A 71085-nucleotide genomic window follows, 5' to 3' on the forward strand; every position below is an offset into this window, starting at 1 on the left:
TTGTTTTTTGTTAAGTTGCCTAATAATTATGCACAGTAATAGTCACCTGCACACACAGATATCCCCCTAAAATGGCTAAAACTAAAAACTACTTCCACAAACATTCAGCTTTGATATTAATGAGTTTTTTGGGTTCATTGAGAACATGTTGTTGTTCAATAATAAAATTATTCCTCAAAAATACGACTTGCCTAATAATTCTGCACTCCCTGTAGATTCCTTAATATAGATCAGAGTTAAAGAGAATATATTTGGGGATTGGTTGTAATATTACAATATGGCGGTTAATGGGAATACAAAATAGAAAAATGGGCCTGGGATGGGAACAAAGAACTGAGGTGCAGGACAGGAGGACAATCAACACCCACCCCCAGGGAGAAAGCAAGAGTTACTGAGGGTGAGGGGCAGACAAAGGGCAAAAGAGACACTACCTTAAAAGGAGAAGGGGGTCAGGGTGTCAGCACCCTTGGCCACTGTACTAGTGTATTTTTGTGCAATACGTTTTTTTTTTTTATTGTCAATGGTGCAATAGACCTCAATACTTGAAATGTGCAATTTACTTTTTTTTTTTATTCCTATTTATTCTATTTATCCCCTTCGTATATTTTATTTATATATGTGTGTGTGTGTGTGTGTATAATATTCTGTAACTCTGTAACTTCTGTCGGTGCTGTGCTTTTGGAAACAGAATTTCCCAGAGGAACCCACCCGAGGGATTAATAAAGTTTTATCTTATCTATTTCCATTGTGGGGGTGTTTACTGTAGGGGGGAAGAGACCAGAAGTTTTAACTGTAACTGTTTTGTGGAGTTCTTTAGATCAGCCTTTAGCATAGGATGCAGTGTGCTGATCTCCAGATGCATCTGTAAGAATAATGGGTAATAAAAGGATTGTGTGAAACATGGAAACATCTCAGCGTGATCTCTACCAGGACCAAAAGAATCGCAGAGACCGGCGTTGTCGCAACACAACAGCTTAGTAGCTTGAATAGTGCCTTTGCAAAAACAGCAATTGCATACACTCAAGTGAACAAATACACCCAAGAGCATTTAACCTACATAACATAATGCGATCAGAACTCACCTTCTGGCAATCACACACAGCAACAAACCAAGGGAATAAATATTGCCGGTGTTACAGATTAACTGGTGATGGTCAAACAGATCAGAATCAGAATCGTGTTTATTGGCCAAGTATATGTGCAGACACATACAAGGAATTTGGTTCCGGTAGATGGTGGCTCTCAAGCACAGCAATGTAAATCACACACACACACACACAAAAGATGGCTCCGGACTTTTACATAAACATAATATATTCAGTCCTGTAGAAAGTTACATATTTAAAAACATATGATCCTCTCTGGTTACTTTGGTATGAATAACTCTGAATCACTTTATGGTAAATAACACACTATCTGCAAAAAACTGTGAAAGAATTCCACATGACAAGTTTGTAGTTCAACATACAAGTGACGACCTTTGACCTTCATCAGGTTTTATTTAATTGTGTTAGAGAAAATCTCATATGCTCTTCATGCAGCTGAGTACATCAAGTGTTTAAAACGGAAGCTGTGCAGGTCTGAGATCAGCAGCTTTGTGAAACACCAAACTGAGGTCCTGTTAATGCTGATATATAGTGACACAGTTACATGAGTGATTAATCCTTTTGTTTTTAACTTTATCAATAAAACAGCTGCAGCTTTCACTGACAGCACATGTGGTACTTTAACCTTTGTACTGTTTTCATCAGTTCATTTTGCAGTTAACATGTTGGATGATCTGTCTGCTGTCACTGGGTGGTGCTGAGGTCTGAATCTGAGGGCAGCTCCTGTAGTCACAAAGAGAATAGAACCATCGAACTCAAATATAAATTTTATCCCTCAAAATTGAAATAAAGCTGATTCTTCTGTCCTCACACACTCAGGATCTGAAGTTCTTCTCTTGCATTTTTTTCAGTATTGCAGTACACTACAGTACTTTAATCCATAGTTCCTGATTAATGAGGAGTTACTGAAGTTCAAGCTTTAAAAAAAAATGTTACTGTCTTTACAGATGTGGCAAGAGACTGAAAACATGCTGTTGTTTGCACATATTTAATATTCAGCTGCAGCAGGGTGCAGCCTGCTGTTTTTAAAGTATAACACTTGTAATAAAAGTACAGTGACGTTAATTAATGACTGAGCAGCCTGGGGCGTTTCTCTTGATTTCTTTAGTCAGGGTAAATTCATTCACCTGCACAGATTAGCTAAACGAACCCTGACAGCCGAGTCCTCATCTTAGCTAGCTAGGTCTCAGGACCGAGCTAAGGACGGTAGTTACGGATTAGCTTACAAACACGTTTAACTTACCGAAAAAGTGCAGCAGGGCCTCGGGTCCTTCTGTCGGGGAGTCCAGTTTACTGAAGAACACCTCAGGCTGTCAGGTTAAAACACTCGGTCGTGTCTTCGTAGCGTAAACGCTGGCCCTCCTCTCAGAGCCTACGCTCTATCTGCTATTCCCGAACAGAGATACGCAAGTTTCTCCGTGACTGCAGCTGCCAGTCAAAGCTGCTATGATGACGTCTCACTCCAATTTAACATCACCGCGGTAGGAATTAGAATCAAACCTATGGGAGAGGAGACCCCTTGAACATAAATCAGCGTGATGAGAACCACTGATAACAAAAGAGAATACATTTATTTTAGTCTGACCCCAGTCTTATCCGCTAACATGGAGGAGGCGGGGTTTATGACGGCGATAGAGACGTTTTGGCTTCATTTTCGGGGAGCTGTCGCGTTGTCCATGTTTTCTACAGTCAATGCTCAGCCCCCCCCCCCCCCCACCTTCTCATGCTCAGCACTCACTCACCCCCTCCCTCCTGGCTCACAGCTTCTTCTTCTTCTTCTTCTTCTTCTTCTTCCTGGTGGGAAACCAATGTTAAGGCACATTACCGCCCCCTGGCTCAGTAGACATTTAGATGAGAAAATACATATTCGACACATTTGAGGAAAGTACTAATAAAACCACAAACCAGGCGAGAAATGTGGGTGTAGTGATGGATGCAGACCTAAACTTAGAAAAACACATTAAGACAATAACAAAGTCAGCTTACTATCACCTCAAGAATATTTCAAGGATAAAAGATCTGATGTCTCAACAGGACCTGGAAAAACTAGTCCATGCATTCATCTTTAGTAGGCTTGATTACTGTAACAGCATCTTTACAGGTCTACCTAAAAAATCAGTCAGACAACTACAGCTCATTCAGAACTCTGCTGCTCGAGTCCTCACTAAGACCAAAAAAGTGGACCACATCAGTCCAGCTCTGAGGTCTTTACACTGGCTGCCTGTCCGTCAGAGGATAGACTTTAAAGTTCTGATGCTGGCCTATAAAGCTCTGAATGGTTTAGGACCAAAATACATCAATGACCTCCTGACCCAGTATGAACCTTCCAGATCCCTCAGGTCATCTGGATCCGGTCTTTTATCAGTTCCCAGAGTCAGAACCAGACACGGAGAAGCTGCATTCAGCTTTTATGCTCCTTATATCTGGAACAAACTCCCAGAAAGCCTCAGATCAGCTGAAACACTCAGTTTATTTAAATCCAGGTTGAAGACTCACCTGTTCTCAGCTGCGTTTGAATAAAGCACCAAATCCACACTTTAAGCTTAAATTTCAAAACTAACATTTTAACTACTGATTTTATCTGTTTTGATTTTATATACTGTTTTGTTTGTTTGTTTGTTTGTTTGTTTGTTTGTTTGTTTGTTAATTAGTTTGTTTGTTTGTTTGCTTGTTCTAATCAGTTTTAAATCATGCTTTTTATTTGTTTTTGTTTCTAATGTCTCTGTAAAGCACTTTGAATCAAATTGTTGTTGAATTGTGCTATACAAATAAACTTGCCTAACTTGCCTTGCCTAAAATAAAATGAAAATAAATCAAATAAATGTTCCCTTTAGAAGTCTTAATCTTTTTGCTCTATAAAAATAGTTGGGTTTTTTTTAAATCACTCATCTTAGCAGTAGGATATACATGAAAAGAGAAACAAATTAAGTTTGAGTGAAAATGTACATTTTTTGCACTCTCTGGACAACTGGTTCTGTGACTGAAATGACTCAAATCCGATTCACTTTGGTGAGTGACTCATTCAAACTCGATTCAGTAAAAAGAATCGAATTTACCATCACTAACAGACTGAACCATGCTGAGGTTTATGGTTAAACAAGTTCTCATCCTTTGTAAACCACTAATAATTAGACCAGACAGTAAATAGAGATGTCCTCCTCCTGTTTCTGTACTGTTTTTGCATGCTTATATCATAAAACTTTAGCCTGTCACCTTTGTAAAGCCCAACATTTCTGCTGGATCATATATCCTGTTTCCTGTTTTGATGCTAACCCCATGTTGCTCTCCAAAGCATTCAGAGTGTGAATGCGTATGAATGTTAGACAGTAAGCACTAAACAGTTTTTAAAAAGTGCTTGTGTGAATGGGGTGTGATTGTCACGGTTCTGGGTCAGTTTGACCCAGTAATTTGAGTTCTCTTGTTTTGGTTTGATTTTGTATTTTGTATTGTATTCTGATTCTTGTGCTTTGTTGATCAACAATAGAACTCTAGATCTCTATACAGTCCATTCTCTTTTGAGTCGTTCCAACACAGTGTGTTTGTTTTGATTCGTAGACCCCGAAAATGGTGCCACGCTCCCACAATGCATTGCGACATGACGCCAACTTCAAAGCTCTATACTGGTGACTTGATTGGAATCAGGTGTGAAAGCTGATTGGAGTCTCTGCCTGAAGGTGGAGCCCAGCAGAGTGGAAAAACCCCGCACTCACCCGGACCATGACACATGCCTCATTCACACAAGCTTTTTCCCTCTGCTTTATTGATTTCTATCAAACATTCATAACTAGTATCAAGAATCTTTTGTATGCAGACTGGAGAAGCGAGGGATCAAACTACCAACATTCTGATTAGCAGATGTAAATTAGAAGGTTAGTGCACCCGAGTGGTAGAAGAAATCCTAACTCAATGTTCTTTACAAGAGTGAAGGAAAACGAAAGCATTGATACTGTAAATAAGTGTAGATACAAATCATCTACTGTTATGAAAACTGTCAAGAAGATCAGTGAAGGGATTTCAGAACCACTAACATACATTTCGGGATTATTCAGAACGGTACTTCCAAACTAAATGAAAATAGTTAAAGTTCTGCTGCTGCATAAAACTGAGGATAGCCACCACTTCACAAATTATAGGCCTGTTTCTCAATTTCCAGAGTTCTCCAGAAATCTCAAAAATTTGTTCAATAATTGATGACACAGACATAAATTACTCTCTTAGAGTCAGTAGTTTCAGATCAAACAGTTCGGCATGATTGGCATTAATTACATCGATCGAAGGATTTAGAAACGCAATAGATTAGAAAAAGGATGCAGTTAGAATATTCTTAGATTTTAAAAACCTGTACAGATATCCTGTAAACTACAATGTCATTTATGCCCATGATGATGAGTGGATGTAAGCTTTTTATCACACCTGTACATTTAGACCAGGGGTCTCAAATTCGCTGCCCGGGGGCCACTTGTGGCCCATGTCACCCCTACTTGCGGCCTGTATATTGATGTGAGGAAATATATTGCAATTTGGCCCTTAAAGTTACTTTTTTTGTTAGGGAGTATTTGTTTGTTGTTGAGTACAATGTCAAAATAAGTTTTTATAGATCTTATAGATCCAAAAATTATTTAATATTAAGGCAATATGAGCAGAGAGAGGGATTTGGCTGTGTTATTTCAGTGAGACAGTTATTTGTACTCGCAGTCAAAAACTAATGTGTGCACTTATGTCTGCATTTTTATTTTGTTAAAAATGAACAAAATTATAGCACAAGTGCTGCCATGTGTCTGTCCAGAAAGAGAGTACCAATGTGTTTATTTGGTAGTTCAATGAAAAGTTTCAGTTAAGAGTGAGAGAAAAAATAGCATTCACTTTTGCAGTTTTGTCTTGTTATACAACATTTAACAAACAAAACGCTACATTTTTGGAAATATTTGTGGGTGTTTTCTTGCTGTTTGTTTGTTTGTTTTTTGTACTACTTAAACTAAAGTGGCCCTCCAGTGAGATGACAACGCCAGCAGTGACCTACAGCTCATTTAAGTTTAAGACCCCTGATTTAGACCATTTGTTATCAAACATTTTTTATTGGTGTGCTCCATTTCAAAACTTCTCCCACCACTAAATTTTCATCAGTCATTAAAAAATAAGTCCAACTTCTTTCAAACAACCAACGTCTCATGATAGTGATGTAAAAAATAAAATATAATACAGACTGAGGCAAGTTTATCCAAACAGTCAAAACATCAATTTTTACACTTCTATAAAACATCAGAAATGAAAGAAAAATAAAAACTTGTGTGGGAAAAAAGGCATTTGAAAGCACTCTGATATGCTGCTTCCATATTTAAGAGATTACACCTGTGGGAATTTGTACATTAATTTTCAATTGTGACATCTCACTGACGCTCTCCTCACAGGTGCTACAAGGATATGCCATTTAAATCATTCTCTGCTGAGCAACGTCTGAAGCATGAAAAAACCTTCCAAAACTGTATACTGCTGTGGATTTTGCCATGAAACATTTAATGAAATAGGTCACCTGCATTTAATGGATGTGTTTTTCTAACGTGTTTATAACACCATTTTTCTATAGAATAACTAATCTTTATAGTGGCAGAGTATGTGACTAACAGATTAGAAGGTAGAAAAAATGTAGAGCGCAGACAGAGTCAGATGCTGACCCGTTATTTTCTCCCTGAAAGCACAGACAGTTTTTATTGAGATACTTAAATGAGTTAATAGCACGGTATTTCTCTCTCTCTCTGCTAATATGAGTGAATGGAGTTCACCCACTAGTCTCTGTTTATCTCACTTTCTCTTATCTGTGTGGCCATAATTATTCAAATAAGAAGTCTACATATTGTTTATATATCTATATAATATTTATTTGATTACATTTTGGATTCTGGTGTTTATGTGATTGGATCATCTATATTGGTCTTCACAATCCACAGCAACAATAATAAGGAGAGAGAGGATATTGCTTTCTTTTACACTTGCATGAGTAATACATAGAAGAGGTAGTTTTAAAAACATCAATTCACTAGTTACAAGTCCCAGGTCAAATCACTCTGTTTAAAAGAAAGTGTAACTGTCTGAGTCTCACACTGCCCAGTACCAGGTACGCCAGCTGCTGAAACTGTGGTGAATTGCACCTAAACCTCGTTTAGTTATGGTCACATGACCTGGGCATTTTGAACCACGCTTTGGAGCAGTGTTTGGAAACATCTGCGCTTCAGAAGCTCCATGTGAACACATGCGTTTTGAAACTTCCAAACTCGATTTGCACACAGGGGCAACAATCCATTTTTATTTATTTATTTTTATTTATTTTTTTTTTTGCTGTGCTGAGTTCTTCAAGCCTCCAAGACTTTCTATGTCAGTGGCTTTCATCATTCCACTTTAATCTAATCCAATAATTTGCGGAGAGCTGCCTCCTCTGAATTCAAGGCGTAATTTCTCTTACCTCCACTTGAAGAGCATAAACTGAGATGGTCTTAACTGGTCCTAGATAAAACAAACCCACAGTTAAACCTTGACCTGATCAAGGCAACGTGTGCTTGTTACTGTGAAGCCATATCAGTTCAACAACCTTTACCGCTTACACAACTGATAACACAAATAACTGGCTCACACCTCTTTACAAGCCCCAGACATGATCTCTCCTATTCATCAAAATATGTATCCCTCTTTATTTAAAGTGACATGACAAAACAGGAGCATACTAAACTTAAACTGTTTTGAAAATCAACATAATTTTTTTTTGGATATACATTTTTGTGTGTTTGTCACTTCACAGCTTTAAATCCTGTGGGGTATAAGACTCTTAATGTTAAAAAATGTTAAGTATAAAATGAAAGAAAAGAAAAAAACACAACAAAACGTTTCAGTGTGAAGTAATTATAAAAGAATCAGTTCTCCAATTATTGACTAATGTCACAGTCCTGGGTCGATGACCCAGTGTTTTGTGTATTGTTATTGTTATTTTATGATTTCTGTGTGGTTTGTGATTTCTAGTGTTAGTATGGGTTCAGTTCAGTGCCAGCAATAAAGCTGAGGTTCTTTGAATTTAAGTTTACGCCTCCACGAGCCTGCATATTGGGTCTGTTTCCTGCTCGCCTGCACGCAGACCATGACAACTAACTGATGAATCACTGCAGCTCCAATATATTGTTGCATTTGACAACCCACTACAGCAACTACAGAATAAAACCACTAACCAGACTGATGACAGATTTCAAACATGCTGAATATGAAGAGTAGTATCATTTAAACTCACATGATTATCAGCCATAAGAACAAATTCAGATTTATATTGATGTAAGGTATATAAATGTAAGTACAGTTTGAATCAGTGCAACATTATTTTCACACATCAATGGACCACTGAACTTCTCAGCTTCTAAAATGTAAAGCCTCATTTAGAATCTACACAAGTACATATAATGGTCAGGGATCAACATGAACCTGTCTTCTCTATTTGACTTTAATCAACTCTGCAGTAGCTCCAGCTGAAAAATAAAGCCAAAGTCCAGCATAGAGCGGCTGAGTGAATGTGGTCTGGACTCTGTGGAGGAGAGTCATGGTTTCAGAGACGCTGTAGAAAGACAGAATACCTGCTCTGTGATCCAGGTACACTCCTACTCTGGAGGACCGAGGACCTGAGAGGACAGTTCGTACTTTCTTGTGAAAAAATGAATAACTGTTGTTTTCACAAAGTAATGCCCAAGATTTGTTATTGTATCCAAATATACGATCAGCTGACTTTCCTACTCTTCTGATATTCTTGTATGAGACTGCTACTTCTATCCCTCTCCCTCTCCACTCCACCTCCCAGTAGCAACGTCCAGTCAGACTCTCTCTACTCAGGACTTGATCATAAAAGGTGAATCTGTCTGGATGATCAGAATAAGACTGTTGTTGTTTCAACTGTGTTGCTTTTCTGTCCCCTTTAGATAATAACAGCTCTTTGTGTGCTGTGTTTGGATCCAGTGTGATTTCACATGAACATTTTAAGAATTCAGCTCTGGTCTTTGGCTCTGCTGGTGACAGTAAAACATCCTCTTCAGTGACTGTCAGTGAGATGTTTGTCCATTCCTCTCTCAGAATGTCCTGTAGTTTATCTCTGGTCTCTGACACAGCTGCTGTCACATCCTCAAAGTAGCTCAGAGGACGAATATTGATGCTGAATGAGTGTGTAGACTCACTGAGTGCTGACAGTGAGGGGTAGTTGTGTAGAAACTGGTTGTGATCCTCTGTGTGTGAGAGCTGCTCCAGCTCGCCGTCTTTCCTCTTCAGCTCAGCGATCTCCTGCTCCAGCTTCTCCTGAAGCTCTTTGACTCGACTCACTTCAGTTTCCTGCTGGGATCTGACCTGCTGCTTCACATCAGAGCTTCTTTTCTGGAGGAGACGGATCAGCTCAGTGAACATCTTCTCACTGTCCTCCACTGCTTTATCAGCAGAGCCATTGATGGCCTCCACCTCCTGTTGAAGCAGCTTCACATCTTTCTCTCGCTCCTGGATTCTCTGCTGGATGTTTAGTCGTCTCACCTCGAGCTCCTTCTGCTTCTCAGTCCTTTCTGCTGCAGCTGGGACTGTTTCATGGCCTTTATGTTCATCCATCGTGCAGAGATAACAGATACTCTGCTGATCAGTACGACAGAAAATCTTCATCACCTCATCATGACGAGAGCAGATGTTCTCCTGGAGCTTCTTGGAGGGGGCCACCAGCTTGTGTTTCTTTAATGGAGCTGCATCATAGTGAGGTTGGAGGTGTTTCTCACAGTAAGAGGCTGGACAAGATAAACAGGACTTGATGGCTTTCAGCTTCCTCCCAGTGCAGACATCACAGGCCACATCTTCAGGTCCAGCATAGCAGTGATCAGCTGGAGCAGCTTGGAGTCCAGTCTTCTTCAGCTGCATGATGTTTTTCACCAGGACAGGCCTCTGTGTGAAAGTCTTCCTCGTTTCTCCGTCCAGTTGAACTCCTTTCTGCGCCATTTCTCCTCTCAGTGTCAGTGACTGTGTGAGTTTCTCTTCCTTATAACTGAAATTAGTCTGAGCTCTGACCTCAACAACATGTGTTTTTTTTGCAGTGAATGGAGCCTGTCAGCTCTGAAACGTGGTTACACAAATGTTCAAAGGTCAGATCAGAAGTGAAGGGAATGAGGAAACATCTGAACAAAGGGGACTTCCCTTGTTTAAGAACAAGAAGATGAAGAACAGGGAGGATTGTATTTCACTCCAGGAAGTGGTTTGTAATTGTTATTGTGTGTTTAAACACTTTTTATTTACTGCTCACCTCAACTTGTAAGCTTTAAATAATTAATTACTGAATTAAGTAATTAACCCTTTAAGACCTACCATAGAACCAAGTCCACCAGAGCTTATATTATATTTTTACATGCTGTGGAGCCATTTTTGGGAGCATTTCAAGTTGCTATACATCAATACAACCATTATAGCCCATGTTTTAATAATATGCATGCATTAAGTGCATAGTAATTACATAAATTGCAAAAAAGATCAATAAACTACAAAAAAATTGAAAATTGTTTTTGTTTTTTTTAACATATATTTCTAGTTAGAGAAATTTAAGAGGCTTATCCCTCAAAACTGTAAATACAAAAAAGTTGCACAAAATAGTTTCCCACCACGGGAAATTTATTTTGAGTGTCTTCATAGTTTTATTTTTGAAATACACCAATTTCTATACACTGCAGGAAAAACGAAAATAAATATTATAGGGCAAATTTGCAAAAAAGCAGCATATGCATCAAAATAAACTATTTCCAGCAGTGCAATATGAGTCCTAAGCATCCCAGAAACGACACAGAAAGTCATAAAGTCAAACATAACTTTTAAAAACACCAGTATAAGCTCATGAGGCCTTGATGGTAAAAAACTACATTTCCGCGAAAATGACGTCACTTCTGGTTTCGGGCAGGTCATGGTGGGCATGCGACAGTTCACGCTGATGGACGTAGGAAGTGTTATGAACAGCTGATCGGATCGGTAAAGCGTGTTTCTCGAATATTATGTTTTTGTTGCTGCAAGCGCTTTTTATGCAGCTTTTGCAAAGCCATATGTGTTAGGAAACTGTGACCTAGGACAAGCTGATGGCATGATGTAAGTACAACTCCTCCAGTTTCACATGCAAAGAAAATTATTGCGCTAGCTTACGTGGTTGCAGTGCTACTGGGATTTAAAAATAGTTACACAAAACGGAGCGTGTCCGCTCTGACCGGCTTTAAAGGGTTAAGTAATTTTAGGGTAAAATCTTGAATTTAGAATGTAATTTAGCCTAAAAGGCATATTTTAACGTTATATTATTTGAAGTTATGTGTTGCAATTCTGAAATCCCACAGGACATTAATGCATCAGATGATTTGGGTGATTTAACAAATTTAGAAACTCGAGTTGAACCAAAGTTATTTTGAGGGGAACATTACTATTTGACATTCAAAATATGAAAATAACATAACTGTCATGGTTCCTGAGGCCTCTCAGGCTGGCCTGCCTTTTCTCTCCCTCTCTCCATTGCTTTTCTGTCTTTCTTGTTTTTCTGTCAGTATTTGTATGTGTATGCTTGGGGGTATTTTGTTTAATTTCCTTCAGGTGCTTTCTCCGCATTCCTCCAGGTTCCTCACCCATTAGATCATATTTACCTATGGCTCATTGGCTAATCAGGCTGGTTACTTAAGACAGGACTAGATAGTTGTATGTATGGTCAAACCAAGCGCAGTACATGCGTTAGTGAGTACCCTGCAGCAACACCAAAGAAAGTCTGCTCACCTTTTGTTTCCAGGTAAAGGAGGTCTGAGAGAAGTTGTTGGACTATGACCTCAGAGACAGAAATATTGAGTTAATACAACTGTGATATACTGTGGAGCTGATCCATGCAACCCTGAGGTTATGTTGTAATAGTTCGTTTTGTGTTTTGCTGATGAAGAGCTGACCCTGAGGTATCTACACAGCAGCCATAATAAGAGCTCGAGTTAGAATTCTCTAAATACTGAGGAAAGGAGCTTCAATGCTTCAACAAACTGCAAAGATGATAATACAAACATTATTGTGATATAACTACACTTATGTGTGGTGACACATAATAAAAAATAAATAAATTCTGCTCTGTTATTATTGCACAATTGTAAATGTACTTTGAGAGTGCACCTGTACATTTTCAGCAGGTTCCTAAATAGAGGGTCAAGTCTTTCTACTAGAAGATCATATTCCGGTCAATGAATCACAGAATCGTATTACACAAGGCAATATTTTTTTTATTTCCATACAAAAAAAAGAATAAGAGGAAAGTAAAAGGGAACCATAATATAGACTAGGGCAGACCTTCCCAAAGTGTGGGGCCCACCCCCTAGGGAGGGCAGAGAGCCATTGCAGGAGGGGGCGTGGTATGAAAAGGAAAAAACACAACGACAACAATACTTGGACACTGCTATCATGGGGCGCCTACACAAACGCAAAGCAGGAGATGAAGCATAGCTGAATATGTTTCCAAACCAACTTCATTCTAAGCCAAAGACTAGAAAATATGGTGAAGCATATCTTCCCTTTGGCTTCACCTGCACAAGTGCCAAAGTAGTTCTCCCCTGCATAACTGCTTTTCCCTGCGTCAGGAGCACACACTGGGCTCTTCAAATCACGGACAAACAGTATCCCACATTCTTGATTTTTAGTTCACAAACACTTGTCGTAATGACTAACTACTCCTGACATTTTGGAGATGTTAGCTCTTTATACAGTAAAGTTACAGCGGGATACAAATAACATCAGGCTGATCCTGCCACGATTTGTTCCCCCTGTCTAAATCACGGACAAACAGTATCCCACAGCTGTTTATGTTTTTAAACCCATTTTGCACAGAGAGGCATTTTTGAAAAATGTATTGATAGCAATGTTGAGGGTAAAATAATTACACTGTGATGCCTCTACCTTTGTAAATAGAGGGACAGTAACTGCGTGTGTGTATGTAAGTGTGTAAAACCTGAAGACACAGACAAAATTAGTTAATTAATCTGACTATCTGCAATTCATCTCATGTAAACAATAACGTGGCGCACAGCGTGATGTGACAAAAGGCACATACCTTTGACGTTGTGTGATGAACTCTGTATTCCTCGTCCACACATAAACGCAAAAGAGGAGTTTTAAAAATCTCAGTTTTCGGTGATTCGAAACGCCGTTTACGCGTGGATGAAACAGCTGTGTTTTCAAAAGTAGGTGCGAACGTAGCGTAAAAGAGTTAGTAGTTTGTTTTCTTACTACCTGTAATTTTTTGCAGATTACTTGTATTTGCTCAATTGTTTGCTAAATGTTTGAGGTGTGAAATAAACCGCAATGGAGCAGAATATGGGTGTGCGTGGTTGGAGGATGTGTTAGTGCGTGTGTGCGCGCGCGGGGGGCGGCATTTTTCTTGTAAAACAAAGGGGGGCCTAGCAAAAAAAAAGTTTGGGAACCACTGGACTGGGGTACAAAGTTAAAACACAAGTTTCTAGATTTATATAAAACAACATTAAAGAAACAAGGAAAAACATTTGAATTAAGACAGAAAATTAACTTCAACCATCATGAAATGTAAGATCAGGGTTTCTCTGATACAGTTGTAAGAATTAATGCTGAGAGTTCTTCCCTGGTCAATGCCCTGTTCCAGGAAGCATGTCCAATAAACTCTGAGTTTAAAAAACAAACTCTGAGATGATTAACTCTGTAAGCCTGAGTTTCCTGTTCCCGAACAGTTGATCAAAGTTCAATCAACTCTGAGTTAAGAGTGTGTGTGAGAAGAGAAAGAAAGGTATGGAGCTCAGATACCATAAATCACCATGAGTAAATTAAGAGCTGAACCTCCATTTTGATGGAGTAGTTTGAAAAATACCAACACGTGTCAGCGCTGAAAATAGTTATTTTAAAATAACAGGAGAGGAGAAATTCATTTTCTTGGTCTATTCTGTCATCATCATCATCGGATATTATAAAACTTCATGTAATGTATAGCTACAACTTTTTATACTTCCCATGGTCATTATTTACCCATGAATTAACATATATTACATTAAAATGATCTGAAGTTGAATTTGAAATCTATTCAGGGGTAACCCGATAGCAGCAAAATGACAGAAACTGAAGATAAAAATCGAGATAAACAGATCAGACACAGTTTACTGATGGACGTAGCATCAGATAGCAGCACACAGAGTCAAGTCATTTTATTAAATTACAAAAAATGTTTTTGCCACAATTTGACAATTTCATTTTTTAATGAAATGAAACATTTCAAGCCAGTATTTCATGCATTGATGGGCTGTAGCAACCTCTTTTTTTCTATTGAGATTTCCATAAAAGAAAACAGTAGAGGCAAACGTTATACGCTCGTTTTTAGTGTCATTTTTGTGGTGACCAGGTAGCAGGTATACCAACATCTTAACATCCTCATTTTGTTGTGTCATTTACAAACGCCGTCACGGGAATTTAGGCCACATTGCTATAACGACCCCACCCAGAGTAGGTGGTACTCCAGCGTAATGGAAAAAACACTGAAACCAAGTCGAGTCGAGCAGAGTGGGTACTAGTGAAAAAGGGCTATATGATACCCCAGTGAGATGGATTTGGGTTAGTGTGAATGAAAAATGTGTTTCATTTAAAGTCACAGACTTTAAATCTACCTTACCTTTAAATTTACCTTACCTTTAAAATTACCTTAATTTACCTTTCAAAACATTGTTTGAGATTATTATATGACTGAGTCCTGTGAGTCTGTGAAATTTCAGAATGAAATGTTCAAAACACAGACAGTCTACTGTGTGCATTTCAAACCTGACTTTAAAGTATAGCTAATCCTGTGCTCTATGGGTCTAAAACTTTAAAGAGGACAATGACGTACTACAAAAATACAATAATGTACTCAAAGTTGGCTCTGCTAAGTCAGAGTTGGAAATACAGAAACTAAATTAGTATATGCTACTATATGCTCTTATTCTCAGCTCTTAATAAATCTGCAATAATCGCTGTTACAAAGCAACATCTAACTGACAATTTGTAAGAACAAACTTCCAGCAGATTAATGTGCGTTGTTAACAACATTATGAAAGAGGAAATTAACTGGAGTGTCAGTTGGCAGGTTCAGGTGCAGCAAATGGGAGGAGTGACTATGAGTTTCTTACACAAATTCATAGTTTGTTTAAGAAAATCTGCTGAAATCTGTTAGGTTCAAAGAGTTTCTTAACCTGGTGAGTGACACCGAGTTAAAGTTAACTCTCTTTCTCTCCCTCATGTCAGGATTAGCAAACTTGCAGTTGTTAGTTAAACCTGCTTCCTGGAATAGAACCCACATAATACTGACCTGAATATGATTCATCTTTTCACTCAGGTGTTGCAGTGGTTTGACTTCTGCTCAGTGTGAGCTCGACAACCAACACTCTATTATGACTAACAGCTGTCCCACATGTTCTAAGCTTTAAACTTTTAATCAGTATGAATTCTCATGTGCTTCTTTAAGTGTGTCGTCTGGCTAAAGGTTTTCCCACACCTGCTACAGCAATGTGGTTTCTCACCTGTGTGAATTCTTGCATGAGACTTCATTCCTGATTTCTGATTGAATTTTTTCCCACAAGTGCTACAAGAATACGGCTTCTCGCCTGTGTGAGTTCTTACATGAGTTTCCAATGCTGATTTCTGACTGAAACTTTTTCCACAGATCCCACAAGAAAATGGTTTCTCACCTGTGTGAAATCTCATGTGTTTTATGAGTCCTGATGAGTCAGCAAATCTTTTCCCACAAGTTTTACAAAAATACGGCTTCTCACCTGTGTGAATTCTTACATGACGTTGCAGCTCTGAATTCTGATTAAATCTTTTCCCACAGGTGATACAAGGATACGGCTTTTCACCTGTATGAATTCTCACATGACGCTCCAAATGAGACTTCTGAACAAATCTTTTCCCGCAAGTGATACAAAGATATGGCTTCTCGCCTGTGTAACGTCTTATATGATTATCCAATGCTGATTTGTGGCTGAATCTTTTCCCACAGGTGCTACAAGAATATGGTTTCTCACCTGTGTGAACTCTAAGATGTGCACTCAGGTGGGATTGGAAGTAAAATGCTTTTCCACATGTGTCACATTTTAGAGACTTTTCCCTTGTGTCAGCAAGTCTGAGACGTCTCCTCCTCTTTAGTGCTATATTTCTAGCTGATCCTGAGACTACATGCTTGCTTTCTACTTCAGGACAGCTGTGAGAAAGGAGCTGCTCACTGTTTGATTCCAGTTCACTGTGGTAACTTTCCTGATAAACAAGGGTGTCCATGAAGGCATCAGCCTCCTGCTTCAGTCCAAGCTGCTGTCCTTCCTGACTGCCGCAGAGTTCCTCCTGTTCATTTTTAATCTGTGGAGGCTCTGGGTCGTCTTGGTCCAGACTAGAGTTCCTCTCCTGGTTACAGACCTGCTGACCTCTGACAACCTTCTCCTCATCACAGACATGCTGCTGTTGGAGGTCTGAATGGACAAATGAAGAAAAAAATAGTAGAAAAACAAAAATTTGAGAAGATATAGTATAAGCTGAACCATTAGGAGAACTCTACATACTGAACATGTGGCTAATATTGAGCAGTGAAACTTAAAGTGAATGCACTGATTCAAATTGTTTTTTAGTTTTACACCCTTCAAAGATCAGCTTCGTGGATGTCTGTGATGCTGTATATGAAATATAAAGATGCTTGTGTGTTTTCTGTTAAATGAACGCGGATGTGTGGGTACAATTGTATCCTGCTAAGTAGAGGTGAGAATGACCACAGGCTTCATAATGCTATTTTTATTTACTTTTTGCAACATGAATATTGGATATTGCAATAACATGTATTACAGTTTAACACAGTTTTTCAACTGCGATGTATGTTCTCAAACCTTTTCAGTATCCGTTTTATTCCAAATAAACTCCTCTCACTACAGCTATTATTATTATTATTATTATTATTATTATTATTATTTTCTTTCAGCAAAATGAGATTGCCAAGATTACCAACACTGTTACTAAAAGCTGTTATAAATGCTGCCAGACAAAGTCTGTCTTCTATCAGTCTGTGATTGAATGGCGTCAAGTTGACAATTAACTGTGATATATCATTGAAAATCACATGCCTAATCACTGTCTATGCAGACAGCAATTCTTCTTATCCAGGGGAACACTAAGGCATCCTCAAGCCAGCTGTGAGATGTCATCTCTCCAGTGCGTCCTGGGTCTGCCCCAAGACCTCATTCTGGTGGGTCATGCCCAGCTCCTTTTGATGTGGAGGAGTAGCAGCGACTCTATACTAAGCCCCTCCTGGATGGCAAAACTCCTCACCCTATCTCTAGGAGAGAGGTCAGTGACCCTATGGAGAAAACTTATTTCTGCTTGCTTTTATTCGCAATCTCATCTTTTTTGTCAGTACCCAGAGCTCGTGACCATAGGTGAGGGAGGGACATAGAATGACTGTTTTACTGTACGTTCTGCATTTCTTTAGTCTCCCAATCTGTCAATCTCTCGCTTCCCTCATGAACAAGACCATGATATATGTATGAACTCTTCCACTTGGGCCAATAACTTGTGCTCACTCAGGCTGAGGACCATGGCCCCCAGATTTGGAGGTACTAATTTTTATTCTCACAATTTCACATTTGGTTGCGACCCACTCCAGTGACAGCTGGAGGCCACCATCTGATTAAGCCAACAGAACCCCATTATCTGCAAAAAGTGAGATTCTGAAGCGACCAAAGTGGAGGCCTTAAGCCAGCTGGCTATGCTTTTAAATTGTATCCATAATAATTCTGAACAGACTCGGTGACAAAGGGCAGCCCTGGTTTAGTCCAACATCTACCAGAAACGAGTCTGACTCATTACCAGGGGTGCAGATAACTGGTACGCATGTGTGACAAAAATTAAGAAAGCGTAGTGACACTTGTGTTACCAAGTGCCTTTGGCGTACTTGACCATGTCATTTAACCTTACACATTTTGCTTGTCACCACCTAAATGTCCAAAAAACAACAGACAATAAGTAGCTTCTTTGGTGTTTCGCCACCAGCTAAGAAATGCTAACCAGAGCCAGTGCTGAAGAAAATACTTTTTCAGAAAAGTTGCCACTGTGCACTAAAATGTGGTGAAAGATTTGCCTCTCTCATCTACATCTAAGAGACAAATCAGGTGCATTTTTAAAGGCCCAAAGAATTGTAACCATCCTTTATTTGACAAATGTGAAAAGGGCAAGGAGCACATGAATGTGGTGCGAGTCATTGCTAATAAACAAGCCATCCGAGAAGATATGTGCAGTTGCCCCCTTAACAGATGGCAAGACAAGCGAAATGACGAACAGAGGTAAGCCCTGTTTAATATTTTTCTCCTCGCTTCCACAAAGTTTAACACACACATCCTATGTCTTCATATCCTTCTTTATTGAAGCAGCTAGGTGTAAACGTCAGACGTGCATGTCATTCACTTGAAGGGGGCACACAGATCATGCAGAGCATTGCTCACACCATCAGCGGGGAGTTATGAGCCAAATTGGAGTCTGCTGAATTTGGATCTGAGGACATCACAAAAAACGAGAAGGAAATTGTTTACATTGTGTCCGTGTCCAACAACGGAGACTTTCTTGGACTGACTGCACTGGGTGCTGACCGAAAGACACAGGCCATAACAGATGATTTGTGAGACTTTTCCAGGACACAGGCTTGGATGACTGGACAACAAAGTTGGTCGTTGTGTGCACAGGCTGTCAACATGGGTATGTACAACAGCGTCGTGCTAAAACTCTGGCAACTTGCTGCAGTTGCACATACTGGAAAATTGCATAAAATCAGCTGAATACAACGTTCCTTACTGAGAGACATTTAATCGCTCTGTGGTCAAACTGCTGCAGTTTTTATGCAAAAAGGTGGAGCAAAATACAAAACTGCACTGAAGAAGCTGCGTGACAAAAATGGGATCCCCTTTGTGAAACTGGGCGAGTTTCATAATATCAGGTGGCCTGCATGGACGCATGAAACTGTTAAAAATATTATCAATTGTTAGCCATTAAAATGCAACTGGCTACGAGTGACAACAGTGATTTGTAGCATACATGCTTAACATTGGCAGCATTTTAAAGACCACAACCATTAGGTTTCAGAGGGAAAAGCGGATCATTGGAGAATGTAAGGATGAACTCATCGTGGCCATTGGACAGTTTATCCTTCTGCTTGATAGTGATAGGCCACTATAGGGCACACACTGTTTCTAATGCTCATGCTGACAGACACAAGCAAAGTTACCCGGGGGTAAATCAGATACGACTTCCTCAAGTCATGCAATCATTTCTTAGTATTTGATCCTTCAACATGGCCTTAAGAAAGCAAGTACTCCACAGTTTCAGAAACACAACAGTTTGCAGGATTCTCAAGAAATACGAGGTCACCTTGCAGCTTGACAAAGACACTACTGTAACAGAATGGATGTGATTAAGGCAGGCAGGGAAACGCATGGGAGCCTCTTCTGTGTATGACTTGGTCCATCTCTTGGTCCTTACCTGAGTAGATCACTTGAAAAGTTATCTGCACCCCTGTTTATTACCAGCTAACAGGTGTGCAGGTCCCGTACAGCTTCTAACACGGGCCATTCATCCATATTCCTGAAGCAACCCCCTCAGGACTTTGAGCCGAGTCCCCTCAAGTGGTGCTTATTGACGACGACTCATTCAGACTGACTGCAACATGTTGGCAATCTGTCTGGAGAGTGTCTCTAAGCAAGAACACAGCTTTTACTTGCAAGGGTCCTACAACCTGTGTGAGAGTGACTGCAGTTAGCGCATGTTCAAGGTTTTCTGCATGTTCCAAAAACATCACATCTCTTTGTTTTTTCATTGATTTTTAGGAACGATGTACATCTCAACTTTGTTTCTGAAGATGCCTGAAAACAAGGAGTAAAGGCAACGTTACCCCAGTTGGGGCAGGGATAGCTACTCAGCTACCCCTTAGCTACCCTTGAGTAAGGTACCGTCTCTACAAATCCTTGATTCGCTGAGTGAACGGGTTAAATGCCGAGGACTAAACAATTTCCTACAGGATTAATACAGTATACATTAGGGGTGGGGGAAAAAATCGATACTGTGTAGTATCGTGATATTTTGTTTGCTAATAATGTATCAATACAGGGACAGCAGAAATCGATATGTTGTTACAAAAAAGGTTTTTGTGCTCTGACTTCAGAGCATGTTGATCCTTTTTCTGAGCAAGAATCCTGACATTCCTTACTGTCCAAATGTGTTTAACTTTTTTTTGGCAGCAATAAACATGACAGTTTACTTATTTTAATTTAAGACATGTTTTATTTTAATTAAGTTTAAAACTTTTTTATTTAATGTAAAATTATATTTTGTTTTAATTTACTTTCAAATTCTTCAGTTGCTGAATGGGCTGCATAGTTTTCATAAATTGCATAGTTCAGAATAGCTATAATTGTACCAGATGGTTGCATTCAGTTAAGTTGGACTAGACTGTAATACAAACCGTTCAGTTTGTCAACAATAAAACTGACTGAAATGAGAGAAAGACTGAGTGTGAGACTTTGATATTAGATAAAATGAATATTGATAAAGTTTACCTTTATGTACAGAATCTGAATATCGCAAAATATTTTTAAAAATTGCAATAATATCGTATCGTGCGTTAAGTATTGTGATAATATCGTATCGTGGGATGTGTGGTGATTCCCACCTCTAGTATACATAGATTTAGAAAAGTAACAACCCTCTCTTGCCAAACAATGTTAGCTCATTATGTTTTTTGCCTTAAAAAAACAAAGTGGATGAAATAAAAATTGATTTCAACTAAATAGAGACAAAACTGAGATTCTCCTGTTTGGAAACAAAGATCCATGATTACAACTTAATTCACATCTTGAATCTATAGGGCACTGAAGACCTCAACCTGGTTGGAAAATTTTGGTGAAATCATAGATGAGGAATTTAGTTTCACTGACTGTATCACAAGGCTGTATCATGGATATAATTTCTGTCTTTTTTCTGTTGTTTTTGGTTTTAATTTAATCTTGTAAACCAACTTGAATAACTTATTTGTATTTGAGAGGTAATATACAAATACATTTCCCATAACAGAAAGAGATACATTCATGCCGCTTATTAAAGTTGGACCTTGAGGAAGAAAGGATGCCCAGGTATAAAATCTTCATGCAGAAGAGATAAGTGGTCCTTCCCAGTTCAAAAGACTGGATCTAAGGCTACGTTCACACTGCAGGTCTTAATGCTCAATTCCGATTTTTTGATCAAATCCGATTTTTTTGTCTGCTTGTTCACGCTAAAAAAAAAAAAAAGTGACATCAAACACGCTCTAGTGTGAACCCTCAAAGCGGCCAGCATGCGCAAAAGAAGACGTCACACACAACACGCTCTGTTTAGACCCAGAGCAAAAGTATTGTTTGGCTGTTTCGGACTTTACGTTTCCCAATTTTGCTTTAAATTATAAAGTTATTGTGTTATTTACATATCGCCTAATAATGATCCTTATTGCTGTTTTAGAGGAGCGGTGCTTCAAAGGATAGTTGCAGATTTCTGTCAGAATCTGCAGATTATACAGTACAAATAAAATGTTCACGTTTCTCCAACATTGTCTTCCCAACAGTTTCTCTGGATGGGCAGGAAGCGTTCACAATGTCTTCTCCGGTGCTGATAATTGGTATCTGTCTCGTGTCAGTGACGTACAAGACGGATTTCATGCGACATGACCGTTCAAACAGCAGTCGCTTTCTAAAACATCAGATACGTATCGGATTCACAGCCACATATGAAAGTGACCCAGATCTAGGGTTGCAAAATTCCCGGAATTTTCAAAGATGGAATCTTTCCATGGGAATTAACGGGAATCTATGGGAATAAACGGGAATTAACGGGAATTTATGGGAATAAAGTGGGAATTTTCAAAATTGAAGGTTGGCTCTTCTTAGGGAACTTAAATATAGTTGAGGAAAGTATATTTTAGCATAATATTGACAAAAACAAACAAATGCAATTCAAATACACTTGAATATCCATGCCATTCCTTAATCACATGTACAGAGCACAAGCTTGCTGCATGGCTATTGTGACCACCTACTGGCACTGTGCATGCCTCCATCACATGTACACATGGACCACACTTTTGAGCCTGAAGGACAAAGAGTATTAAAGGCACACATTTGAGCCTGTGGACTTAACAAGTGAGGTAAGTTTTGATGATATTATGGGAAAATATATTCATTAAATGTTTAAATTGTGAATATCACATAAAATGTATTAATCTGGTAGATAGCAATCTGATAAGATGCTAAATAAAATGCTAGCATCTGATAAGATGCTAAATAAAATGCTAGCATCTAATAAGATGCTAAATAAAATGCTAGCATCTGTTAGATGCTAAATAAAATGCCAGCATCTGTTAGATGCTAAATAAAATGCTAGCATCTGTTAGATGCTAAATAAGCCATAGCTAGTATAACATAAAGAAGATGCTAGCTTCCTCATTTGGTTGTTTTGTTTTGAAGATCATTCCAGTTGTTTAGCTAGCCTTACTATTTATATCTGTTTATTATCATATTGCAATTGTATTATTACGATCTCTTGCATTGCATTAGCATTTTTACAAGCTCTTGTTTTATTTTACAGAAAAATGCCACGTGCGCTATCTGATGTGTGGAGACATTTTACACCAGCTAATGTACAAGGGAAATCTGTATATATGTGTAAGTATTGTGATAAGACGTACGTGAAGAATGCCACAAAAATGCAGCAGCACATTGCAAAGTGCAAAAAAATTCCTCAAGGCCCAACACATGCAGCAGCCAGGAGTTCCACTCAAGGGGAAAATGAATCTGTTTCAGCTGTATCAGAGTCAGATACCCACTCATCAGCTCCTGGTCCCTCTGGCATCAGAGGATTCTTTGATTTTATGGATGACACTAGCCAGAAAAACGCAGATGAGTGTTTCGCTCGTGCAATCTATGCAGCTGGCTCACCCCTGATGCTGACATCCAATGTGTACTGGAAGAGATTTTTGAATGTTCTCCGACCAGCATACATTCCCCCAACCAGACATGCATTGTCTACTCATCTACTGGATGAAGAGTTCAGTCGAGTTCAAGCAAAGGTGAAACAGACCATTGACCAAGCTGACTGTATTTCAGTCATCTCTGATGGATGGTCCAATATCAGGGGACAAGGAATTATTAACTACATAATCACCACTCCTCAGCCTGTGTTCTACTAGAGTGTAGACACAAAGGAAAACAGACACACAGGCCAATACATTGCAGATGAGCTAAAAGTGATCATCAATGACCTTGGACCAGATAAGGTTTTTGCACTGGTCACTGACAATGCAGCCAACATGAAGGTTGCCTGGGCACATGTGGAGGAGACCTACCCTCATATAACTACTATTGGCTGTGCAGCCCATACACTAAACCTTCTCCTAAAAGACATAATGGCACTAAAAACAATGGACACTCTGAATAAGAGAGTGAAGCAAGTTCTGAAATATGTTAAAGGCAAACAAGTAACTTCCGCTACATTTCTGTCAAAGCAAAAGTTAAAGAACAAGAGTACTACACTGAAGCTTCCCAGCATAACGTGATGGGGTGGTGTTGTTATCATGTTTGACAGCCTTCTGAAGGGAAAGGAGTCTCTGCAAGAGATGGCCATATCCCAGTCTGTAGGCATCGACAGTGACATCAAGAAGGTCATCTTGGATGATGTGTTCTGGGTATCTAGAGTATCTAGCAGTCAGAAAATCCTCAAACCTATTGCAGCAGCAATAGCGAAGATAGAGGGGGATGGTGCCATCTTGTCAGATGTCCAGTGCCTTTTTGCAGAACTCAAAGAAGAAATCCAGACAATTCTGCCCACTTCCCTACTACTGAAAGCAGAGGAAACGGCTGTGGTCAAGTCATTGGAACAGCGGAGGGAGTTCTGCATGAAGCCAGTGCATGCAGCAGCATACATGCTGGACCCCAAATATGACATGGGCATACTTTCTGGGGAAGAGATCAACGGTGCCTATGCGGTCATTACAGCCATGTCTGACCACCTGGGTCTCGATAAAGGCAAAGTTCTAGGCAGTTTGGCAAAGTATCGAACAAAGCAAGGCCTTTGGAAAGGGGATGGAATATGGCAGTCATGCCAGCACATATCTGCAGCCACCTGGTGGAAGGGACTATGTGAATCTGAGGCCCTTGCACCTGTAGCCTCCATTCTCCTCCAAATCCCACCATCATCAGCTGCCTCCGAGCACAACTGGTCACCGTTTGGGAACACCCACACAAAGGTTCGCAACAGGCTCACAAATGTGAGAGTGGAAAAGCTGGTCGGCATTCGGGCAAACCTACGGCTCTTTGAGCCTGACACAGAGCCATCCTCAACAAGGCTGGAAAGTGATACTGAAGAGGAAGACTCAGAGTTGGATGCTGAGGAAGTGGACATGTTGTTGGATGATGATGAGGTCCAGGAAGAGTCTATTGACTGAGCAAAAATGAGAAAAGAGGATTGCTTGAAGGAAGATTTGCATGTTTAATGGGACGTTTTGGAGGATAAGTGGCATTTTTCATTTAACCTTTTGAATGGGACTTTGTGGAGATTTTTGGACAGGGGGCATTTTTGAATGAGCGGGGTTAGGGGATGGTAATATTGAACTCAACATTTCTGTTTTTATTCATCCATGAAACAAGTTATTGAAACGTGTTCTATTCTACTGTACTTACAAATAAATCTGTTTAAATATCTGTTGAAAACATTTTGCATGGAGGTTTTCTTATGATTTCTGTTTATATTTATGCTTGGAAATAATATATTCCCAGTTAGTTCTCCTAAATTCCCATTAATTTCCATAATTCCCATTATTTCCATGGACAGTTTCCAATATGGAATATTTCCAAAATTCCCAAGCTTAACTTACCATGGAAATTTACCGGAAACTTTTCGGAAATTTACCGGAAATTTTCCGCCCCTTTGCAACCCTACCCAGATCGGATTTGAAAATATGATTGGATATGGGTCGCAGAGGGTCAGAAAAGTCGGATTTGATGTGCTTTCGCCTGCAGTGTGAACGTAGCCATAGAGTTCACAGTTGGTAATTCCAGCAGAGACACCAGGGGCATCTGTTTAAAATGTGCTAAACAAATAAATTTCCCTTAACAGAAAGAGATGCATTCATGCTGCTTATTACAGTTGGACCTTCAATTCTTCCTGTGCCTCTAAAAATAAATGTAACTTTAAACTCCAATTAGGATCCTACATGACTCATATTCATTGTTATTACGACAATCAGTTTTACATACCTATTCTGTGTAACTTTATCTCAGGTTTGCAGATGGTCCCCAGCAGTCTAATCTGCTCTTCCCTGGACCAGACGATAATGCCTTCATCTTGCTTCAGTCCAAGCTGCTCTCCCTCCTGACTGCTGCAGAGCTCCTCCTGTTCCTCTTTAATCTGTGGAGGCTCTGGGTCCTCCTGGTCCAGACTGGAGTTCCTCCCCTCCTCTTCATTGCAGTCACGTTGTCGTGGGAAGTCTTAAGCAACAAAGAAGTACAGAGTCAAGGTCACAACTGTGATGAGTTTTCACAAATATTTTACAAATGTGTGTCAAAGCCTGAATAAATAGTGATAATTTAAACACACATTTTTACAGAGACAGTGAGCCAGGGCTCTAGACTAACTTTTTGCCATCGGCGCAGCAGTGCATCTTTAAAAACTTAGGCGCACTGGCACAAAAGTTAGGCGCACTCAAATATTTCAACCACTTAACACCGCAGTTTTACATGTGCACTTTTTTGGGGGGGGAAGTTGCAGTCCATACAGACAATATTCATTTCTAAATTATTAACTAACAATCTTGTACTTAAAGTGCTTTGTCAATATTGTAGAAAATGTTAAACTTAATCATCATCTTGGCCTCCTCTGACGACCTGTTTGTTGCTGTCTGCTGCTGAAAGGCAGTGGGGAGAGTGGACACTTGGGCAGTGCATTTTTTGCAGCATATAATGTGCTTTCTGGATACACTGTGCTTTTTCAGCGTTCAAAGACAGATGGCACCATGTCAGAGCTGGCTATGAACTTCAGATGGATCAGGCCTTAACTTAACAAAAAAAGTTATCAATAGTTCTTTTCATCTTTTCTTATTACCCACAGCTACATCCCCTTCTTTCGGGCCTCACTAGGGCTGCGTATCATCATCACTGATTTCTATAATCCATTCGATTCAGGTTCTCAAAGTCCTGATTTGATTCAATTTAGCCTCAGACAGTCAGAAATATTATAATTCTGATCATTTATCAGTACGGATACATGTGAGACTTCATCAGAATTGTGAACATCACAGCAGATGCTTTTGTGTCAAAGTAACTGAGAATAAAACACAGAAAAACATGAAGGAGATTTTTCTGGCCTGGCTTTTTATAGCAGATAACCTTAAAAATATTCTATAATTTTGCATAATTTTAAGAAGTTTAAATTTCTTCTGTATTGAACAGCAAAAATTAGGCTTTAAGTGATCGCACCACTGAAAATTTTGGTCGCATTTGCGACCACATTGCTCGCACTCTAGAGCCCTGTGAGCTCAGATCACACCATCACTGGTGTCACAGTTGTGTCAATCAGATTAAATAAAATGTGTAAATATTGAAAAAATATATAGTCTTGTGGTTTCTAGTCAATATGATATCAAGTTTGATTCAACAAGAAGAGGTTTTAATTCACAACGGTGACCATGAACATGCACCAGTCCAACATAGTCCATCACTGGACACTGAACCACAGCACTGATAAATACCCAGTTTAACATCTTCTAGTAAAGCCACTGTATCTTCAATCGGACCCTGAGCACTTGTACACATTTAGACATCATACTTTGCTTCAGTGATTGTTTTCTTGCTTTTGCTGCAGATGTAAAGACATTATTTATAGAAGTATTTGTAACATGGACAGATTTTGTTCTGATACTTTGGAGAGTCTGTCACTGTGTGTGTTCACTTTGAGGCTGTTATAAAAAATAAATGGAATAAACAGTTGGTGTGGACGCTCATCTTCATCAATGTTAGTCAGCAGACAGTTTTCACACTGTCTCATTAAGAGTGTGTGTGCTCTTCCTCAACTATCACCGTTTGCTCCTCTGAATTCATCACCAAAGTAACAGCTGCCTGCTCTCAGCTAACATCAGCTTAGAGAAATCCTGGAGATGCTGATAAACTTTCAGATTTATCACCAATCAACTAAATACCGAAGAATCTGAGCTTGAACAGCACAGAGATAAAAACATGTCCATACCTGTGATGTGTGAGTTTCTGTCGGGTTTCCGGCTGATATCCAGCAGTCTGTGCTGACGGTTGATCTCCTCCTCATACTGGACGATGGTTTTTTGAACCTCTGAGAAGATTTCTTCACAAACAGCAGTTAGTCTCTCCCTGATGAACTCTCTCAGATACTGAGCTGAACTCATCGCTGCTTCCGCTGAGCGGATCGATACAAGCATCGACACCGGTATCAGATGGATATTAACGTCATAAGATCAGTACTTTAGTTTGTGTTTTTCCTCTAAGTTCAATCAGCTTTATCAAACAGCGGCCATGTTGCGGACGTACTTCTCGCTCCACCCAGGTCCGCCGTGAGTTTGCGCTCGTGCGTCACGTGACTCAGGGAGCCACGCCGATTTGTTGAATGGTAATGCCGCGTTCCAGATGCCTCGGATCTCGGGAGTTACGTCACTCCTGAGTGAGAGCATTCAGATAAAACAGAATCAGTTTAGCAAGGTAGAGCCATTCCAGTGTCGATAGCAGTAAGACCTGATACTTATTTGTTGTGCTTAAAAACACATTCAGTGATAGAGCCTGTTCACTTCTCTGCGTATGACTAATTGAACGAGTTGCAGAGCAGATTGAAAGTTTACAGTTCTAATTTTGTTCACATTCAGTCCCGCCTTCTTGGATTGTTAAATCGTTTATGTTGGTCTACTCTGACTTTCCAAGTGTGAAATCCGATGTAAGGGGCCCTCCACAACACATTTCCGACAGAGAACTCGGGATTTCCGACTTTAAACCTATGCACCATGTCCATTATTATTATTTATTTATCAACAACGGCGGCTCGTGAGTTGTGTCTGCATCCTTCAAATGTCTATTTCGGAAGTGAATTATTAAGTAAGGGATTCCATGTCACTCAGTTATCTAGTTAATATAAATGTAGCGAAGGGTAAAGCGAGGCTTTGTGAAACACTGTTTCCATTCAACATAGCACGATAAAATGTGATGATGTTAAAAACACGAAACTGTGAATGTAATGAACTGTGTGTTTCAGTAATACTATTTTCCAGTGTTAACCTAAATGACAGCCACACACACACATACACACTTTGTGGATTTGAATGTCACCTACTTTTAGGTAGGTTAAGCTTAGACCTTAGTAACCTCCTTATGCTTAGGTAAAGTGAATAACTGAAGGTTCAGTAAAAATGAATACATTTGTCATATGCAAAAATATTTTTCAAAAACATTTCTTTGGGGTTGAGCTATTCTACAGTATCTACCTCTACAGTGACATCGGCAGTAGGGTACTCTGGGTTTGGTCTTATTGTTTGTTATTGTTACTGAAAGAACAAACATATATATATATATATATATATATATATATATATATATATATATATATATCTATATATATATATATATATATATATATATATATACATACATATATATATATATATATATATATATATATATATATATATATATATATATATATATATATATATATATACACACACATACATATATATATATACACTCATACATATATATATATACACATATACATATATACACACACATATATATATATATATATATATATATATATATACACACACATACATATATATATATACACTCATACATATATATATATATACACACATACATATATATATATATATATATATATATATATACATATATATACACACATACATATATATACACACATACATATATATATATATATATATATATATATATATATATATATATATATACATATATATATTCATGATTGCAGTTTTCAAAAAGAATATTATTATTAAGCTTCATTGCAGCACATCCGGCATGACTCATTTGCAGTGGACATTTAAAAATTTGTAACAGCTCAAGGATTCAAATTCTTGTGACATTTTTAAAGATTAGACCTCAAAGACATTGCGTTTACTTTGAAGATCATAAACGTCAGAGGCAAAAAGTGGTTAAATGGGTTGATCTAGCCTTCAGATTTGTGTCACCAGATGTTTCCACCTCAACCCCATCAGATGTCCTCTTCTGTGACAGTGGGAAAACAAGATGACTGCAGAAATGTTGATTATCTCTTTTTGAGGCTTTTGATACACATACAAAAATGATTTATCTCAGACTGAAAAATGACCATGTTCAGGTACATTTAAAAATACGTGTCTTGATTATTTCCCCTTCAGATCTGTGAAATGTGTGTGGATTTGTTTGAAAGTGTTCCAAACTTGAAAACTTTTTATTAGCTTATTAAAACCTTATTTACTTTTTGAATTGTATTTTAGATTTTTTATAGTAGAGATTATTTGAATATAGAACTTTTTATCTTTTCACGATGAATTAGTACATTTTGAATTTTTTCTTTTTTTACCAACAATACCTTTTGTGCAATACTTTTGTAAATAGTCAACGGTGCAATAGACTCAATACTTGAAATGTGCAATTCACTTGTATTTTTATTTTTATTCCTATTTATTATATTTATCCCCTTCGTATATTTTATTTATATTGTCTCTGTATTTATATATATGTGTGTGTGTATAACTCTGTAACTTCTGTCGGTGCTGTGCTTTTTTGGAAATCGAATTTCCCAGAGGAACCCACCCGAGGGATTAATAAAGTTCTATCTATTCTATCTATTCTATTCTATTCTAAGTGCAATAATCACAATATTGTTTTAACATGTTTTTATCTTTTCCCTATTCACCACACTTCCTCAGTATTTTTGGCTGTTTTTGATATCAATTGTATTATAAAAAATGATGACTCAAATTATTGATACTTTTCAAAAGTTCAGACCTCTAAGATGTACCGTTTAGGGTCATATGTTATCAAGAAAACCAACAATCTTCCACAACAACCTGTCTTCTCTGTCTATTTGACTTTAATCAACTCTGCAGTAGCTCCAGCAGAGAAATAAAGACAAAGTCCAGCATAGAGCGGCTGAGTGAATGTGGTCTGGACTCTGTGGAGGAGAGTCATGGTTTCAGAGACGCTGTAGAAAGACAGAATACCTGCTCTGTGATCCAGGTACACTCCTACTCTGGAGGACCGAGGACCTGAGAGGTCAGTTTGGATTTTTTTGTGATAGAATGAATAACTTTTGTTTTCACAAAGTAATGCCCAAGATTTGTCATTGTATCCAAATACACATTCATTTATACTGCTCTTTTGATATTCTTGTATGAGACTGCTACTTCTATTCCTCTAGCGCTCCTCTCCACTCTACCTGATCATAAAAGGTGAATCTGTCTGGATGATCAGAATAACATTGTTGTTCTTTCAACTGTGTTACTTTTCTGTTCCCCTCAGATAATAACAGATGCATATTTGCTGTGTTTGGATCCAGTGTGATTTCATGTGAATGTTTTAAGAATCCAGCTCTGGTCTTTGGCTCAGGTGGTGACAGTAAAACATCCTCTTCAGTGACTGTCAGTGAGATGTTTGTCCATTCCTCTCTCAGAATGTCCTGTAGTTTATCTCTGGTCTCTGACACAGCTGCTGTCACATCCTCAAAGTAGCTCAGAGGACGAATATTGATGCTGGATGAGTGTGTAGACTCACTGAGTGCTGACAGTGAGGGGTAGTTGTGTAGAAACTGGTTGTGATCCTCTGTGTGTGAGAGCTGCTCCAGCTCGCCGTCTTTCCTCTTCAGCTCAGCGATCTCCTGCTCCAGCTTCTCCTGAAGCTCTTTGACTCGACTCACTTCAGTTTCCTGCTGGGATCTGACCTGCTGCTTCACATCAGAGCTTCTTTTCTGGAGGAGACGGATCAGCTCAGTGAACATCTTCTCACTGTCCTCCACTGCTTTATCAGCAGAGCCATTGATGGCCTCCACCTCCTGTTGAAGCAGCTTCACATCTTTCTCTCGCTCCTGGATTCTCTGCTGGATGTTTAGTCGTCTCACCTCGAGCTCCTTCTGCTTCTCAGTCCTTTCTGCTGCAGCTGGGACTGTTTCATGGCCTTTATGTTCATCCACTGTGCAGAGATAACAGCTATAAGATAAAAGTCTAAGGGGGTCCGATCGGGAGACCTTGGGGGCCATTCAACTGGCCCATGACGACCAATCCACTTTCCAGGAAACTGTTCATCTAGGAATGCTCGGACCTGGCACCCATAATGAGGTGGTGCACCATCTTGCTGGAAAAACTCAGGGAACGTGCCAGCTTCAGTGCACAAAGAGGGAAACACATCATCATGTAGCAATTTCAAATATCCAGTGGCCTTGAGGTTTCCATTGATGAAGAATGGACCCACTATCGTTGTACCCCATACCACACCAAACCATCACTTTTGTTGTTCCAACAGTCTTGGAGGGATCCATCCAATGTGGGTTAGTGTCAGGCCAATAGCGGTGGTTTTGTTTGTTAACTTCACCGTTCACATAAAAGTTTGCCTCATCACTGAACAAAATCTTCTGCGTGAACTGAGGGTCCTGTTCCAATCTTTGTTTTGCCCATTCTGCAAATTCTGTGTGCCGATCTGGGTCGTCCTCGTTGAGATGCTGCAGTAGCTGGAGTTTGTAAGGGTGCCATTTGTGAGTAGCTAATATCCGCCGAAGTGATGTTTGACTAATGCCACTCTCCAATGACATGCGGCGAGTGCTACGCTGTGGGCTCTTGCTGAATGAAGCTAGGACAGCCACTGATGTTTCTTCATTAGTGACAGTTTTCTTGCGTCCACATTTTGGCAAATCCAACACTGAACCAGTTTCACGAAACTTAGCAAACAGTTTGCTAACTGTAGCATGGGAGATGGGTGGTCTCGTAGGGTGTCTTGCATCGAAATCTGCTGCAATGACCCGGTTACTGCGTTCACCAGATATCAACACAATTTCGATCCGCTCCTCACATGTTAACCTCTTTGACATGTCAATGGCTGTGACCAAAGAGAAACTTGTAAATAACTCATGAAAGAATAAAGTTATGTTGAAACCAAGCACTCCATTGTTTTTCTTGTGACATTACCAATAAGTTTGATGTGTCACATGGCCCTCTTCCTATTGAAAAAACAAAAGTTGTATCCAAGATGGCCGACTTCTAAATGGCCACCATGGTCACCACCCATCTTGAGGAGTTTGCCCCCTCACATATACTAATGTGCCACAAACAGGACTTTAATATCACCAACCATCCCCATGTTATTACGGTGTATCCATATAAATGGCCCACCCTGTATATTCCAGATGTGCTCATGGCACATTAATCCAGAGTCAAAGTGTTTTTTCAAAGAGGAAAATCTTAACTCTCTCCGAGCTATTTCCACATAGGGTTAGGGCCCTACCTGCTTCAACTTTCTTGTCTGGCAAGAACAAGACGTTTGTTCTGTAGAAACTTTTGCTGTTTCCACAAAAAAAATTTTAAACCTACAAAGAGTAAATTGGCCCAAATGGAGGGTGAATGTAAAAGTTGTATTAGAGAACTTAATTGTTTTTGTTAGTTCAGTCATGAAGCAGATTTATTCAGGTAATTTAATTAAAACACAATTTACTTAGAAAAAGAACATTAAAACAAAACTTTTCATTGCAAGTTTACAAGGACCCCCTACCACCACTGGATCCATCATCAGGAATAAAGACAGAAATCTGTGAAAAACTCAACAATACTATGTTATGCTGTTTTCATATATTAGGTAAGAAACCCTCAAAATACATTTAATTAAATTCAATTTTTTTTAAACAGTGCCAAATCACAACAGTTGCCTCAAGGCGCTTTATACTGCATGTATTCCTACAATAATACATGCAGATCAATGACCCCCTATGAGCAAGCACTTTGGTGACAGTGGGAAGGAAAAAATCCCTTTTAACAGGAAGAGAAAGAAAACAGGATATAAGACATGCTGTGGAAGAGAGACAGAGATTAATAACGGGTATGATTTAGTGCAGAGAGGTCTATTAACACATAGTGACTGAGAAAGGTGATTGAAGAAGAAACACTCAGTGCATCATGAGAATCCCCCAGCAGCCTACACCTATTTCAGCATAACTGAGGGAGGATTCAGGGTCACCTGGTCCAGCCCTAACTATATGCTTTAGAACAAAAGGAAGGTTTTAAGCCTAAAAGTAGAAATAGTGTCTGTCTCCTGAATCCAAACTGGAAGCCGGTTCCACAGAAGAGGGGCCTGAAAACTGAAGGCTCTGTCTTGCTGCAGAATTTTGGATTAATGAAGGCTTTTCAGGGAGGTTTTAGAACTTCCTAATAATAATGAATTAACGTAGTCCAGCCTAGAAGTAATAAATGCATGAACTAGTTTTTTAGCATCACTCTGAAAATTAGAGGTCCAGGTATTTATGTCTTTTTAAGACATTCCTGCAGTTTAACTAACTAATTGGTGTGTGTTATCTGGCTTCATGGATAGATAGAGCTGGGTGTCATCAGCATAGCAGTAAAAATGCATAAGGGAAGCATGTTTAATGTAAACAGAATTGGTCCTAGCTAGGGCTGCTCAATTAATCGAATTTTAATCACGATTACGATCATTAAAAATGACTGAGCCGATTATTAGCCCCTCCCTCATTTATCCGCGACACCTTAAAGGCCGGTCCGTGAAAATATTGTCGGGCATAAACCGGTCCGTGGCGCAAAAAAGGTTGGAGACCGCTGATTAAGAGGACCCGAGGGAAGCTCGGAAAGCTAAGCAGAAGTTATTTGGAGAGTGACTGCCGTTGGTTGAAAAGAGAGTTTAAAAAAAAAAAACTTCAGTGGTGTTGCACACTATTTTATATTATTTTTTTAAAGTCATTGTTAACCCTTTAAAGCCGGTCAGAGCAGCACGCTCCATTTTGCGTAACTATTTTTAAATCCCTGTAGAACCTGAACCGTGTAAGCTAGCGCAATAATTTGTTTTGCATATGAAACCGGAGGAGTTGTATTTACATCTGATGCCACCAGCTTGTCCTCGGTCACGGTTTCGTTCCACATATAGCTTTGCAAAAATTGCATAAAAAGCGCTTGCAGGAACAAAAACATAATATTCCAGAAACACGCTTTGCCGTTCCTATCAGCTGTTCGTAACACTTCCCACAGTGAAATGATGCACATGCTGTTTTCTTTGCAAATTTGCATCATAGGATTGTTTTTTGTTTTTCCTGCAGTATATAAAAATTGCTGTATCTCCAAAATAAAACTATGAAGACACTCAAAATAAATTTCCTGTGGTGGGAAACTATTTTTTGCAACTTTATTGTATTTAAAGTTTTGAGGGATAAGCCTCTTAAATTTCTCCAAGTAGAAATATATGTAAACAAAACAAAAGCAATTTTCAATTTTTTTTGCATTCTCCTGTGTTTTTTAATTGCTGATAAATCAGAAAATCTTTTTCCACACGTGCTACAAGGATATGGTTTCTCACCTGTGTGACTTCTTTCATGACAGTCCAAAATTGATTTCTGAATAAATTTTTTTCCACAGGTGCTACAGGAATATGGCTTCTCACCAGTGTGAATTCTCTTGTGTCTTTTTAATGCTGATGAGTGAGAAAATCTTTTTCCACAGGTGTTACAAGTGTACGGTTTCTCGCCTGTGTGAACTCTCAGATATATAGTCAGCACAAATTTATGCCGAAAGGTTTTTCCACAGATGTCACATTCTAGAGACTTTTTCCTTGAGACAGGTTTACTTTGACTCTCTGACACAGCAGTGTTGTCTAGTCTCCGTCTATGACCTCTCTTTCTGTGATGTCTCTTCTTCAGCTCTGTATTTCTAGTAGATCCTGACTCCACGTGCCCATTTTCTTCATGATCTCGGTTCTCTCCTTCAGGAGAGAAAGAAGCTGCTCACTGTGGTCACTTTCCTCATAAGATCGAGTCACCATGAAAGTATCAGCCTCCTGCTTCAGTCCAAGCTGCTCTCCCTCCTGACTGCTGCACAGTTCCTCCTGTTCCTCTTTAATTTGTGGAGGCTCTGGGTCCTCCTGGTCCAGACTGGAGTTCCTCTCCTGGTTACAGACCTGCTGGTCTGTGAGAACACCGTCCTTTTCAGAGAGATCCTGCTGTTGGAGGTCTGAAAGCACAAATGAACAAAATGATAAAAATACATTTACTGACAGGGCTCTAGACTAACTTTTTGCCATCGTTGCACCGGCACAAAAGTTAGGCGGACTAAAATGTTTCAACCGCATCACTTAACACCGCAGTTTTACATGTGCACTTTTTTTGGGGGGGGAGTTGCAGTCCATACAGACAATATTCATTTCTAAACTATTAACTAACAATCTTATGCTTAAAGTGCTTTGTCAATATTGTAGAAAATGTTAAACTTAATCATCATCTTGGCCTCCTCTGACGACCTGTTTGTTGCTGTCTGCTGCTGAAAGGCAGTGGGGAGAGTGGACACTTGGGCAGTGCATTTATTGCAGCATATAATGTGTTTTCTGGATACACTGTGCTTTTTCAGTGTTCAAAGACAGATGGCACCATGTCAGAGCTGGCTATGAACTTCAGATGGATCAGGCCTTAACTTAACAAAAAAGTTATCAATAGTTCTTTTCATCTTTTCTTATTACCCACAGCTACATCCCCTTCTGTTAGGCCAAGGCTGCTCACTAGGGCTGCGTATCATCACTGATTTCTATAATCCATTCGATTCAGGTTCTCAAAGTCCTGATTTGATTCAATTTAGTCTCAGACAGTCAGAAATATTATAATTCTGATCATTTATCAGTACTGATACATGTGAGACTTCATCAGAATTGTGAACATCACAGCAGATGCCTTTGTGTCAAAGTAACTGAGAATAAAACACAGAAAAACATGAAGGAGATTTTTCTGGCCTGGCTTTTTATAGCAGATAACCTTAAAAATATTCTGTAATTTTGCATAATTTTAAAAAGTTTTTCTTCAGTATTAAACAGCAGAAATTAGGCTTTCTTTTCCGAGGTCATTTAAGTAAATAAAAAAAAAGAAAAAGACAGCGGCCGACAGCGCTGTAATCAACGGTAGACTGGTGGGTAATAAGCGAATGAATAGTGCAGAAAACAGATTTGAGACGGGAAACTGTTCTTGAAGTACAGAGAGAGAGAGAGAGAGCTAGCTGTGCATGAAGTGTGATTTTTATCGTGGTGGAAGCAAAACAGCAAAACTCAAAGGGAATTCATGACGACATTGACCAAATGTGAAGCGCAGTTTGCTGCTTCTTTTGCTGCTGGCTCTGTGAATTTTAGTTGGAGAGAGACAAAACCTGAAGCTCAGAATCAGCGCAAAAAGACGTGAACACAGAGCTCCGACAGCGTGTCCGTCTATGGGCCGTCGGGTGAGAAAGCCGATAAAGACAAAGTTGATTCTAATGCGTCGGTCCGTTCTGTGTTTACGTCTTTGTGTGGAATCCGTGTACCTGCTCTTATTTGCTGTTTGGTTGTTGTTGAAATGGTTTTGTGAGCTTTAATCTGAGAATCTGGCGTTTCTGGTAAAACACAGTTATATTTAAAAGTCGATTTAGGATTTAATGAATTGATATCGCTTTATTCTAGCTACTGACCTCCCTCTTCCAACTGCACTTTCAATTGGACCACGGCCAATCAGAGAGGTCCCGCCCCTGACTATCTCTGATTGGTTTAGTCCACGACACGGGCATAATGTGTGTCTGTTGTTGACCACACGGAGAGTTACAGAGTTTTTTTTTTTGTTACCCGAACAGTTGGTCGCACTCTGCTCAATGTTATTTTTAGTAACACTGTTATTTTTACAATGTTATTACAATGTTACTGGTGGTGGTCAGAGGGCCCAGTGGCGCCAGTGTCCGGCAGCCTCGCCTCTGTCAGTGCGCCCCAGGGCAGCTGTGGCTACAATGTAGCTTGCCATCACCAGTGTGTGAATGTGTGTGTGAATGGGTGGATGACTGAATGTAGTGTAAAGCGCTTTCGGGTCCTTAGGGACTGAGTAAAGCGCTATACAAATGCAGGCCATTTATCTTTCTTTTTTTTTACAATGTTATTTTTACTCATCACCTACATGGGTGACCTTCATTTTTATTAGGACATCAGAGTCTTACATACCTATTTTGTGTAACTTTATCACAGGTTTCCAGATGGTCTCCATCTCTCTCAGCTGCTCTTCCCCAGTCCAGACGATAATGCCTTCAGCCTCCTGCTTCAGTCCAAGCTGCTCTCCCTCCTGACTGCTGCAGAGCTCCTCCTGTTCCTCTTTAATCTGTGGAGGCTCTGGGTCCTCCTGGACCAGACTGGAGTTCCTCCCCTCCTCTTCCTCACAGTCATGATTTTGTGGGAGGTCTTGAGGAACAAAGAAAAAAAAACAGAACAAGGTAACTAATGTGATGATACAAGAACACACGCAACACTATTTTATAAAAGCATGAATCAAAGCCTGAATAAATCGTGATCAATTGGAGAGACAGTGAGCTCAGATTGTAGCCTGACCGGCGCCACAGTGTGGTATTGATCATGTTAAATTAAGTATATGAATGCAGGATGTTTTCATCAGCTGAGGCGGGTCATAGAGGCACTCTCAGGCAATGAGGTGGAATTCACAGGTGATGATGCAAAAAACGCATGAATGTTTTCCAGTTTTGAAATAGTTTAAAGTGTAAGAGTTCAAATGTGCAACTGTCATTAAAAATAAAGGCACCACTGAGCAGTGAGATATATTCATTTGTAAATGTATAAAATTAATAGTTTTCTGTTAACATTCTTTTAGCATCTTGTCATTTTTGCAGAAACAATGTTGCACTTTGGCGTTATATTTTTCATGTTCACTGTAGAGCTTCATCACCAGGTCATGTGATAAGGTCTATCATGTTAGATGGTCTGTCTAACAATATCAATAGGACCTAAAACACTGACACCTGATGAACTGTGGAATCCTGTTGGAGAAAATAAAGTTTAAAAAATAAATAAATGCAACAAAATGAGTATTCTTTAAAAAAACATTTTTTTCTTTAAGCTTCTCCAAATTTTAGTGCAGAATAAACATTAGAGCACTTTGTTTAAGTATTTATTATAATCTGGTTTTATGGAAAGATAAACTAGTTTAGATTCAGACATGTTTACAAAATGTGTGCATAAGTGTTCAAAATGTACAATTTATATTTGCATTTCAAGTTATAAAAATAATTTACTCAACATGTCTGTGTTGTTTTTTTTAACAGTAAAATAATACTGGTGGGATTTTGTTTTTTGTGTGATTTCAGATCAATGAATGATGTCAATGAAAAAACAATTAAATTCAGATATGCGAGGTTGAGCTGAAAAGAATGATACCAAACAAGGCAAAGGGGAAAAAAATAAAATGAAACAGTCTGAGGGTGAAATACAAATGTAAAATCAAAAGGTGTCAAAAATGTCCGGTTATATTTTGGACCTCAGAGGGTTAACCCAACAAATCATGAAAAATTAGGTTTACATTTTTGTTCATGACAGTGCAGATTTATGACATTTTGTGTAAATTTAACATGTAACAATTTGAATTTTTTCTAACGAAAACAGTGTGAAACTTAAGTTAGACTTGTGTGTGTAAATGAACCGCCCTATGTTGTGTAGCTTTCTGGATTTTATACTTATTGGGCTACATATTTATTTATTATACAGACTATACAGTACATAGAATCAAAACTCACATTTTTTATGTAACTAAAGTTTTTAAGTATGTAGGCTACAGACAATGATTAAGTTATAGACTATATTTATATGAAAAAAGTGTATACTTACTGCATTTTAATCATTGTACCACCTGCATATGTGTTTGAAAAGAAAAGGCTTTGATTTTGCCACCCGAAGAAAATTTCTTTAGATCCGTCCCTGGTCTGCTCAGAGATGCTGCTGTCTACATTGGCTTACTCTGCTGCTACCAGGAGCTAACCTAGCAGTGACCATGGACCATCACTGGACACTGACCCACAGCACTGATAAATACCCACTTTAACTTCTTCTAGTAAAATCAGTCACGCTGAAGAATCTGAGCTTGAACAGCACAGAGTTAAAAACATGTCCATACCTATGATGTGTGAGTTTCTGTCGGGTTTCCGGCTGATATCCAGCAGTCTGTGCTGACGGTTGATCTCCTCCTCATACTGGACGATGGTTTTTTGAACCTCTGAGAAGATTTCTTCACAAACAGCAGTTAGTCTCTCCTTGATGAACTCTCTCAGATACTGAGCTGAACTCATCGCTGCTTCAACTCAGGCTGAGCGGATCGATACAAGCATCTATACAGACTGATCTACACTGACGTGATGGGATCGATACTTAAGTTTCTCTCTCCCCGGAGTTCAGCAGCCATATCTGTGCACGTGACTATTCTCGCATGGACACGCCTCCTTTTACTTTGTTGCTCTGCTGTGATTTGTTGGCCTGCAGTCACGTGACGTTTTTTCTCCCTCGTTCATAACTTCATTCATATTCCAAAGAGAAAGCGTAAACAGGTTCATGCTTGTTATTGATACAGTATTTATCACAGGTCCTCCATGCATTCTCCTGCTGTATATCATTAAATAAGGAAGAGCAAAAGAGGCAGTAACATAAATAATTATATTCCTACAGTCAGCTGTTATTAATGCTTCTAAACTGAAGGCTAAATCATCAACAGTATGAGCACACGTGTTGGTACAGCATCAAAAACTACAGCAGATTATTTTGGTTTTATGGATATTTTGAATTTGTCCAATTTGTATGATAACAAAAACACATTATGACGAAGCTGCTGAGAAACTATCAGGATTCAATATGTCAAAAATGAATCCTGAATTAACAAAGAGTCTTATTTTATTTATTTATTTATTTGCTTGGATATTACTCATTTACATATTTGTTGTTGTTTTAATGCATATCCGTGAAAAGATTTGCCTACATTCTTTTAAACGAAGCAAAGTATTTTTAGCCTGAGACCATCTTATAACGTGTTTCATAGTCCCTGTTAACACATGCCTGCTGACACATGATACACAGTAATATGTGTTTGAATACAACCTGAAACCTGTTAATGTTCTGATTTAACAGCAGATTTCTCCACATGCAGGACAGAGAAATTCCTGCATCTGTCACACAAAAAGTGGAAAATATATTTGTTTGACATTTTAATCACAATAACAAAGAAATAAAATGTTGGTAGATCCACTTTTTACAACGAATCATCCATCAGTAAAGAGTGTTCAGTAGAAAAAGGCCAGTGAGTTTATGTAAATGCTGTATCTGCTGTAAGACACAGACATAAAAATACATTAAAATGATTTTCATTTCTATCCATCATCTTGAACACTGACTATAAATGTGTTCACTTCATTATTGTGTGATTTGGTTTCTTCACGTGTCTCCTTCAGTGCAAATAAAGGACTGTTAGAGTGTGTGCTGTGTGTTTTTCTGAAGCATGACAATCCTTTCCAACAAGTATTTCCAGCTGTTTGTCTCCACTCTGCACTTTAGTCTTTCTTCCTGTCATGTCTGTGTCTGTCCACCAGGTGTCTCCCTCAGCTCATTTTCTGTGTGTGAGTTTTCTTTCGGTCTCTGGTCATTTTAATGTTTGTTCACTTGTGTGTAATTGTTTTTTTCACATATGAAGTCAAATCAAACACACCGAGCTCAACATAAACTTCCTGCTAACAGAATTTTAAATCAGTGCAGAGGCACAGAAGAAAGGACCCCACGCACACACACCGCTGTCAGTTTGCTCAGTTTGTCTATGGCAGCCGATTCTGTTGTTTTGGTGCTTTGCACGCTGGAAACAGTCACTCCAAGACTGCTGCCACCCACTCGTCTTTCTGCTCTGTCACTGAAAAAGCCAAGAAGATAGCAGTGTGATCTAACTTATCCCCCCTCCTCTGCAGCAGGCCAGGGAGCACACCTCCACCGCAGGCACCAAGAAGTAAAACTGCTTCAGCTATTCATTAAAACAAGTTAGTAGTCCAAAATTAAACACATTTCAGTATTCCTTATAGTTCTTATTTCTTTTTAAGATACATGTTAATTTGAGCCCATTAGGTATGAGTCAGACACCCACTTTACTTTTAGGATAAGGATTAAAACTTTGCTTTTTGATGAAGCTCGTAGTTAGGATCAGCTGACACTGAACCTTCCCTTAGTTATGCCACTTATTCCAGTAGCCTAATCTTCTTCTTTTTCTACACTCATCTCTCTCAAACACCTCTCTGCATTTAATCATTAGTCATTATTAATAACTGGCTCTGGCAGACGAGTGAATCCAAATCTTTATTACTGAATATACATTTAAAAAACAGAAGTTCATATTTACTAGCAGTTGTAATCCACAGCAACTCTTCAGTGGTGTTTATTAAAGAAGGGCTTTCTCTCAATCGCCCAATAATTGTTGAGTATTACAGGTTAGCGTTTTTTGCTCTTCCCCCTTTTTTTAACAATGAAAATGACAGGAGTGAATAAAGCAAGTAAAATATTTATTCTTGTCATTGAGAGAAAACAAAATATTGACATTCTTAACAGGTTTAAGGTTTTCTTAACTCTATTTCATCATAACTAAGGAAGGATTCAGGGTCAGTTGATCTGACCGTAACTATATACTTTACCAAAAAGAAAACGTTTTAAGCCTAATCCTAGAAATAGAGAGCATGTCCCAAATCCAAACTGGGAGCTGATTCCACAGAAGAGGTGGTGAAGACTCCGCCTCCCGTTCTACTTTTAAATATCCAAGGAACAACAAATAAACCAGCAGCCTGAGAGCTGCTCTAGGCTACATCCACACTAATGTGTTTTTGTTTAAAAACGCATTGTTTTCTCTCCGTTTTGGCCTCCTGTCCACACGGAGACGACGTTTTCTCCAAGGAAAAACACATAGTTTTCAAAACGCTCTCGAAAACGCATACATTTGAAGACGGTGTGTTTGCGTTGCAGTGTGGACAGCGAAAACCGAGACTTTCTAAAACGATGACGCATGTTAGTCATGTGATGCAGTCATGTGACCAATTAAACTAAGATAGCGGAGGGCATTATGCAGCAGTTGTTTTGTTTGCTCTCAGTTTTGACAGCCCTATTAAAGATTAATATCAGTCTGTACATGCTCCAGATAGCTTTTCTTCAAATTCTTTAACTCTCACTCGCTTTTACTACTTTGTACTTTTGTGTTACTTGCAGCAACAACTCCTTCTCATTGGTAGTCCATTTAAAAAACTCTTGCTTTTCCTCGACATTTTGCCGCAACGTTTCAAAGAGCCGAAAGGTAAATAAGTGGCAGACAGAACTGAGGCAGGCCGAATCTTCTTGTGTTTCACGCATGCATAGTACTGTAATGGAAGCGCTTTTGGCGCACAACTCTGTGAAAATGACTGAAAACGATAGTGTGGACGCTGAGCATTTTCAAATGAAAATGCCATATTGAAATCTATCCGGGCTAGTGTGAACGCTGCATTTTAAGTCAGCAAAGCAAAAACGCATTAGTGAGGACTTAGCCTGGGACTCTCCACCATTTGACCGTAGAGCTGAAGAAGCTTCTCAAATGAGAGGTGAAACGTCTTCAAGCAACTTAAAGAAGTCCAGACGCTTTTCTTCCCAAACTCCTTGGACTACGAGTTCTTGATGACTGAGAACCTTCACAGACATATCTCCTCTCAAGAGTTTACAACCAGATGCAAACCACTGGCTACGCTCAGGAACAAGAAGGATAGCCTGCACAGCACTGAAAATAAAGTCTTGAAAAGATGAAGCCAAGATGAACTTCTATCAGAATGACTGGAAGACCAAAAAAATCGATAAGAGAAACAGTTTGTACGAGGGAACCATATCTGTTGAACATTTTACATTCCTGGTGTTTTGAGGTTTGAACCACATTATTTTAAGGTTTTCTGTTATGCATAAAAGATAACCAAAATGTCATTTCATTTGTTAATATACATTTGTCGTATGTCAATATTTGAATTTTTTTTTTCTCTATCACTTTGTAAAGTTTGCAAAGTCTCTGTATCCTCACTTTGGAACTGAGGATACAGAGCGATGAAGCATTTCAGGTGTTATTTTCTCCCATTCATCCTTCACACACATCTGCCTTTGCCAAGAGCAGTCATAACCAGATATAACAATCTGGATGTTCTTTTTTGTTTTTCTTTTGTTTAAATCTCAAGGTTTCCAGTTGTTCCAAAATAAATCCAGTAAACTGGTTCTTGTGACCACAACACATGTTTGTGTGACACACACCCCAGATGATTAAAGCAAGGCTTCTGTTTTGCACTGTAAAGTTTTAAATGGCATTTGTGACTGTAACTCCAGAGGTAATACATTGTCCACGTGGTTCTGTCAGTGAATGGTGAGAATATTTCTGGTGTAGTAAATTCTGCCTCTTGACATCAGAGCATTTGGGTCCTCATTTCAACACACTCCGCTACATGACACAACAATGCAACCAGATAATGAATCCAGCAGATGCAGCCATTTACTGGATCAGTTGGAGCGCTCCAGTGTTTTTCTTCACCTGGTCCTGCTGTCCTGATTCCAGATCTGTGGTTAGTTTCCACAGATTCTTCACAGTCAACTACTCAGAAGAAAAATCACACTCACCCTCATCATGCCTCTTGTCAGCAAGTCAGTCCAGCCTCACTGCACCCCAGACTTTCCTGCATGTTGAAGGTCCTCAATTTTCAACTGATTTCATTGGTTGGTAAAAGACACTAGAACCTTGTATACAGTAGGGATGGACACATACCGGAGATATAGTATAGGACCAATAAAGATCAGGAACAAGAGGTTCTTGGTGAACTTTCAACTCAAAACCTGTGATATTAATGAACTAAAACCTATTTTCTGCCTCTATTCTTTCACCTTTGATTTTCTGCAGTTAAACTGAGCTGCAAGGTGTTTACTTTTTGATCCAGTACAAAAAATCTCATTTCCATGTTTTCTCTTCCACCTGTGCTCAGTATGGTGCCTGTGCTAAAAATCTGTGTTTAAGGGCAGGAAGAAGAGGGAGGGTAGTTGTTATTCCCCACTCCAATAAGAGGAGCTGTTCGAGAGCAATACTGTGTGTTTAACCCTTTTTTATTTACTGCTCACCAACATTTTTAAGCTTTTTTAACCCTTTTTATCTTTATAAATAAACTTCACTTTAGAAATCTCAGAAAACAACAGTCACAAACATGGATAAGTCTACTGGCAGCAAAGCAAGTCATTGTACAAAGGAAGACAAAACTATAATATTAGATAAATATGATAAAGGTTAAACAAAGAATGCAAAAGAAAGTGAAAGCAAAACATATGTTGTAGACAAACCAGCTGAGTGTGATTGTGTGTGAGAGGAAAAGTGTAGTAATTAAAGTTCTGCATAAATATGTGTGAACTTTAAGCTATTTTCATCAACACTTAGGCTTTTGTTATTTGTTAAATTATTGGAAACTTTAAATACTTACTTTCATAGAGTGAAAATGCCGGCTAAAAACAAAAGCTATTAATAATATTGAGAACTCTCATTAAGCAGTAAATTTTACTTTACGTTTTTTTTTCTTTCGTTTTCTTTGTGTAAATCCCGGGGATTACCCTGGTGTCTGTGCTTTCTTAAAATAAGAACACAAATACTTAATTGTGATCATTGATTTTAATTGTTAAATTCAAACCAAAACTGGAAATTTGAACAATTATGCCAAGAGAATTTGGAAAAAAAAAACAATTATTTCAATCCAATACACATTTTAATCAAAACATTAAGTAGAAAGAAAACTTTAGTTTGAACTTTAAACTCAAATGTTCTCTGGCTTGCACATAAATCCATCATAACTGAATGGAATGCTGCAAATAACTTGCTTTACTTAACATGTTTATCCTCTGAACAAAACAGATGCCCTATTTCTGATTAATCAGACTCAACTTCAGAGTCACAATTCTGGCACACATAAATTGCCTGGCCTGAGGTGCAAGCATCATGGGCCCATTTGTTGCATTTTACGCATTTTACCCAGGTCTCTTTTGGACAACTGTTTGAAAATGGCTCCACACAGACAAGGCAGAAGCACTCTTCATCATCTGATGATGACTCTTGAATTATTTTTCTTCTTTTAGCTGCGTTGTGTCGGTTAGAATTGCTGATTTGCGTCGTTTTCTTCCTTTGCTGGATGGTTTTCGGCGGCCAGCTTTTGGATATGGCCGGATGTCCTCTGGAGTTGGTAGTCCCCTGTCAGTAATTGCAATGCTGGGTAAGGGTGAGCTCGTGATAGAGATGGTGCTGGAGCTTGGCAGTTCAGAGTTGGTGCTGGGGCCTAGCAGTGCAGAGGTGGTGCTGGGGCCTAGCAGTGCAGAGTTGGTGCTGGGGCCTGGCAGTGCAGAGTTGGTGCTGGGGCCTGGCAGGGCAGGGTCCGGAATAGGGCGATCTGTGACGTAGGATGGTGCAAACTCGGCTTCCAGAAATACATTTCTGTTGTAAGGTTGAATCCCAGCCACCCTAAAACCAGCCTGAATGTTCAATGGGGTTGCAGCCAGAGGATATGCAATTGCCACAATCCCAGGAATGTCATAAATAGACATTGTCTTCCCAGGGTTGTTCCTCATCCAGGCATCACATGTGCTGTTGATGTGCCTCTTTAGTGGCCCGTAGACAGACCTGTCTAATGGTTGGAGCCGATGTGAGCAGTGGGGTGGGAATGACAGCATGATTATGCCATTTGCTTTGGCATAATTGAGTCCATCAATGGACAGATGAGACTCGTGGTTGTCCAAAAGGAGTAAACAGGGCTTCTCCTTTGAACACTTTGTATGTTCATTGAAATGTTGCAGGAATTCAACAAAGTGTGTGTCTTTCATCCATCCAGAGGAATTTGCCCCTCCTTTGCTGCCGGGTGGCCCGTTGATCAGGAAATGGTCACGGAAGTGGACACGCGGGAAAATAAAGTATGGAGGTAAACTGTTCCCTATGGCTGAGACAGCACAGGCCAGTGTGACAAGGGTTCCCCTTTCAGCAGAGGTCAATGACCCTACTTGTTTGAATCCACGTCTGGCCAACACTTTGTCTGGTTTATGTACAGTGGTGACCCCAGTTTCATCAACATTCCAAATGTCTCCTGGTCCAAACTCATATTTGCATAACACTTTCTCTAAGTTGTCAAAGAAAGCATTGACATTCTCTCTGTTGAAGCTACTTGCCCTGGCAAGGCTAGTTGCTTCTGGCTTTCTCAGTGACAATGTTGTATGCCGCTTTAAAAAGCCTGTAAACCACTCATTGCTGGCCTTTTCTTTTTCTGCCCACAAAGGCACAAACTTCAGTTCGTGTGCCACAGCAAACTGGTAGGCAAGCTTTCTGACCTCACTTGGTGACAGACCAAAATAAATGTCAGCTGAGCTAATTTTGGCTAAATGTCAGGGTTAGCTCAACATAGCACATCAGCTGAAGTATCAAAAGACACGTTAATGTCTCCTCTATTTTGTGTAAAATAATAATCTGTAACATCTATACCTAACAAAGTTGTACTGAAGAAAAGTTAAAGTGATTTATTTTTCCTTTTAGGTCAAAAAAATAAAAAAGATGTGCTCACCTCAGATTAGAGCAGTCTTGACCACATGTGAACAGGAGGTTGACTATAGAAGAAGAAGTCACACAAAGTGGCTATTTCATTTTTGAGATAGAGCCTCTAGTGTTGGAGTTATGAACAGTGTGACAACTTACCCGTGTGACAACTTACCCCGCTCTCCCCTATCTATTTTTTTATGATGAAATCAAACTACATTTTGGATTCTTGTATTATTTGTTCTTTCTTCACTTTTTATATTAATTTAAATTAAACCATAATGACTTTAATTCATTGCTGGGATGTGACTGAAGCAGAGTCACATGTGATAAAATCCACTGCTCTTTATGGAGCTCACAGGTGGAAGTGAGTTTCAATCAGCAGGCATTATGAAAATGAATGAACTGTGAAAATGAAGCAGAAATTAAACTTTAACCAATGAGCACTTTATCACCAGAGGATCGACTCATCTGCTTCTCAGTGACATTTAGAGATTATATACAAAACACAAAGGTAATAAGAAATAGACAAACTGAATGTCCATTATGTGTGTACCTTTACAGATACACTCAGTCATGGTTTTTTTAATATATATATTCATTTTCCTCTTTATACAACAAAGTTGACTCTCTTCACCTGATGCAGCATTTTCAGTGTGAAAAATTTTCCTCCTTGAAGTGACTTCTTCCTCCTTATAAACACTGCAGCTGCATAGTGATTGAAACCAGCACCACACTGAGCCAGTTTTATAAATGTGAAAAATGGGAGTGGACATCCCTAAGATGAGAATCCCATCAGCTTACACTGCTGTGTATAACTCATGGTCTCTCATCAATAGTCATAACAACTTGCATATTAACAATCAAATGAACAGAATCAACTTTCTGAGATTTGCTTACCTGGATTATTGAGCATGCATCTCTTAGTTGTTTCAAAGGACAAAAACAGTGAAAGTTATAAAGAGTAAAATGAAAATGTTGAATAGAATGAAAGTAATAAAATAAAGATGAAAGAGAGGAAGAAAATGGTTTGTGTTCCTGTGTCCTGACTGGTTGTAGCACATAAGTGTAGATGAATGTCGATGATAACAATAAATCAGAAACAGATAAACAGTGATGTAAATCAGATGATTTGTGGGAAACTCCAAAGACTGCAGGGTTTACTGATGCACTTTAGAGAATAAAGTTTGTTCTACCAGATGACAAGTTTTAACAACATATAAAATTAGACGTTAAAACTCAGCTACAAACGTGTGTGTGCATACACAGATATATAGACAGATTGATGTTTTTGTTGTTATTTTTATTTTATTACAAAGTTTTCATTTCTGACCAGTGATCCTGAACTCATGCCTGATGGTTCAAATACTACTGTTAGATCAAAGCTGCTGGTATTTTACAGAAATCAGTAATCAGCGGTAAAATGTCGGTTAAGTTAACGACTGAAAAGGACTTGCCTTTAACTTTCTGCTGCATGATCACTTTACTGGGACCACAGCGTCATTCGATCTGCACTGCAGTTAGCTCATCTTTAATAAACCCACCCAATTAAAATCCAGGGGCATGTTCAAATAATTAAATAGTTTTGCTCAGGAACGTTCCTAACTAAGAGAAGTGACCTGGAAGTGTCTGTATGGTAACAGGTACAAATGCTCTAGGTGCTTAGCAAAAGAGCTTGAGTGCTGTCTTTATAACCTCCTTTAGCAGTGAATATACTGAACCATCATTTATGAAAGGAGAGGAGAAATATCATCCCGACAGACATCTTATTATTCAATTAACAAAGCCAATGAAGTTAGCTTTGTTAATTGTACTGACAGTACACTGTCTTAGATGGTATAAAGTTTGTCTGAAGGTTAAATTCAGTGAATGGATCTAAGAGCCATCAGTTAAAAATCATATTAATCTCTGCTTCACTTGCTGTAACCCAAAAGCAGACACAATACACAGAATCTAACAGGTTTATTTGTGGGCAGGAAACAACAGAATATAAGGAACATCACAGGGCAGGATGTGTGAAGTGGAGGAGAGTAGAGTTAGTGATGTAGCGCCAGCTTGTTGTGGGAATTGTGTGATATGAACAGCAGGGTTTGTCTTGTTTATTTCACAAGGGAGAGCACTGGAGGGGAAGCTTCCAGAGGCGGGCCGCTGCTCCGAAAGAGAAAGTTAAATAACTTGCTAACATCCATGGACATGACAGTTTCTGAGAGGCTACATGTAAACTGAACTGCTGAGAGGAAATCAGCTGGTTTACAGGAACTTGTGGTTGTTGTGTAAACACACTGTCACAGCTGTAAAATCAGCTGATCAGAGGTTTAAAGTCTCCTTTCAGGTGTGTGATGGACAGTTTTAAGATTCTTCTAATTCTCTGTGTCAAGATGACCTTAATGAATTAAAAAGGTTCATATCATCATATTCTGTCTCCAATTGTTCAACTTGTTCAACTTAGGCTGGAGCTGGAGCCTACAAAGCCACACCCCTCCCCCACATTGGACAATCGGACCATCTCTCCCTGTTCCTCACACCTAGGTATTCACCACTCATCCAACGTGTGAAACCTGCTGTGAGGACAATTAAAGTGTGGCCAGAGGGGACAGACGCAGTGCTCCAGGACAGATTTAAAAACACAGACTGGAATATGTTCACCCACACAGACCTGGACCAGTACGCCTCATCTGTACTGGATTACATCTCCGAAACCACAGACAGTGTCACCACCCAGAAACGGATCACCATGTACCCCAACCAGAAGCCTTGGATGAACCGGGATGTTCGTCTCCTCCTGAAGGCCCGCAACACTGCCTTTAGGTCAGGAGATGCACACGCCTACAGTACAGCCAGGGCTAATCTAAAGAAGGGCATCAAAAAAGCCAAACACCATTACAAAAAGAAGGTAGAAGAACACTTCTCCAACTCCAACCCCCGACGCATGTGGCAAGGACTCCAGACCATTACAGACTACAGGACCACCAAACCCTCCCCCGCATCCTCTGATGTCTCCTTCCTCAACGAGCTCAACAACTTTTATGCTCGTTTTGAGCGAGGGAACCCCACAACCACAACCAAAGCAGACGTGACGCCAGACCACCAACCTCTGACTCTCTCCCCCACCGATGTAGGAGCGGTGCTGAGCAGGATCAATGTCCACAAGGCTGCAGGCCCTGATGGCATCCCCGGGCGTGTTCTCAGAGCGTGTTCTGGGGAGCTTGCAGGAGTGCTCACAGACATATTCAATCTGTCCTTGGCCCACGCTGTGGTACCGGCCTGCTTCAAATCCACCTCCATCGTCCCGATACCCAAAAACTCCAACCCATCTTGCCTCAATGACTACCGCCCAGTAGCACTCACCCCCATCATCACTAAGTGCTTAGAGCAGCTGGTCCTAGCACACTTCAAATCCTGTCTCCCCCCCACCCTGGACCCCCACCAATTCGCATACCGCCAGAACAGGAGCACAGAGGATGCAGTCTCCATCGCACTGCACTCTGTCCTCTCACACCTGGACAACAACAACACCTACGCCAGAATGCTGTTTATAGACTTCAGTTCAGCATTCAATACAATCCACCCCTCACAACTCATCAGGAAACTGACAGACCTGGGTATCAGTTCCCTCATCTGCAAATGGTTACTGGACTTCCTGACCAACCGCCCCCAACATGTCCGGCTGGATAACCGCTGCTCATCTACCATCACAATGAACACCGGTGTACCACAAGGCTGTGTGATGAGCCCTTTCCTCTACTCCCTCTTCACCCACGACTGCAGACCTGCTGATGGTTCCAACACCATCATTAAGTTTGCAGATGACACCACGGTGATTGGCCTCATCAGTGACAACGATGAGGCCGCCTACAGGGAGGAGGTGGATCGTCTGGCTGAGTGGTGCGACAGAAACAACCTGCTGCTTAACACCGAGAAGACCAAGGAGCTCATCGTGGACTACAGGAGGAATGCTGACCCACATCCACCCATCCACATTAAGGGGACGGCTGTGGAGCGTGTGAGCAGCTTCAAGTTCCTGGGAGTCCACATCTCCGAGGATCTCACCTGGACGACCAACTGCTCCAAGCTGGTCAAGAAGGCTCACCAGCGCCTCTTCTTCTTGAGGACCCTGAGGAAGAACCACCTGTCCTCAGACATCCTGGTGAACTTCTATCGCTGCACCATCGAGAGCATCCTGACCAACTGTATAACAGTCTGGTACGGGAACTGCTCTGCCTCGGACCGGAAGGCGTTGCAGAGGGTCGTGAAAACTGCCCAGCGCATCGCCGGAGCACCACTTCCTGCCATAAAAGACATCTACAGGAAGCGGTGTCTGAAAAGGGCTGGGAAAATCATCAAAGACCCCAGTCACCCATCACATGGACTCTTCACCCTCCTGCCCTCTGGGAGGCGCCACAGGAGCCTCCGGACTAAGACCACCAGGTACCGGAACAGCTTCTTCCCCACAGCTGTCAGACTCCTGAACTCTGCCTCCTGACATCTGACCCACGTTAAACTCATGGACTGAACATACACACACCCACAATGGACAACTGTACCCTCAAACACACAATAATAACATGGACTGAACACCACTCACAACCACCAGCACTTTATATAGCCTCTGTAGAAACTATCTACACCCTCACTTATCTTAACTGCACTACTGTATAGCTCTGTGTAAATAATCATTCTGTACATTCAATAATCTTTAATCCTACAACTGTTTACAACTTGCATAGTTCCCATTTCTGTATAGCTGTATATCTCAGATTTCTGTAAAGTTATTTATTTCATATTCTGTATAGTTTTTCATATTTATATCCTGTTCATAGCCTGTACATAGCTTGTACTCACTACAGCCTTTACATACTTAGTTATAGAATATTCACAACATACTTCATACCGTGTACATTATAACATACCATAATAGACCCATTTCTGTAGTATACTTACATATCTATACTATTGCTAATATATATTGTAATATATCTATATCACTAAAGCACTTCTGGATGGATGCAAACTGCATTTCGTTGCCCTGTACCTGTGCATGTGCAATGACAATAAAGTTGAATTCTATTCTATTCTAATTCTATTAACTTGTGTCCATAAATGACTCTTGTTATTCTTCTCAGTCTAAAACCAGGCAGACTGCTGCTGTGCTCTGTGTTGTTGTCCGATCTGTTTCCAAAGGTAAAGTAAATCCTCACAAAGACAAACTGTGTGAAAATAGATTTATTTCAGATTTATGTATTAATCTGGTGTCAGTGGATGATGTCCAAGCTTGTGTAGTTGACAGTTCGTGTGGTCCTCAGATCATCTCCACTGGGATTTAGAGGAACACTGTTCTTAAACAGAGAACTGAAATAAATTATTATAATTTTAAAATGACTTCCTGTATGTTCACATCTCCCTGAATGCAGTTGTGACTGTGAGGTAGACCCCTGCTTACAGAGCTGACACGTACAGAGGACGAGATTAAACTCTGTGTCTTATCTTTTATGAGGAAGTGGAAACATAGAGCTGCTGCTGGAACCTTAATTTGTTTACTTCCATAGAGTGAGAATGTCTGTTAAAAACAAAAACTACTGATAATATACATAATCCACATGACGCAGTGAATTTTACTTTAAGATTTTTTTCTTTCGTTTTCTTTGTGTAAATAACGGGGATTACCCTGGTGTCTGTGCTTTCACTTTCATCGTTTTTTTATTTGCCTGTGATCTTGATTCAGGCTACATAAAGATCGCTGAACACCTCACATGATCAGACTCCTTCACACACTCACTTGTGCTCTCCAAAGCAGGTAAGGCAAACAGTCTGATTCAGACTGAAAGTTTAACGTCTTCATGTGTGGTGATTATTATTGCTGCTTTCATTGGTGATCTATGTGATCCACTCTGTACATACTTTATATCATAGTTGGATTATTGATCAGCAGACGTTTTGAAGGCTTCATTTTAACAAGATGTTGATATTCAAATGTTCACAGAGGTTTTCTGTCATTTAGCTAAACTCAAAAATCAGGTGGACAAAATAATAGAAACAGTGTAAATCTGAGTGGGCGTGTCTTTGTTCACTTTGAAGATCTTTAAAACAGAATAATATCACTGTGCTACAGCTACACTTGACTTATGGTTGTTCTTCAGGTCGCAGGAGGAGCTGCTTTGTGTTCCTGAGCTGATTATCGACTGAATATGGACAAAGATAAACTCGAACTCATCATGGCTCTGAGAGCCATGGCTTTTTTAGAGGCGTTGGAAATACAAGCGGAAATTCTGTGAGTCTCTCACGAACAAATTTATTTGGAAGATAATAAAGATTTTCATATTTCAGTCACTGTACAATGAAGAAACCTATTTAAATTAATTGTGTCTAAATCCACTTTTTGAATGGGGCTTTTTGAACATTATGGGGTGGTGGAGATTTGAAGCTGTGACAGAAATCAAATGAACTTGAATCCAGTTTTAAAAGAAAAAGTAGAAAGAGAGCTGAGTGATAAACCTGAGGTCATACCTGCCTCCATTTTATTTTTTACATGAAATCCTTCCTCACAGAGTTTGTTATAATTATAGCAAATCTTCTGTTAATAGTATGTAGACTCACGACTTCTGCAGGTCTTTTATCTGTGGTTCACTGCAGAAGTTTAATGTAATGATTAGAAGTGAAACTCAGCTAAAGTCAAACTCTATAGTGACAGGCTGGACATGCTGTCTGTCACAGGGTGGCAGAAAACTTGTATGATTAAAAATATCACAGCAGATCTGCATATGTGTGCACATATATAACCTCACTCTCTTTAGTATCACAGTGATCCAGTCAAAGCTTTCTGCACTTGCTAAAAAAGATTTATTTTTTTTTTTTTTATAAAAGGAAAAGGCTGGCTGCTGCATGTCGCCCTGAAAGTCCCAGGAGCTCTGCTGAAAGGAAAAGATTAATAAACCTTGCAACAGAAAACTGCAAAGACGAAACTGTCCTGCAGTGGCTGAGAGAAAATTCAGAGTCTGGCACCTTCAGAAAACTCTCAGACATGTTTGATTTTCTGAAAAGTAAAATTGATGAGGAAGAAAAGAAGAACCACAGCGACACTGTTGACGTAATCTTTGTGGCACATGGATCAATCACAGACTCCATGATCCCAGCCAAGTGTTTGCTGCCTCTGCCCACCATCACTGACCTGGTCCTGTACTCTCCCTGGAACTGTGCCACCACACCTGATGTAACCTATGGCATTGCAACAGGGAAAATGAAGCCACAGCACAGAGTTTTTTACCGTAATCTTTCACTACCGTTTGTTCCCCACAGTGGAATTCTTTTTGACGAACATCAACCCCCAAATCTGCCAAACTGCTGGAACTCACTGAAGAAAGCCGGAGGACAGAAGATCCCAAATATCAGTGTTAGCCCTCTGCAGGAAGATGAAGGAGTGTGGGAAAGATTTAAGTCTCTCTCAACAAAATATGGTCCACCAGGAAGAAACCGCATCGTCATCCCGTTCATCCTCCCGGAAGAGAGTGAAAGTGTCCCGTTCTCTGTCGTCTGCTTGGCTCTGTCCCTGGTGCTCCTCTCTTCCAGGTTTAAAGCCACCGTGCACCTTGATACCTGTCTGAGTGATAAGTCTACAGGACAGAAATCTGACAGGAAGTATCTGCAGGAGCAGTACTACTGCACTGAAGACAACACTGTGATGACATGTTCACCAGATGCATTCAGTGTGAACTGGTTGGATCGTTTTAAGAGTCTGTTTAGTTAAATACACTCAATCGACATCTTTTCTGTGTTAAATGTTTTGAAACTGTTTCAGAAACATTAAACCACAAAAACAGTTTCATTGTTAGTTTGAAAAAAGAAACCCACACAGGACTCATGTTGAACATATGTTTGATTTAATTACAATCACAGACGTTTCCAGTAGTTCAAAGTAGCCTTCAGTCTATCAGCCAGTTTCACTTCTTTAATGAAGCCTACATGAATCAGAATCAGAATACTATATTGATCCCTAGGGGAATTTATTTAATTATTACATGAACCAGTCTCCAGATTTTTGTGCACTTTAAGCTGTTTGTGTTGTTGCTGCTTTCCTCAGAGCTCAGGCTGGACTTCAGTGTACAGACTGTCTTATACTTTATCCTGACAGAAAAGAGTACACAGCACTTTATTGTCTAGTTTAGCTCCACACTGACATGGAGGTAAATCTCTCTGTGTAATTTAAAGATATCACCTGTATTTATCTATTTTTTTATGATGAAATCAAACTACATTTTGGATTCTTGTATCGTTTGTACTTTCTTGACTTTTTATATCAATGTCATTTAAAACATAATGACTTTAATTCATTGCTGGGATGTGACTGAAGCAGAGTCACATGTGATAAAATCCACTGCTCTTTATGGAGCTCACAGGTGGAAGTGAGTTTCAATCAGCAGGCATTATGAAAATGAATGAACTGTGAAAATGAAGCAGAAATTAAACTTTAATCAATGAGCACTTTATCACCAGAAGCATCGACTCATCTGCTTCTCAGTGACATTTAGAGATTATATACAAAACACAAAGGTAATAAGAAATAGACAAACTGAATGTCCATTATGTGTGTACCTTTACAGATACACTCAGTCATGGTTTTTTAAATATATATATTCATTTTCCTCTTTATCCAACAAAGTTGACTCTGTTCATGTGGTTGCAGCATTTTCAGTGTGAGAAACTTTCCCTCCTTGAAGTGACTTCTTCATCCTTATAAACACTGCAGCTGTATAGTGATTGAAACCAGCACCACACTGAGCCAGTTTTATAAATGTGAAAAATGGGAGTGGACATCCCTAAGATGAGAATCCCATCAGCTTACACTGCTGTGTATAGCTCATGGTCTCTCATCAATAGTCATAGCAGCTTGCATATTAACCATCAGATGAACAGAATCAACTTTCTGAGATTTGCTTACCTGGATTATTGAGCATGCATCTCTTAGTTGTTTCAAAGGACAAAAACAGTGAATATTTGTTTGAGAATAAAATGAAAATGTTGAATAGAATGAAAGTAATAAAACAAAGATGAAAGAGAGGAAGAAAATGGTTTGTGTTCCTGTGTCCTGACTAGTTGTAACACACAGGTGTGTATGAATGTTTACAATAAGAATAAATCAGAAAAAGATAAACAGTGATGTAAATCAGATGATTTATGGGAAACTGTAGTCTGCAGGACTTACTGATGCACTTTAGACCATAACGTAAAACTCAGTTACAAACTTGTGTTTGTGTATAGATGTGTATATAGATATATAGACAGATTGATGATTTTGCTGTTATTTTTATTTCATCACAAAGTTTTTATTTCTATCCAGTGATCTTCAACTCATGTCAGATGGTTCAAACACTACTGTTAGATCAAAGCTGCTGGTATTTTACAGAAACACACTTTAGTGCAGGTACTTGTATGTACTTTTAGTGCTAACTGTGACCAGTGTGACTCCTAACTTATCATAGTTTCATGACAATCTTTACCTGAACGTAAACAATCAGCTAGCAAAGTGAAAGTAAACAACAAGTGAAACAAAACTAAACAGTGAATGAAACAGAGCAGGAACACATTCTCCAGAGAAAAAGGAGAATAAAAACAGTATAATCATGTCACCATAGTGTCTCTACAACTTTACAAAGTCAGACTCAGTTCAGTACTCATGAACGTGTTCACTCTCATAGTCTTCGTGCGGTCATTGTGGTAAATGTCTCCCCCGCGTAGAGACAGTTTAAGTTAATAACTGAAGAGAGTTCATCTTTAATGAACCCAACTGATTACAATCCAGGGCCATGTTAAACCTGGAAGCGTCTGTATGGTGACATGTACGAATGCTCTAGGTATTTAGGAAAAGAACTTCAGTCCTTCATTTATTACCTCCTTTAGCAGTGAATATATTTATTCATCATTTATGAAAGGAGAGGAGAAATATCATCCCAACAACCATCTGACTATTTGATTAACAAAGCTAATGAAGTTGCACAGATTATGCATCATGTACAGGCTATGACCTGCTGACCTGCTGTTGAATTCAGTTGCTCTACACAACTGAATTCAACAAGATGTAAAGAGATGTTTCATGAGTTGTCCAGACATACTTCCACTCTCTGAGAGTACACTGTCTTTATACTAGATGGTATAAAGTTGGTATGAAAGGGAAAATCAGCGAATGGATCTAAGAATCGTCAGCTAGAAATCGCATTAATCTCTGCTTTACTTGCTGTAAGCTACCTCTGAGCATTAAGCCACAGCCACTGTGCACCAGTCACACATTATTCTTTACTTTAAACCAATACAGTGCAGAAAACTAATCCATCAAAACATGGATAAGTGGCAGCAAAGCAACTGAGTGAACAGTAGAAGACAAAATGTGGCGGGGTGTGGTCTGCGGTGCCGCTGCAGGGGAGGCCGACACACCTGAGAGGCATCTGCAATCACACGTAGCCAACTGTTGTGATTGTGGATGGTGTGTGTCAGGCTGTGAGCTGTGGAGCAGCAGCCAACTCGGGGCGATCGTTGCTCAAGAGTTGGGAGTTCGCCTTGTAATCAGAAGGTTGCCGGTTCGAGCCCCGGCTTGGACAGTCTCGGTCTTTTTGTCCTTGGGCAAGACACTTCACCCGTTGCCTACTGGTGGTGGTCAGAGGGCCTGGTGGTGCCAGTGTCCGGCAGCCTCGCCTCTGTCAGTGCGCCCCAGGGTGGCTGTGGCTACAATGTAGCTGCCATCACCAGTGTGTGAATGTGTGGATGACTGGATATGTAAAGCGCTATACAAATACAGGCCATTTACCAACTGTGTTTGTACAGCAACCGTGTGTGTAAAGTCTGCTGCAAAGCATGTACATGTCGTCAGGTCTGCTGTGGTTACACTATAATATTTAAAAAAGGTAAAGAGGTTAAACACAGAATAAAACACAGATGATGTAGACAAACCAGCAGAGTGTGAGTGTGTGTGAGAGGAAAAGTATAGTATTACAAGTTCTGTATGACTGTGTGTTTAAGTTGCTTTCATCAACACTTTGGGGTTTTATTAGGTTTCGAGGTTTCTGCAGCAGGAACTCTTTTAGCCACAGATCACTGCAAAATGTCACAAGAGAGTGGTTAGAAAATTAGAAGAAGCAGAACCAGCACACTGTGTCTCAGAGCTCTACGTGTGAGCTGAACAGCTGACAGTAAATCAGCTGGTTTACAGGAACTCTCAGCTGTTGTGTAAACACACCGTCACTGCTGTAAGTCTCCTGCCAGGTGTGTGATGGAAGATTTAAGATTCTTCTACTTCTCTGTGTCAGGATGATCTTAATGAATTCAAAAGTTCCATAATGTCATATTCTGTCTCCATGTAATCGTTCACATATACCACATGTTGCTGTACAAGTTTGATGGTCTGTGTTCTGTGACCATGGTGGGTAAATAACTTGTGTCTAAAAATTATTCTTGTAGGCAGACTGCTGCTGTGCTCGGTAATACAGGGAGTGCAGAATTATTAGGCAAATGAGTATTTTGTCCACATCATCCTCTTCATGCATGTTGTCTTACTCCAAGCTGTATAGGCTCGAAAGCCTACTACCAATTAAGCATATTAGGTGATGTGCATCTCTGTAATGCAGAGTCTCAAAATTTCAAAGCTTCTGAAGCGTGATCATCGAACAATCAAGCGTTTCATTCAAGATAGCCAACAGGGTCGCAAGAAACGTGTAGAAAAACCAAGGAGCAAAATAACTGCCCATGAACTGAGAAAAGTCAAGCGTGCAGCTGCCAAGATGCCACTTGCCACCAGTTTGGCCATATTTCAGAACTGCAACATCACTGGAGTGCCCAAAAGCACAAGGTGTGCAATACTCAGAGACATGGCCAAGGTAAGAAAGGCTGAAAGACGACCACCACTGAACAAGACACACAAGCTGAAACGTCAAGACTGATTTTTCTAAGGTTTTATGGACTGATGAAATGAGAGTGAGTCTTGATGGGCCAGATGGATGGGCCCGTGGTTGGATTGGTAAAGGGCAGAGAGCTCCAGTCCGACTCAGACGCCAGCAAGGTGGAGGTGGAGTACTGGTTTGGGCTGGTATCATCAAAGATGAGCTTGTGGGGCCTTTTCGGGTTGAGGATGGAGTCAAGCTCAACTCCCAGTCCTTCTGCCAGTTTCTGGAAGACACCTTCTTCAAGCAGTGGTACAGGAACAGTGTTGGGTAAGTTACTTTAAAATAGTAACTTAGTTACATTACTAGTTACTTCTCTCAAAAGTAACTCAGTTACTTCAAGTTACTCGTTACTTTCAAAGTAACTAGTTACTTGGGAAAGTAACTTTGGTTTTACTCAGAATTCTCTTGTTAATGTGTTGCTTCCATAACTTTGCCAGTCTTCTAGCTTGCTTACTTGCCACAAGTGCACTGTGCCACCTACCAATAGAAAGGAAAAGATAACGTGCACATTTCCACGAGAGAAATCCCACGCCTGGACCGTCATTGACTGCTGCCATGATTCTAGCCTACGTCACAGCGTCATGTGCGCCTTTTACATCCAACACAAAAACTGCAGTCGTGGTGCTTTCGATTGTACTCAGAACTTGGAAATTCTGCCTTCTGAATAGGAAGATGTTGGTAACACCAGACTGCAGATGAGCTGCATACAGGGCTGGACTGGGACAGAAAATCGTCCCGGGCATTTTGACTAGAGACCAGCCCACCATTATAGGAAAAATCATAAAGCCTTTGAATGAAAATAAACACTGTTGTGACAGTGATGTACACTGTTCTGATGGTATATATGCATCAATCAATCAATTGTTTGTTGTAAGATTCAGATAATTATTTTTTAAAAGCTAGACATTTTAAATGAGAATAAGAAAGAAAAGTATTTCTTTGTGCCCCCCTCTCCCTGTTAATGCCCTACATGCCCCCCTGGCAACACTTTGCTAGACCCGCCCCTGCACAGTTACCAGCTGTCAGCTACCTAAAAAAGGATCCTGGTGTTATTTGTCTCTCAGAAACAGTTCATAACTTCCCTTCAACTCATTCATGTCACCTAAAAGGTAAACCTGTTTCTCCATCACCTGTTCAGCTCTGATGATCCAGTAAGGACATCTCCTGGTTTCATCTTCATGTTTCCCTCTCACCAGATAACCAAACCGTATCATGACCAGCAGCTTTTTTGCAGCTGTGGCTCCAGCAAACATCAGCTTACTAGAAATTAATATTAAATAAATTCTAACAACAGCTGATCAAATTTAAACGTGCTGCTGTTGTTTAGCGCAACATCCGCTGGTTTCCTCTTTCGGCGCAAAGTGAGCGATAAACAAACAAGAGAGAAAAGCCGATCAGCTGATCATTGATCAGTTTTCATGATTGAAGTAGAAACAGGAGAGGGAGGGGGGAGAATGAAAGAAGAAGAGGCAGCTGTGCAGCAAAGACACAGAATAACTCCAGCTTTGTGCCTTTTCCATTGTAGCTGAATTACGGGACAAACTGTTCCTTTTCACCTCAATAAGAAACGCGTAATATTTTCTCTGAATACCAGACGGGACGGCTGGCAACTCTAATAACTTATGAACAAAATAAAGTTCAACATCATTAACTTCATAGCACCCACCCAGCTGTATAGAAACTCCGTCATGCTAGCTAGCACACAGTACGGAAAAAGTCAGCATAACGAAAATAAACTCCACCTAAACTTGGTTCATATCTGACCCAGAGAGACTGCAGGTAATAACTTCTTACCTGAAGTTCAGTTCACACTTGGACCGGCGGCCGCCTCCGGTCTCTTTTCCTTCTGCGTCCCCTTTCCTTCATCCACCTGCTGGCCTCACCACTTGCTAATGTTACTGAATCTGTGGAAGCTCCGTGATAGCCACCACACGAAGTAACGAGTCTATCTAAATCCCAGTAACGACTAACGCGTTCCTGATTTTGGCATAATAACTAGTTACCGTGCTCGTTACCACAATAATAACGTAGTTACTGTAACGCGTTACTTAATAACGCGTTAGTCCCAACACTGTACAGGAAGAAGTCTGCATCCTAAAGTAAATCCTCACAAAGAAAACCTGTTTGTGTGAAAATGGATTTATTTCAGATTTGTGTAACCATCTGGTGTCAGTAAAGTGAGATCCTTTGGCTGATGTCTGCAATCGACACGGTGGTGCCTGATCGTCCTGGAAACAGGCCTCTAACCTTGTGGAGTTGAGAGATCGTGTGGTCCTCAGATCATCTCCACTGGGACTTTGAGGAACATTGTTCCTAAACAGAGAACTGAAATAAATTATTATATTTTAAAATGACTCCCTGCATGTTCACATCTCCTTGAATGCAGTTATGACTGTGAGGTAGACTCCTGCTTATAGTGGTAACACTTACAGAGGAGGAGATCAAATTCTGTGTCTTATCTTTTATAAAGAAGTGGAAACATGGACCAGGATTTCAAGACCCCAAACATGGAGCAATCAGAGACTCCATGATCCCAGCCAGCTGTTTGCTGCCTCTGCCCACCATCACTGACCTGGTCTTGTACTCTCCCTGGAACTGTGCCACCACACCTGATGTAACCTATGACATTGCAACAGGGAAAATGAGGCCACAGCACAGTTTTTCACCGAAGACTTTCACTATGCAATTGTTGTTCACAATTATCAACCCCTGAACCTGCCAGACTACTGGAACTCACTGAAGAAAGTGGGAGGACGCAAGATCCCAAACATAACTGTTAGACCTCTGCGGCCAAATGATGGTGCATGGCAAAGATTTAAGTCTCTCTCAACAAAATATGGTCTACCAGGAAACCGCATCGTCATCCCGTTCATCGTCCCAGGAGAGAGAGAAAGTGTCCCGTTCTCTGTCGTCTGCTTGGCTCTGTCCCTGGTGCTCCTCTCTTCCAGGTTTAAAGCCACCGTGCACCTTGATACCTGTCTGAGTGATAAGTCTACAGGACAGAAATCTGACAGGAAGCATCTGCAGGAGCAGTACTACTGCACTGCAGACAACACTGTGATGACATGCTCACCAGATGCATTCAGTGTGAACTGGTTGGAGCGTTTTAGAAGTCTGTTTTTAATTAGATGCCCTCATCCACATCTTATCGTCTTTTCAGTCTATCAGCCAGTTTCACTTCTTTAATGAAGCCTACATGAACCAGTCTCCAGAATTTTGTGCACTTTAAGCTGTTTGTGTTGTTGCTGCTTTTCCTCAGAGCTCACGCTGGACTTCAGTGTACAGACTGTCTTATACTTTATCCTGACAGAAAAGAGTACACAGCACTTTATTGTCTAGTTTAGCTCCACACTGACATGGAGGTAAATCTCTCTGTGTAATTTAATCATATCACCTGTATTCATCTATTTTATTTATGATGAAATCAAACTACATTTTGGATTCTTGTATTATTTGTACTTTCTTGACTTTTTATATCAATGTAGTTTAAACATAATGACTTTAATTCATTGCTGGGATGTGACTGAAGCAGAGTCACATGTGATAAAATCCAGTGCTCTTTGTGGAGCTCACAGGTGGAAGTGAGTTTCAATCAGCAGGCATTATGAAAATGAATGACCTGTGAAAATGAAGCAGAAATTAAACTTAAATTAAATTACATTAAATAAATGAGCACTTTATCTCCAGAGGATCGACTCATCTGTTTCTCAGTGACATTTAGAGATTATATACAAAACACAAAGGTAATAAGAAATAGACAAACTGAATGTCCATTATGTGTGTACTTTTACAGATACACTCAGTCATGTTGTTTTTAAATATATATTTTAATTTTCCTCTTTATCCAACAAAGTTGACTCTCTTCATCTGGATGCAGCATTTTCAGTGTGAAAATTCTTCCTCCTTGAAGTGACTTCCTCAGCCTTATAAACACTGCAGCTGCATAAAGGACAAAAACAGTGAAAGTTGTAAAGAGTGAAATGAAAATATTGAATAGAACGGCACAGGGCAGGATGTGTGAAGTGGAGGAGAGTAGAGTTAGTAATGTAGCGCCAGCTTGTTGTGGGTATTGTGTGATATGAACAGCAGGGTTTGTCTTGTTTATTTCACAAGGGAGAGCACTGGAGGGGAGATCCATGGGAGTCGCGATGGAGGGGAAACGTCCAGAGGTGGGCCGATGCTCCGAGAGGGAAAGTTTGCCAACACCCACAGACATGACAGTTTCTGAGAGGCTACACGTAAGCTGAACTGCTGAGAGTAAATCAGCTGGTTTACAGGAACTCGTGGTTGTTGTGTAAACACTCTGTCACTGCTGTAAAATCAGCTGATAAGAGGTTTAAAGTCTCCTGTCAGGTGTGTGATGGACAGTTTTAAGATTCTTCTAATTCTCTGTGTCAAGATGACCTTAATGAATTAAAAAAAGGTTCATATCATCATATTCTGTCTCTAATTGTTCTACTTGTTCAACTTAACTTGTGTCCATAAATGACTCTTGTTATTCTTCTTGGTCTAAAACCAGGCAGACTGCTGCTGTGCTCTGTGTTGTTGTCCGATCTGTTTCCAAAGGTAAAGTAAATCCTCACAAAGACAAACTGTGTGAAAATAGATTTATTTCAGACTTGTGTATTAATCTGGTGTCAGTGGTTGATGTAAATTATTATAATTTTAAAATGACTCCCTGTATGTTCACATCTCCCTGAATGTAGTTGTGACTGTGAGGTGGACTCCTGCTTACAGAGCTGACACGAGGAGGAGATTGAATTCTGTGTCTTATCTTTTATGAAGAAGTGGAAACATGTACCATGATTTCAAGACCCCAAAGAGCTAAACTAGCAAAAACCTAGAAAATGAACAACCTCTACTGTGTTTGTATCTCTGCCTTCACAGGTTGGTATGAATGAGCCTCACAGAGCTGCTGCTGGAACCTTAATTTGTTTACTTTCATAGAGTGAGAATGGCTGTTAAAAACAAAAACTACTGATAATATAAATAATCCACATGACGCAGTGAATTTTACTTTAAGATTTTTTTTTCTTTCGTTTTCTTTGTGTAAATAACGGGGATTACCCTGGTGTCTGTGCTTTCACTTTCGTGTTTTTATTTGCCTGTGATCTTGATTCAGGCTACATAAAGATCGCTGAACACCTCGCATGATCAGATTCCTTCGCACACTCACTTGTGCTCTCCAAGGCAGGTAAGGCAAACAGTCTGATTCAGACTGAAAGTTTAACGTCTTCATGTGTGGTGATTGTTGTTGCTGCTTTCATTGGTGATCTATGTGATCCACTCTGTACATACTTTATATCATAGTTGGATTATTGATCAGCAGATTTTATGAAGGCTTCAGTTTAACAAGCTCAAAAATCAGGTGGACAAAATAATAGAAACAGTGTCTTTGTTCACTTTGAAGATCTTTAAAACAGAATAATATCACTGTGCTACAGCTACACTTGACTTTGGTTGTTCTTCAGGTCGCAGGAGGAGCTGCTTTGTGTTCCTGAGCTGATTATCGACTGAATATGGACAAAGACGAACTCGAACTCATCATGGCTCTGAGAGCCATGGCTTTTTTAGAGGCGATGGAAATGCAAGCAGAAATTCTGTGAGTCTCTGAAGAACAAATTTATTTGGAAGATAATAAAGATTTTCATATTTCAGTCACTGTACAATGAAGAAAACTATTTAAATTAATTGTGTCTAAATCCACTTTTTGAATGGGGCTTTTTGAACATTATGGGGTGGTGGAGATTTGAAGCTGTGACAGAAATCAAATGAACATGAATCCAGTTTTAAAAGAAAAAGTAGAAAGAGAGCTGAGTGATAAACCTGAGGTCATACCTGCCTCCATTTTATTTTTTACATGAAATCCTTCCTCACAGAGTTTGTTATAATTATAGCAAATCTTCTGTTAATAGGATGTAGAGTCACAACTTCTGCAGCTCTTTTATCTGTGGTTCACTGCAGAAGTTTAATGTAGTGATTAGAAGTGAAACTCAGCTAAAGTCAAACTCTGTAGTGACAGGCTGGACATGCTGTCTGTCACAGGGTGGCAGAAAACTTTTATGATTAAAAATATCACAACAGATCTGCATATGTGTGCACATATATAACCTCACTCTCTTTAGTATCACAGTGATCCAGTCAAAGCTTTCTGCACTTGCTAAAAAAAAGATTTATTTTTTTTGTTGTTTTATAAAAGGAAAAGGCTGGCTGCTGCATGTCGCCCTGAAAGTCCCAGGAGCTCTGCTGAAAGGAAAAGATTAATAAAACTTGCAATAGAAAACTGCAAAGATGAAACTGTCCTGCAGTGGCTGAGAGAAAATTCAGAGTCTGGCACCTTCAGAAAACTCTCAGACATCTTTGATTTCCTGAAAAGTAAAATTGATGAGGAAGAAAAGAAGAACCATGATGACACTGTTGACATAATCTTTGTGGCACATGGATCAACCACAGACTCCATGATCCCAGCCAAGTGTTTGCTGCCTCTGCCCACCATCACTGACCTGGTCCTGTACTCTCCCTGGAACTGTGCCACCACACCTGAAGTGACCTATGGCATTGCAACAGGAAAAATGAGGCCAGAGCACAGGATTTTTTTCCGTGATCTTCCACTGCCGTTTTTTTTCCATAGTATAACTGTTGTTTACAAACAGCAACCCCCGAACCTGCCAAACTACTGGAACTCACTGAAGAAAGTTGGAGGACGCATGATCCCAAATATCAGTGTTAGCCCTCTGCAGCCACATGACGGTATGTGGGAAAGATTTAAGTCTCTCTCAACAAAATATGGTCCACCAGGAAGAAACCACATCATCATCCCGTTCATCGTCCCAGGAGAGAGTGAAAGTGTCCCGTTCTCTGTCGTTGCCTTGGCTCTGTCCCTGGTGCTCCTCTCTTCCAGGTTTAAAGCCACCGTGCACCTTGATACCTGTCTGAGTGATAAGTCTACAGGACGGGAATCTGACAGGAAGTATCTGCAGGAGCAGTACTACTGCACTGAAGACAACACTGGGATGACATGTTCACCAGATGCATTCGATGTGAACTGGTGGGATTATTTTAAAAGTCTATTTAATGCACTCCATCCACATCTTATCTTTTCTGTGTCTGTTTTTAAAAAGCTTTTCCGGAAACATCAAACTATAAAAGCAATTGTTTTATTTGTTGTTGTTTTTTTTGTTGTTGAGGTCAGATTTAAAAAGAAAGTCACACCGAACTCGTATTAGAACATATGTTTGGGTTTAATTACAATTGCAGAAGCTTCCAGTAGTTTAAAGGTGTCTGCTGTCTATCAGCCAGTTTCACTTCTTTAATGAAGCCTACATGAACCAGCCTCCAGATTGTTTTGCACTTTAATGTCTAGTTTAGCTCCATGCTGAGCTTCCGCAGGTCTATTAGCCATGGTTGACTGCAGAAGTTCAATGTAGTGATTAGAAGTCTATAATGACAGGCTGGACATGGTGTCTATCACAGGATGGTAGGAAGTATTTTATGATTAAAATATCACAACAGAACTAAACAGTTGGCATCAGTTATGACCTCACTCAGACACTTAAAGGTTCAGTTTTCTTTAGTCTCACAGTGATCCAGTCAAAGATGTCTGCACTCACTAATTTGTGTCTGTGTGTGTGTCTGTTTGTTTGTTTTTCTAAAAGGGAAATGCTGAAAAGATTAATAAACCTTGCAACAGAAAACTGCAAAGATGAAACTGTCCTGCAGTGGCTGAGAGAAAATTCAGAGTCTGGCACCTTCAGAAAACTCTCAGACATCTTTGATTTCCTGAAAAGTAAAATTGATGAGGAAGAAAAGAAGAACCACAGCGACACTGTTGACATAATCTTTGTGTCACATGGATCAACCACAGACTCCATGATCCCAGCCAAGTGTTTGCTGCCTCTGCCCACCATCACTGACCTGGTCCTGTACTCTCCCTGGAACTGTGCCACCACACCTGATGTAACCTATGGCATTGCAACAGGAAAAATGAGGCCACAGCACAGAGTTTTTTACCGTAGAAAAGAAAAAGGCGACAAGATTCCTCTTGACAAATATCAACCCCTGAACCTGCCAAACTACTGGAACTCACTGAAGAAAGCTGGAGGACGCATGATCCCAAATATCATTGTGAGCCCTCTGCAGGAAGATGATGGTATGTGGGAAAGATTTAATTCTCTCTCAACAAAATATGGCCCACCAGGAAGAAACCGCATCGTCATCCCGTTCATCGTCCCAGGAGAGAGAGAAAGTGTCCCGTTCTCTGTCGTCTGCTTGGCTCTGTCCCTGGTGCTCCTCTCTTCCAGGTTTAAAGCCACCGTGCACCTTGATACCTGTCTGAGTGATCAGTCTACAGGACAGAAATCTGACAGGAAGCATCTGCAGGAGCAGTACTACTGCACTGCAGACAACACTGTGATGACATGTTCACCAGATGCATTCAATGTGAACTGGTTGGATCGTTTTAAGAGTCTGTTTAGTTAGATGCAGTCGTCCACATCTTATGGTCTTTTCTGTGTTAAATGTTTTGAAACTTTAAACCACAAAAACAGTTTCATTGTTAGATTGAAAAAAGAAACCCACACAGGACTCATGTTGAACATATGTTTGAGTTTAATTACAATCACAGATGCTTCCAGTAGTTCAAAGTAGCCTTCAGTCTATCAGCCAGTTTCACTTCTTTAATGAAGCCTACATGAATCAGAATCGAATACTTTATTGATCCCTAGGGGAATTTATTTAATTATTACATGAATCAGTCTCCAGATTTTTGTGCACTTTAAGCTGTTTGTGTTGTTGCTGCTTTTCCTCAGAGCTCAGGCTGGACTTCAGTGTACAGACTGTCTTATACTTTATCCTGACAGAAAAGAGGACACAGCACTTTGTCTAGTTTAGCTCCACACTGACATGGAGGTAAACATGCAAACAGCTGAGCAGACAAAGACACAGAGTGTGTAAACTCTGCCTCTCTGTGTAATTTAAACACCTGAATGTATCTATTTTTTTATGATGAAAACAAACTACATTTTGGATTTTTGTATCATGTGTTCTTTCTTGACTTTTTATATCAATGTAGTTTAAACCATAATGACTTTAATTCATTGCTGGGATGTGACTGAAGCAGAGTCACATGTGATAAAATCCACTGCTCTTTGTGGAGCTCACAGGTGGAAGTGAGTTTCAATCAGCAGGCATTATGAAAATGAAGCAGAGGTTAAACTTTAATCAATGAGCACTTTATCTGCAGAAGCATCGACTCATCTGTTTCTCAGTGACATTTAGAGATTATATACAAAACACAAAGGTAATAAGAAATAGACAAACTGAATGTCCATCATGTGTGTACCTTTACAGATACACTCAGTCATGTGCTTTTAAATATATATATTCATTTTCCTCTTCATCCAACAAAGTTGACTCTCTTCACCTGATGCAGCATTTTCAGTGTGAGAAACTTTCCCTCCTTGAAGTGACTTCTTCCTCCTTATAAACAGTGCAGCTGCATAGTGATTGAAACCAGCACCACACTGAGCCAGTTTTATAAATGTGAAAAATGGGAGTGGACATCCCTAAGATGAGAATCCCATCAGCTTACACTGCTGTGTATAACTCCTGGCCTCTCATCAATAGTCATAGCAGCTTGCATATTAACGATCAAATGAGCAGAATCAACTTTCTGGGATTTGCTTACCGGTCATGTCCGGTTAGGGGCTCTGTTGGCTCTCAGGTGACTGTTTCCTCGCGGCTGCATGCAGCGGGGCTAGGGGAGGGTCTGTGCTGACGGACGTGGGTTACTGACCTGGTAGCCTGGCTGCCCCTGGGTGGGTCCGGGATGGGCGTGAGGTTCTGGGGGCGCTCCGTCTCTGGGCTGGGACCTGGACCGGGCCTCGGGGGCTTGGGTCCCTGTTGGTGTGTTGCCGGGGTTGTGGGCGGGTGGGTGCATGGGGGCCCAGCCCTGGAGCAGGGTGCCGCCGGTGCATTGAGCCACCTGGGGGGCTCTTCAACTGGTGGGGGAGATTGTCACATCTTGCAGGAGCTTTCCTCTCCTCAGGAGCTCCCTCTGCAGGAGGGGGAGATACAGGAGAGGTGGAGGAAGATCTCAGCCTGGGTGTTTATTGTCTTATGTAGTCTGGAAGATGAGTGGATGGTGGGGTGGGTGCAGTTTTCTCTGTGGTGGGGTTGGGTGGACTGTCCCGGGCTCTGTGGGGCCGGGCGGCGCTGCTGCACTGGGCCCGGTCTGGATGGGCCTGGGCCCCCTTTCCCTGGCGGGTCGCGGAGTATGGGGGTACCTACTGGGGTCAGCGGGGGAGCTGGCCCCAGGGAGGGGTCACTTGCCCCTCCCTTCCTTCCCTCCCCATCTCCAGCTGCCTCCCTCTTCCCGCTCCACCACAACCACCCACACATGCAGGGCCTTGGAGTAGGGGTATGTCACCAGGGTGCAGAGGAGGCTACCCCCCCCCCCCCCCCCCCCCCCCGTCCCCTTCTGGCTGCCTCTGCCTCAATTTTATCCCACAACTTAGACATTCACATTACTCACACTCTCATTACACATACATATAGGATCTTGGGGGTGGGCACGATACACGGAGTCCAAAGTACCATCAGGGTGTATACCCCACCCCTGGCATCGTTGCCCACCTCTCAATGTTAAATACACGTAGACATTGAGGGCTAGCAGGAGGGACCATGCGCTTACCTGCTGCTCTCTGGCAGGTAGCTCCATGCCCTCCTGGGTTTTAAATGCACCTTAGAACACACATGCATCAACACTACAATGAGCGGGTGGAGGGAGGTTCGGAGTCTTCTCTCACCCCCGTTCTCTGCGACCTGCTGGAGCAGGGGGGCTAGGACTAGGAGGAGGAGTTGGCCGTCCGACTGCGGTCTGGAGTGTGGAGCCTTCCTGCTGCTGCGGAGTCGGGGCGGTCTGCCTCTCCCCACCGCAGGGAAAAGGGAAACACCACCTGGGTCTGGGTGCAGTTCCCCCCTCCAGGGGCGGGGGCACCTAGACCCGGTTTGTAGAGTACGCTTGGGGAGTGTGATCGTGTGTACAACGTCTCTTTATGTTTGTCTCCACGTTGGTTGAGTGTGGAGTAAGTGTACATGAGAGCATGAGGGTGGGAATGGATGTTTGTATCTGTGTGTGCCTGTATGTCTGTGTCTATATGTCAGGTTGGGTGTCAGGCGCCACCTCTCTGGGGACATCTCAGGCCCTCCAAGGTTTGGAGGCCTATCTCCCCCTACCACCACTTCCCCTGCCAGTGGCGGTCCCCCTCAGACATCGGTGCGTTGGTGGTTCTTTGTGTCCGGGGATGGGCGTCCAGGTACACACCGGCTCACTCCTTGGCGGCCGCTTATCGGGGCCTGGAGCCTGGGGCTCGCTCGGGCCACTTCGGAGGTGGGGTGCTCCCGGCCTCTCGGCCTGGGGCTCGGTCACTCAGGCGCAGCTGGCTGCCGGCGGAGCTCACAGGCGCGTCACTGCAACTCCCCCTGGCTTCTGCTCCGCGGCTGCTGAGTGAGCCCTCATCTGGGACTCTCCTCAGCTCTTTCTGGGACAGTGGCGCGGCTGCCCCTCTGTTGGTCGTCCTTGGTCTCTTGTGTTCTGGGGGCCTCTGGATGTCTGGAGTTTTGATCTCCTCCACACCTGCTTCACGCCCTGGAGGACGGGGCTGTGGCCCCCCCACACCCTCTAGCAGATTATTACATGAAGGAACCTTTTAAAAAAACAAAAAACAAGCGCGTCCATGCTCACAGGTGTACACACGGGTGATCACACCCACAAACTACACCCTTTTTGGCTCCTACCTCAAAGCACACTGTGTTCTGTTGATCTTATGTGCTGCACAATAATGTTTAACATTTAGTATTTACTGTCATATTCCCATATATCATTGTGATGTTGTTTATTCTATTACTCTTGTTCTCTTCTGCTTGTTTTCTTTTTTCTTTCTCAGCAGGTGATCCAGATGATTGATATATGCATTTTTTTTTCTTTTTTTGTTTTTTCTGCCCATTCTGTTGGTTTTTGTTTTTTGCCCTTCTCCCCCGTCCCTCTTCTCAGCTGTTTCTCTTTCCCTCTTTCTTTCTCCCCTTCTCTCCCCCAGTCAAGTCTGTCCCGTATTCAGTAAGTGAAAATAAAATAAACAATAAAAGGTGAATCAAATGGACCATTATGGCAAGGCTGGGATGGTCAGTTTGGTAAAGTAAATTCGTTGGGCATCTTTCTTTGCCTTTAGACAACAATTCTGATGGCAAAAGAGCCAAACGGGACAGGCAAAAAAAAAAAAAAAAAAAAAAGACCATAACGTAAAACTCAGTTACAAACTTGTGTTTGTGTATAG

The 71085-nt window shown here is 40.4% G+C and overlaps 5 protein-coding genes and 1 long non-coding RNA gene across 9 annotated transcripts; 2 read left to right on the plus strand and 4 right to left on the minus strand.

Moving 5' to 3' along the window:
* Positions 1 to 1163: 1163 nt before the first annotated feature.
* LOC145425548 (uncharacterized) lies at positions 1164 to 2890 on the minus strand. Of its 3 annotated transcripts, none has more exons than XR_013906267.1 (3): positions 2692 to 2890; positions 2350 to 2606; positions 1164 to 1829 (listed from the first exon to the last, which is right to left on the minus strand). It is a non-coding gene; the product is annotated as an uncharacterized LOC145425548 (long non-coding RNA). The 3 variants fall into 3 exon arrangements; XR_013906268.1 differs by having other exon boundaries at positions 2824 to 2886; XR_013906266.1 differs by having other exon boundaries at positions 1452 to 1829; positions 2350 to 2883.
* A 4067-nt stretch (positions 2891 to 6957) lies between these two features.
* LOC113017232 (tripartite motif-containing protein 16-like) lies at positions 6958 to 14004 on the minus strand. Its single transcript, XM_080298649.1, has one exon. It carries the CDS (start codon positions 10095 to 10097, stop codon positions 8574 to 8576), a length of 1524 nt encoding a protein of 507 aa, XP_080154775.1. The 5' UTR covers positions 10098 to 14004; the 3' UTR covers positions 6958 to 8573.
* A 298-nt stretch (positions 14005 to 14302) lies between these two features.
* LOC113017234 (uncharacterized) lies at positions 14303 to 27786 on the minus strand. 2 transcript variants are annotated; one of them, XR_013906265.1, is made up of 4 exons: positions 27429 to 27786; positions 25445 to 25675; positions 19650 to 19902; positions 16467 to 16603 (listed from the first exon to the last, which is right to left on the minus strand). XR_013906265.1 is itself a non-coding variant. In XM_026160389.2 (3 exons), exons 1-3 carry the CDS (start codon positions 27631 to 27633, stop codon positions 15573 to 15575), a joined length of 1467 nt encoding a protein of 488 aa, XP_026016174.1. In that variant the 5' UTR covers positions 27634 to 27780; the 3' UTR covers positions 14303 to 15572. The 2 variants fall into 2 exon arrangements, 1 of the variants encoding a protein (XP_026016174.1); XM_026160389.2 differs by lacking the exon at positions 19650 to 19902 and having other exon boundaries at positions 14303 to 16603; positions 27429 to 27780.
* Positions 27787 to 34710: 6924 nt separating this feature from the next.
* On the minus strand, positions 34711 to 39691 carry LOC145425545 (uncharacterized). Its single transcript, XM_080298668.1, has 3 exons — positions 39381 to 39691; positions 37427 to 37660; positions 34711 to 35436 (listed from the first exon to the last, which is right to left on the minus strand). Exons 1-3 carry the CDS (start codon positions 39550 to 39552, stop codon positions 35123 to 35125), a joined length of 720 nt encoding a protein of 239 aa, XP_080154794.1. The 5' UTR covers positions 39553 to 39691; the 3' UTR covers positions 34711 to 35122.
* Positions 39692 to 52339: 12648 nt separating this feature from the next.
* LOC145425544 (uncharacterized) lies at positions 52340 to 55309 on the plus strand. Its single transcript, XM_080298665.1, has 3 exons — positions 52340 to 52623; positions 52967 to 53097; positions 53691 to 55309. Exons 2-3 carry the CDS (start codon positions 53015 to 53017, stop codon positions 54568 to 54570), a joined length of 963 nt encoding a protein of 320 aa, XP_080154791.1. The 5' UTR covers positions 52340 to 52623; positions 52967 to 53014; the 3' UTR covers positions 54571 to 55309.
* Positions 55310 to 61546: 6237 nt separating this feature from the next.
* On the plus strand, positions 61547 to 67789 carry LOC145425543 (uncharacterized). Its single transcript, XM_080298643.1, has 4 exons — positions 61547 to 63947; positions 64225 to 64355; positions 64953 to 65801; positions 66409 to 67789. The coding sequence occupies exons 2-4, from the start codon at positions 64273 to 64275 to the stop codon at positions 67229 to 67231; spliced, it is 1755 nt and encodes a 584-aa protein (XP_080154769.1). The 5' UTR covers positions 61547 to 63947; positions 64225 to 64272; the 3' UTR covers positions 67232 to 67789.
* The last annotated feature ends 3296 nt before the right edge of the window (positions 67790 to 71085 follow it).

The sequence above is a fragment of the Astatotilapia calliptera genome, chromosome 3, assembly GCF_964374335.1.
Source record: "Astatotilapia calliptera chromosome 3, fAstCal68.1, whole genome shotgun sequence".
In the NCBI taxonomy this organism is placed as follows: Eukaryota; Metazoa; Chordata; class Actinopteri; order Cichliformes; family Cichlidae; genus Astatotilapia; species Astatotilapia calliptera.

Excerpts from the sequence above, each read along its gene's own strand:
- LOC113017232 (XM_080298649.1), bottom strand. The coding sequence starts at position 10,097 with ATGGCGCAGAAAGGAGTTCAACTGGACGGAGAAACGAGGAAGACTTTC.
- LOC113017234 (XM_026160389.2), bottom strand. The coding sequence starts at position 27,633 with ATGCTTGTATCGATCCGCTCAGCGGAAGCAGCGATGAGTTCAGCTCAG. Across the intron at positions 25,676-27,428 it reads CAGAAACTCACACATCACAG|ACTTCCCACGACAACGTGAC; the intron begins GTATGGACATGT and ends TTGTTGCTTAAG. Across the intron at positions 16,604-25,444 it reads GATAAAGTTACACAGAATAG|ACCTCCAACAGCAGCATGTC; the intron begins GTATGTAAAACT and ends TTGTCCATTCAG.
- LOC145425545 (XM_080298668.1), bottom strand. The coding sequence starts at position 39,552 with ATGAGTTCAGCTCAGTATCTGAGAGAGTTCATCAAGGAGAGACTAACT. Across the intron at positions 37,661-39,380 it reads CAGAAACTCACACATCATAG|ACCTCCCACAAAATCATGAC; the intron begins GTATGGACATGT and ends TTGTTCCTCAAG. Across the intron at positions 35,437-37,426 it reads GATAAAGTTACACAAAATAG|ACCTCCAACAGCAGGATCTC; the intron begins GTATGTAAGACT and ends TTGTGCTTTCAG.
- LOC145425544 (XM_080298665.1), top strand. The coding sequence starts at position 53,015 with ATGGACAAAGATAAACTCGAACTCATCATGGCTCTGAGAGCCATGGCT. Across the intron at positions 53,098-53,690 it reads GAAATACAAGCGGAAATTCT|GAAAAGGCTGGCTGCTGCAT; the intron begins GTGAGTCTCTCA and ends TTTTTATAAAAG.
- LOC145425543 (XM_080298643.1), top strand. The coding sequence starts at position 64,273 with ATGGACAAAGACGAACTCGAACTCATCATGGCTCTGAGAGCCATGGCT. Across the intron at positions 64,356-64,952 it reads GAAATGCAAGCAGAAATTCT|GAAAAGGCTGGCTGCTGCAT; the intron begins GTGAGTCTCTGA and ends GTTTTATAAAAG. Across the intron at positions 65,802-66,408 it reads GATGCATTCGATGTGAACTG|GGAAATGCTGAAAAGATTAA; the intron begins GTGGGATTATTT and ends TTTTTCTAAAAG.